Below are 72089 nucleotides of genomic sequence, written 5' to 3' on the forward strand. Positions count from 1 at the left end.
GTGTTTGTCAATTATCATTGTAATTCCACTCCATAGATTGGGGTCAGATTGAGGATAGCCGGCTTTAAGCAAGGACCATCCTCGCCAGCCTTGAGTGAGAGATGCCCTCACTTGGGGTAGATTGCCAAAAGGAGACATTGATCGTTAGATTGAACAATTGAAAATCGCCGGCTAGACCACCGATGAGTGTGGGTCACCCTCGCCCAAGACTAGCTGAGGGAAAAAGGAAATAAAAAAAAAACAAAAGTAAAAAATCATAAAATAAAATAAAAATTTGCAAAGATTGTCCATGTTAGCATTGGCTATGCCACGAAGAATGGTTAATGCTGACTAAATCATGATGTTAGTAATTGAAGACTAAATTAGCAAATTGTCAAAAGATTTTGGATTAAATTAATACATTTGAAATATTTATAACTGAATTGATCGTTGTACAAGATGTTTACGACATTTTAGACAATTTTCCCGATCTACAAAGAGATGGAGAAAGGAATTATAAAGATTGGAAATAGCCGGTATGAAAAGAAATCAACTCAAATTTATTCTTTAATACCTAAGTGTGGCGAAAATCCAACAATTTCATGCTATGTTTCCTATTTATATATTAATTCAAATCATTTGCAGCCTAATCGAATAACAATAAACTTAAAATAAAACTTCATCCGAAATTTGACAATTAATCATATGAAAATCTTAATAGGTTTCCAACTCTGCCTCAAGCACCTATTTTGATCACGGGTGATCGGGTAATTGCTCGGGATTATTCTTAATCAACTGGACAATCAACTGAAACCTATTAAGAATAATGGTGTGGACATTTTATTCTTGAAGTGTCCTGATAGAAGAATATAGATTCCTTATTTCTTATTTTTGAAGTGTCCTGATACAAGAATTTAGTTTGTGGACGAATTGTGAAGCAAGGCTGTTGACCTTTGCATCCGAACCCCTTGAAGCGAGACTCGTGAGAGAAAAAGATCAAGCGACGCCATTAGAAGACGAGAGAGAGAGAGAGAGAGAGAGAGAGAGAGAGACCAGCTCCGAGATGAGAAACGCAAGCACCCCTGGAATGGAGACGCGACTAGAGTTGGGATTATAACAGCATAAATACCGTAGCTTCCCGTAACTTTTTTTATTTTATTTTATTGCTGAAGTGTTATAATAGTAAAAAGTCAATCACTTAATTATCATCCAATATTTATGTGGTCAGAAAATTTGGCATGACATTAAATCTAATGAATTGACCATTGTGGCTCATCAGAGAAATCCAATCAGCAAAGACCACAAAAATATCGTCATTTCGCCTCAATCGATAGAGAGAAAATATGTAAACCTCACCAGAGCAGCCATGGAAGTCCAAATGTTTGCTGATGCACATTCGTCTCTCTGCGGAATACTATGCTTTCTCATAGTTTAAGAGAGAGGCACTCAGCCTCAGGTGCTCCTCTTTTCTTATCAAAACTTCTTTTTATACTGAAGCACCATTCATATATCGTCGAAACTCTAATTACCTTCTGAATCGTTCAGGACAATAGACAGAAGAAGTGGAAAGCAATGATTTTGCTCTCTTGTTCAAAGTCCTCTCATTGATTGTGAATCTGATCGAACAAAGGAGTATGGCCTCGGTACTTCTCGTTCATGCAGTGCTTCATCTTCTCACTCAAAGGCAAACTAAAGAATGAGTTTTTCGACAAATGTCTTGGATTGCACACGACGAACCAAGAGAGTTGAAAACTCGGATTGCCTTGGACTAATCGCTCCGATATCACTGCGGCCTTTCCATAGCCATCATGAAAGCAACGGATTTATACTAAGTGTTTTGATGCCCTCTTCATTCCAAGTCTCCAGCGAAGAAGATGAACATCTTTAAGAAGAAGAAGAAGAAGAAGAAGAAGAAGAAGAAGAAGAAGAAGAAGAAGAAGAAGAAGAAGAAGAGGAGAAGAAGAAGGTTTGGCACGTTGGACTCAAAATTTGGACTTGAAATTTGTTTCATTTTCCACTTTGAACGTGTAATTCTTTTAAAAAAACCACGTCATACCCAAAATTTATTTTAAAAGGCCACCTAAGACAAATCGTCAAAATAGACATTTCAATGATCGATTTTTCACTAATGTAACATTCAAGTGGAGAAAAAAAGTTTATGACTCTCGAATAAATGTATTAATACCATTCTAGGGAGAGAGAGTAGCTAAGATTTTGCAAGATAGAGAGAGTGAGAACTAAGAGGGCCCATCTCATAAATAAAGTGTTTTTTAGGATTTCGTTTTGAACCAATTCTACATGAGAATTGGCTTTGAAACCAGTTCATAACCAATTCCACCTATTCCAGCTTAATCCGGTCGAATAAGGTCAATAGGGCTGGGTTATTAAATAAAATCAACTTGGTTGCTTATCCCTTATCATGATGGAATTCCAAGCCTTATTTACCCTTAACGTAATGGAACTCCAACCCTTCTTTACCAATAGGGGAAATATTACCAAAAACTCCGAATTTTGCCCAAAGTGACAAATTTATCACAAACTTTTTTTATTATATAAAAAACCAAAAACTTTGCAAACCGTAACATATTTACCCTACCAAGGGCATTTTTATCTTCTTTTTTTCTATTCTTTTTTTTTTTTTTTTTTTCTGATCTCTTCCCTCCATCGGCCATGGTGGGGGCAAGCTAGAGTCAAGCGAGGGCGGCCCTCAATAGGGTCAAGCGAGGCCCTCCCTCACCCGATTCGACAAGGGTGAGGGCAACCCTCACCCTACGCCGGCAAGGGTGGCCCTAGCTTAGCCCAAGCGAGGGCGATCCTTGCTCGACGCCGGCGAGGCCAACCCTCGCTTGACTCTAGCTTCCCTCCGCCATGGCCGGTGAAGGGAAGACAAAAGAAAGGAAAAAAAAGAGAGTAAAAGACCAAAAAGCCTTATAATTTAAGTAAATATGTCACACGAATACAAGTTCAAGGTTTTTTATGTCATGAAAAAAAATTGAATAAATATATCACAATTGGCAAACTTTGGGGTAAATTTGTCATTTTTGGCGAAATTTTAGGTTTTTTTTGTGGTCTTTTCCCTTACCAAGCTTAAATAAAACCACCGGCAGCGGTGGCTCCGCTGGATAAGACCCTGCTGATTTTCAGCCTAGAGGTGAAAGGTTCAAACCCAAGGGAGACGCTAGGTGTATTAAGTGTGATTTAGGGGTGGTGGGTCCTCCTACTTAAGTGTCACTTGGGGTTTACAACGCAGCTGTCGGTTGCAAGCCGGTTCCTCCAACAAAAAAAAAAAAAAGAGCTTAAATAAACCACCCACCGTGGTGGCTCAGCTGGATAAGCGCTAGACTTCCATCGAGGAGGTCTAGTGTTCGAAGCTCCTGCAACGCAAGTTGCAGGAAGACTAACTTTGAGACTCTTGGCGACTTACCGGTGGCACGTGTGTGGTGGCTAGCACGCGTCGTCCCCAGTGATTTACCTTCGGCTGCCAGCCGTGCGGGTTCCCTGGGTCACAACCTGGGTGGCGCTGTTAGCAGCGAGTTTTTCCCCTAACGCAAGAGGAGAAGTTCGATTTCCGAGCATCGCATGGTGACTTACTCGGTGGCACGTGTGTGGTGGCTAGCACGTGTTGCCCCTAGGGTTTACCCCCGTTACCTCAAGCCTTTCGGGCCGGCCGTGCGGGTTCCCTGGGTCACAATCTGGGTGGCGCTGTTAGCAGCGAGTTTTTCCCCTAACGCAAGAGGAGAAGTTCGATTTCCGAGCATCGCATGGTGACTTACTCGATGGCACGTGTGTGGTGGCTAGCATGTGTTGCCCCTAGGGTTTACCTCCGTTACCTCAAGCCTTTCGGGCTGTCCGTATTGGTACAGTGCGCGGGTTCCCTGGATCACCAAAAAAAAAGAAAAAAACTTAAATATGATTGGTTCAATAAGCAATTCTATGAAATTACATGCACTCGCCCTAATCCATATAACTTAGGTCGTATGTTCTTAACCTTTGAATATATATTTATGGAAAAATGCAACCGATATTGACAAATGCAATTAAGATTTTCGCATGTGCATCTTCATCTTCAAGTATCTTCGTCTAAAGAATTTAATTGACAAAATTGAATTTAATACATCAGTGATGAGACTTCGATGGTGACTTGAGCCACGATGGAAGAGGCATAAAACACATTTTAAACACACAGAATCTTTCTGAGGCTAAATTCAGTCATCGGATAACATGAAAAACGAGAATCAGCTGGACGGAGGCGGAAGGAATCAGCGGACGGAAGAACCAGAAACGCAAGCACAAAACCAAACAAAAACAAAGGAAGGAAGACCGATAACACGTGGCCGGTGGATATGAACCCAAAGATCGACGCCGGTGACGATCTCCTGCTCCCAAACTCTCAGCTAATCTGAACCTCACAGTATTCCCCCACGATTTCAATGACAGTATCATCCACGGGTCCCGCCACAGCGGCCTTCAGCACCAGCATCGATCTTTCTCTGTTCGTCTTCACCTCCATGGTCTCCCCGACATCCTCACTCCTCCCTCCTCTACTGCCACGCTCTTTTTTCCGTCTCCAGAGCGCCTGAATCGCTGTTAGTTTCTTTGGGGAATTTCGTCGAACACCCGGATGGCGTCCCTAGGGTCTCTGCAGTTTCTCAGCGAGCCGAAGGCAGAGAGCTCTCTACTCCTTTACTGCATCAATCGGCGTCGACCCAGATCGGGTTCGTGCGGTTATTGGCCGAGGAAGTCGCCGGTTCCGCTTCATTTGAGGGGCTTGTCTTGTGGGTTTTCGCGATCGAGAGATGCTGAAGATGGCTGGCTCAAGTGTTCATTTTGCCGTGGCAGAATGTCGGGTTTGTATGACAGAGGCCAGTTCTTGAGTGTGAGAGCGGCTGGGATGGGGTCTGCGGAAGGCGATGACGGTGATAGTCTAGAAACTGAGGACAAGCTCCAGGCCACCATTGAGAAGAGCAAGAGGGTTCTTGCAATGCAGAGAGACCTGCTCAATCAGGTAATTCTGTCGAAAAGGAAACTTTTGCTTTGTTCCAGTTTCTAGTTCTTCTCGGAAGACGGTTAACTTTTTAGGTTTTGGATGACAATCGTCTTTAATTTCACTGATTAAAAGTCAGCTTCGTGAAGTTTTCAAACTCTAAAACGTAAAGTGAATTTGGAAAGTGCAGTGCTTTTCAATAGAAAGAAGAAAAAGGGAGCGACGTATTGGTAGTTTTCCTTTAATTATATGATGAAGTTATGTTTAAGTTTCGACTTACATTGTAGGGCCTACTTAAATTATTCTCACTGTTAAAAAGCACCCAAAATTTAAACTAATCCAGGTCTAGCAAATTCAATGCTTTAGCTTCAGATATGCAGAATTTGATGGCATTCTATGGTCCTTGCTTTCTGGGAATCAAAGTTGAATATAAGTAACATGATATTCCATCCATTGAGAAGCTATGATCTCATCTGCATAAGAGGCTACACTTCATTTTCAAGCAGTATCATAGTTCGATTATGGTATAATTTTTAGTTCGATGGCTAAGTGCATCTGGTGTATGGTTGAAAAGATTTTCCATATTTATATATGGTAGTCATTTTCTTGCACTGACATAGTCTCAATGTAGGCTTGCTTCATTGGAGAGAATCTCTCAGGTCTAGTTCTTACCAAAGTAGCAGATTTCTATGCATTGTGGAAATTTTAGCTTGTCCAGCTGGCATGCAGAAATTTGCTAGCTTGGTGTTCAATCACAGCTGATTTCTTATATAATGAGTGCCTCCAGAAATTATCGAATGGAATCCCTTTTGTCGAGTGTAGCATAAAGATAATGATTCCCCACTGTCTACTTCTTTTATAAAAAAAATGGTAACGGTCAATTACTTCTGCTATCTTTTTGAACCTTGAAGAGCATTTATTTTGATTCTTTTGTATTTTACCTAGTCCTCTGAACCCAAACTTTTTCATCAACTAATTATTTCTAACAACTAGGAGATGCATCCCTTGTCCTTTAAACTCATTATCTTGTCAGTTCTCTGTTGCATTATCTTCAGTCTCCTATTGTGTTCTTTTGTTGGCCTATTTTCTTTTTTCTTTTTTGTTTCCGTTTCTGTCTTTCTTTCTTTTTCTTTTTTTTTTTTTTTGTTTGGCGGGGGGGGGGGTTCTGTTTGACATACTGTTGTGCACTGATTTTGCGCAAGGAGTGAGGGATCAATCTGGTGGTGGTCCGCCTTAATTAGATGTAAGTGGATTTTTTTTTAGGTGGTAACAAAACCATGATGCTTCAGATGAGTGATATTATAATGGAGTTGATCTTTCTTCAAGGTCTTTATCTAACTTATCTAATTTTCTTCTTGTTATCTGTAACCTTTTTTTCACTTTGTTGTCCTCTGAAGATTGCTGAGAGAAGAAAATTGGTTTCTACTATAAAAAACAGCACAATTAGCGCAACAGAGGCTGAAACTGCATATGAAAATGGGATGAGCACATCTTCACATCAGGATGTTGCTTCAACTTCTGACAACTATACTACTTTTGAAGATAATGTCCTTGGACAAACAAATGGGCAAAGTTTTTCAGGGAGCCCACTGCATTCAACAAAGGAGGCACCAGAAAGTGTACTAACTAAAGAACCTGATAAAGCAGAGAGAAACCTTGAAAGTCAGTTTTCTTCTAAGGTGACACCTTCCAGCAGTGATTCTCCAGAACATTCGAACAACATCAGTTCAGTTTCAGTTCAGTCCACAGAGATGCCATCATTTCTTTCGAGTACCCTGGAGGTTGAACCTTTAGAGGTGGAACAGAATGAAAGTTTGAAGGAATCAAGCCTTCAGAATGTTGATAATGAGACAGCAGATCCAGTCTCTGAGGACATGGAACCCCCTCCTTTGGCTGGACCCAATGTCATGAATATTATATTGGTTGCTGCAGAATGTGCTCCATGGTCTAAAACAGGTACTCTCACAGTGGACACTATTAATGGTGTAGAGTAACAAAAGTAAATTACTAGAGCATTGCAAATTCGTATTTCAGTCTAGGTTAGTAGAATGTAGTCAGTTGCCACAAGAGATCGTCTAATTTGATAAATCCTATGGCTTCCCAAGGTTTATAAGCTAACTATATGCATGGAATGTTGGGTTGACATTATAAAACTGTATCAATTAGTTTGAAAAGCTCCTTCCAAGTGTCTGTAGCTATATAATGAATAAGTACAACCAGATGTCATGCTTTTTGCCTGTTTATTTAATGCTAAAGTTTGACTAACATGTCAAGAGTATATTGTAGGTGGGCTTGGAGATGTGGCTGGATCTTTACCAAAAGCTTTGGCTCGTCGGGGGCATAGGGTTATGGTAATGTCAATACCCTAATCCTCCCATGTCTTTGAAATACTTGATAACTATGATTAAACCGTTTTGGGTAACTTACTAGGAATGTGTGCAGCATTCATTGTTAAGTAGCAGTTGCGGATAATAGTTGTATATGCAGAAAAATTTTCTACATGTTCATCTTTAAAATAGCATATAAAATGAACTGCCAACATCTCTCAGTGGCTTTCTTTTTCCCCCTAACTGAAGAGAAGAGACATGTGTTGCAAACAATTTTTTTTATTGGCTTAAACTTAGAATTTGTCCAGCTACTATTGTGAGATTTATGGCATGTTTACTGAAACTTTGTAGCAACTCAATTAACCTAAAATAAATCAAACTATAGTTACACTTCCTCTTTTATTTTTATTAAATAGGTTGTGGCACCTCGATATGGAAACTATGCTGAAGCCCAGCAAATAGGCGAGAGGAAAAGGTACAAGGTTGATGGCCAGGTTTGCACAGCTTCTGAATTTTATCTCATATGATTTTTGTTTCTTATGTACCGTGGGCTTTTACACTTTTAATGCTCCGTATAATTTACAGGATCATGAGGTCTCATATTTCCAGGCCTATATAGATGGTGTGGATTTTGTTTTCATTGACAGCCCGATGTTTCGTCATATTGAGAACAACATCTATGGAGGGAACCGAGTGGTCAGTTTTTTTTTTTTTTTTTTTTTTCCACTAGAAATAATTTGAACATTATGTCTTTGCAGATACATATATTTTGTATTTATCATATATACTTACCATGCTTATAACACTGACTACCAGACAAGATAGAACATTAGCAACTCTATTCTGTGTTCTCAGGGATAACCATGACCCTTGGTTCTTTAATAGTTACACTAAATCGAGTACACACTGGCTATGATTTTCCCTTCTTATATTTTTCAATAACAATTACTCATTAAGCATTTTGATCATGTCTTACCATTATCAATTGATTCCTTGTGGTCTGATAGCTTGGTGAATGGTTCTGACTGTCCTTTTGGCAAAATGCATGACCTCTTGTGGATATCTTTCCTATTATCTCTGTAATAGTTCTTGATCATTATGCTGACTGTGAAACAAAAACAGATGAGGAATCATCTTCAATCATTGCTTTGCTGCACGAGAGATCTCATATCCTGTAGCTTTGATGGTGCAGGACATTTTGAAAAGAATGGTGCTGTTTTGCAAAGCAGCTGTTGAGGTATTGATTATTGGTAGAATCCATTCTTGTTTCTACATGATGCCTGTTGATCACATTGGTTTGGCACCCAATAGTCAAGAAGTAGCACATGCATCATGCCATATGCCAATTATGGTGTCAAAACACATAATTATCTTATACGGTGATCTAAAGTAGTAGTCCATATGGGTAGATGGAATAGCTTTTGTTTTTTTTTTCCACCTAGCACGCTTGACACCTTATCAACACTGGTCGGTGGCTTGCAGGTCCCCTGGCATGTCCCATGTGGTGGTATCTGCTACGGGGATGGCAATTTGGTTTTCATCGCCAATGATTGGCATACTGCATTGTTGCCAGTATACCTCAAGGCTTATTACAGGGACAATGGTTTAATGTCATTTACAAGGTCAATTCTAGTGATCCACAACATAGCTCACCAGGTAGCTTTCTGAAGCTTTGTCTTCAAGTTTATGATCATTGCACTCTGAACTCTTAATGTCTGATGTGTAGTACCAGCTTGTCTTCTATACTAGTACTGCAGTAGCTCTCTATTTGCAAAAGCAACCGAGACAGTAGCTTTCCATTTGGGTTCTAAGATAGGGCATTGCTTGTGTATACGAATTGTATGAATGGAAATCAGTTGCTGTTTGCGAGCGCGAGTGAGTGATACCATGGGTGATACAAGGCTCGAGCCCAAAAGATCACATTCCCTACCTGTGTGATCCCATGACCCTAGAGATCCTCCACAAAAGAACTATTTGTTTTGTGTTGTGTGTGCATTGAAAATGTAGTGGAGGCTCGAGCATTTCATGTGGACAATGAAGTCTTTTGGTAGGCAAAGTAGTCAACCCAAGCTTAATTGGAATCAGGAAACACGATCATAGATTTATACTGTCAGGTTCATTCATGTGTCACATATAGCAGTTTTGCATGTTCAAGGGTTTACCTGGGTATTCAAAGAGTTTCCAGTATCTTTTTTGACAAAAAGAATCGGCATCTAAAAATTGCAGGGTCATTCATAGGTGATAAAGATGAGTGTTTATTTCTATTTGTGTTGCTTAAATTTATACGACCTAGATATTTAGCAATCAGGTATTAGCACATTTGACTGGCTGAGAAGAACTTCCATTGTTATATTTTTGACAATGAAAATATGATCCTTAATAAAATGGTGTTTCGCTAGGGACGGGGACCAGTGGATGATTTTTCCTTTGTGGATCTTCCGCCACACTATATTGACCTTTTTAAATTGTATGATCCTCTCGGAGGGGACCACTTCAACATATTTGCCGCGGGTCTAAAAACAGCAGATCGTGTGGTAACAGTGAGTCATGGATATGCTTGGGAACTCAAAACTTCTGAAGGCGGTTGGGGTTTGCACAACATCATCAATGAGATGGACTGGAAACTGAGAGGCATTGTCAATGGGATCGATACAAAAGAGTGGAGTCCACAATACGATGTTCACCTAAAATCAGATGGTTATACTAACTATTCCTTGGAAAATCTCCAAACTGGGAAGGCCCAGTGTAAGGAAGCATTTCAGAGGGAGCTTGGTTTGCCTGTCCATCCCAATGTTCCTCTGCTCGGTTTCATTGGGAGGTTGGATCACCAGAAAGGTGTTGATCTAATAGCCGAGGCTGTACCGTGGCTGATGGGTCAGGATGTGCAGCTAGTCATGTTGGGAACGGGAAGGCAAGATCTTGAACAGATGCTTCGGCAGTTTGAAGGACAACACCGCGATAAAATCAGGGGATGGGTCGGGTTTTCCGTGAAAATGGCTCACAGGATAACTGCTGCTTCGGACATTCTACTCATGCCGTCGAGATTTGAGCCTTGCGGGCTCAACCAACTCTATGCCATGAGCTATGGGACCATACCGGTCGTACATGCTGTGGGTGGACTGAGAGACACGGTTGAACCGTTTGATCCCTTCAACAATACGGGGCTTGGGTGGACATTTGATAGTGCAGAAGCAAATAAGCTGATAAATGCGCTGGGTTACTGCTTGATGACATATAGGCAGTACAAGGAGAGCTGGGAAGGAATCCAAAGAAGAGGGATGACAAAGGACCTCAGTTGGGACAATGCAGCTCGGAATTACGAGGAGGTCCTTGTTGCTGCAAAGTATCAGTGGTGAGTCTTTCAGGTGTTTTTTAAGTGCATACTTATATGGCCTATTCTTGAGCATGGCCTGTGCATGCGGGAATGAACGTCTATAGCATGCAAAATCCATGGGGCTCTAGTTTCAGGCGAAAGATGCCGGTTCATGTCTTTCTCAGTTGTCATCTTCCTGAATTCGAGAGTTTTTGGGCCAATTTCTGTTCATGCTTGCCGTACGCTCGGTAAATACTAGTAGGCCAGTGGACCATTTGGAATTTACTGCTGTATAAATTCTTCTACGTATCGGTTTTTTTTCCTCGGCCAAATAAATAGGTTTTCAAGATATCATCCACCAGCGGAAGAAAAAAGGAAGGAGAAAATTCTTGTAAAACCAAATGCTATAAACCCATGTGATCTAATCTCTATTTTGGGCCATCTATTCCTGCCCGACTTTATTGCTATAAGTTTGCTAGGTAAACCGGAAAAAAAAAAAAAAAAAAAAAAAAAGTGGGGCGTAAACGGTCCGATTCCGTTACAGCAACACCTTTGTGAAGTCCACAACCTTTGAAGGTAGTTTTTGGGTTCAAAGTGGATTTTTATTATGGTTAAGTATGAAAGTAGAGACAATTATAGAACAATTCCTAAAGTTTATCAAGATCCATAATATATATATATATATATATATATATTATTTTTTATTTTTGTGCATTTAAATCTTAAAACTTACAAATTTGATGTTTTTGAGTCCTTTCGTTGATTTCATAGTATAGTGATTTGTGCTACTATCTTTTCAATCATACGTGATCATAAATAAATAAAAAGACGAAACCCTTCATCGGAATTTTTTAATTTTTATTTGTTTAAAATTGAAAAAAAAAAATGTATGCAACTTTTTAGATATAAATTTGAAAAGAATGCTAAAAATCAAATATATATATATATATATATGTATATATATATCGGAATTTTTAATTTTTATTTGTTTAAAATTGAAAAAAAATAATGTATGCAACTTTTTATATATAAATTTGAAAATAATGCTAAAAATCAAATATATATATATATATATATATATATATTAAAAAAAAAAAAGACGAAACCCTTCATCGAAATTTTTTAATTTTTATTTGTTTAAAATTGAAAAAAATAATGTATGCAACTTTTTAAATATAAATTTTGACAATAATGCTAAAAAAAATCGATACATACATACATACATACATATATATATATATATATATATATAATATTTTTTAAAAGACCAAATCCTTTATCGAATTTTTTTAATTTTTATTTGTTTAAAATTGAAAAAATAATGTATGCAACTTTTTAAATATAAATTTGAAAATAATGCTAAAAAATCAAATATATATATATTTTAAAAAGAACAAACCCTTCGTCGGAACTTTTTAATTTTTATTTATTTAAAATTGAAAAAATAAAGTATGCAACTTTATAAATATAAATTTATACAATAATACTAAAAATCAAATATATATGCTAAAAAGTCAAATATATAATAATTTTTTTAAAAAGACAATATTTAATTTTTTTTAGCATTTATATATGTTTGATTTTTTTAGCATTATTTTAACATTTAAAAAATAATAACAAGGGCAAAATTAAAAATTTGAAGAATGAATGATGAAAGTTTCGAAAAAAAAAAAAAAAGTTTTAGCATTTGACCAAATACTAAAAACTCAAAGTTAGTCCTTACTAGCATTGATTCACTTAAAAGTTACTTCAAAATAATTGCCAAACAGTTAAGCATTTCCCCAGCAATTCCTCAATGGGCTTTGGAGGTTGAAAGCTCATTGAGAATGCTGAACCAAACGCACTTTGAATCCATCCAAGAAAACACCCATTTGCAACTATTATGAAGAAACACATTGACAATATTGAGCACAACATATGGCAAAAGTATATACTTTGTTAAGGGTTGGGAGTGGGTTCAGGGACGTCTGCTGGATTTCAAACCCAGTATGCGCCAAGAAAAAGGAAGAAGAAAAACATATACTCAATAATTGCCCCAAGTAAATGTAACATTGGCATCTGACAACATCATATCATCACCCATGAATCAGATCACTTTTTAATTGCAACAAGCGAAAGCACTTCAAAGAGGGGAACACAGAAATAGATGGCATGAGAGCGCAAGAATGGTCACCCCAAGAGCATAGCAAATTGGTATATCGAGAAACTACTTGATCTACCAAAACCCGCTTTATAGCTAAACTAACAGCTCTCAGGTGTAGGAGACTCTTCTTTCCCGGTTGTATGGCAAATAGGAACGCCCGGAGAAGAGCCCAGCAAAGCCCTTTGATAAGCAACCTTCGACTGCACATGGAGACTTGGAGCCAAGGGGACTACTGTGCCTGACATTTTCCATGTAGTCATCTGGAGTATCAGTCAGTGGGCTATCCTCGAAGGCTGAAGACAAATTTGCCTTTTGCCTTCTCTTGGAAATCACGGACCAATGATCATGACTGGTGTCCTCAATGCACGTTTCTGAGAGTCCCTCACTAACCCTGGTGAAGTCGTCACTGAACTTCCTCTTCAAACCGTGATAGCTCTTCAATCCTGCAATAAACACCAGTTCCAGGAAATGATTGCTAACCTGAAGCTATGGAAACGAAAAAATTAAGTGGTCGTGCAATTGGCTTACCTGGGAGAGGGTCATCATGAGATTCTGAATCATCACAGGTACAATGGAAGTTAGTATTGTTACTGGTTCCCGTTACCCTACCCAAAAGGAAATATTGATCAGCAGATCCTCAAACTGTCATCGTACAACTGCATATGCAGCTAAAGGCTTGCTAAAGGCACCAATAAGCCTAATAACAATTATTGCTAGTTGACTTTTTGTAAACAGAAACAACTTTTACAAAACAGTCTCGTTAGATTTTATGAAAGTAGTAGTCAGGGAGTTTTTACAAAAGTAAAGACTTTGATTAGTGAAAGACCTGAACAATTCAGGCCTCCCCTGAAAAGGTTATGGAGATCAGTGAGTATTTTAACGAACCTGTACATATGCTCAACAAAATCATCTATTAAGACAGGCCATGCACCTGGAACAACAGTAAGCAGAGATAATTAACAGCTTGAAGCTTCATGAAAAATGATAGAGAATATATTTCATCAAAGTTATCTTTCACAACAACATCATCATAATCCTTAAATAGAGGAGAGACTCAAATGAAAGGTGTAACTCAAAAGTGTATATTTGAACAAATTTCACAAAGAGGTAAGAAAATGCCAAATTTCATTTCTAGTACGGATATAAGGGAAAAAAATCATATAAAAGCCCCCACAATGTGTCTGCTTGTTTTTATAGAAATTCAGTTGCAAAAGTGACCGTCATTGCCACATCTTCAAAGTTATCAAAAAGCAGGACTGGGGGACCAAAAGTAGCTTAACAGCAATACACCACAGAAATGACCATCTCAACACTGCAATAGCAGGGACCTATTAAGATTCAATACCTGCAGGATCATAACCTTCTAGAGTTTCATGTACGCAACGGCTAAATGCTAGAACTTGCTGCCAAGTATCTTCAGAGATGTTATATCGCTGGTTTTTCTGGAGGAACCAACATTTCAATATCCTTAAAGAGAATCACTAGAAAAACTAAAGGAGGTAGAAGAACAGGAAATTGCAGAGAATTTATGCAACCAATATGTTAGAAAGAGGACCATATATGAACGAAATAAAACTAATTTTACTTGATCCAAAACAAGTATTCAAGACAATGAACATCTGAAGCATCTTCAAAAATACTTAAAGATGCTTAAACACTTAACTCGCATACTTAAGGCTCAACTACCCTAAAAAGGTACCTGATTATCATTTCCAATCACCGCAAGTTTTTTAAAAAAATCACTATGCCTTAACCACAATCATCCAATAACTATACTCACTTCTCATTAAACACAGGGATCAGTACAACTGATATTTATACTACTTTCACAAAACCTAGGGCCAATCACAGATCTAGAAAAGCTTAAAAAGCATTTTCCAGAAGATTACTCAATTCTAAATTCAAAGCGCACGAACTCTCTCTTACTAAAAGCCATTTAAAAAAGATGAAGCTATGGTAACACTATTTCCACTTCGGTATAGTGTTCATCTTCATTAAGTTTGAAGAATTGCCGTCCAATCATGGAACTTCATTAGCAGCCAAAAATGCCCAAAACACGACTGCTTCAAGCAAATAGAAGATGCAATTTGCCTTTAAAAGTATACATTTAGCACAGCATAACAGGATGGTAGAAAACTATCATTTCCAATTATCATCAGTGTTTTAAAAACTGTACTGAAGGCTATACTGGATGGCTGACCAGTACGTGGTTCTAACTGGTCCAACCACGCAGTTTGATTATTAACATACTGTTCAAAATTATATAATTTTATACCTTACAAAATGGAGAATTAGCATAAGTGCATCGCGAAACCGAGTTGGCAAGGTCATTACAGCATGTTCCAAAGGGCATGGTTCAAATCTCCAAAGGTCCCTTTCCACATTTTTAGAGAACAGTGTATGTTTAAAAGAATTCTACAGCCTTCAAATTAACAGGGACATTCATAACCCAGTTGGTTGAAAGGCAATAAAGGAAAAAGAGGTCATCATTCCACTCTTATGCTTGTCATCACAACTCTTATTTTTTACAAAGTGCAAAATCGGTCTAATGAGCTGGTCTAATCCGGTCTAAGCCATAACGGTTCATACGTTTCTCACCAATTTGGCCAGGTCGACCAGTTTTGACCACTAATGGACAATGATATGAACCAGATCGGAGGCCAAGCCAGTAATTAAGTGTCCCAGCATCATCTGCCAAGCATACTTTATAAGAAACATATTACACTTAAGATAGTGAATGCATTGGAAACTGTAACATTCCCTTATTTAGTTACTCAACAAGTGCGTCCAGGGCACTCACTAATAAACTCCAAGTTTGAGTTCAAAGCACAGAGATCTTACTAAAAATTACTTACAACAAATTAAAGGTAATAACACTATATCCAAGGGCACAATGGTTAACAGTCAACATGAGTTAACAGTCAAGTCCCCCCGCCCCCCTCCCTCCCTCTCTCTCTCTCTCTCTCTCTCTCGTTCGTGCGCGTCCCCCCTTAGGGGCTGTTTGGTTCAACTTTGGGGAAATGGCTTTGCATTTTCCCTAAGTATCTTTAGAAGAATGGGCATTTGGTGAATGCTGAAGTATTTGGGAACTCTTATTTTGGTGTAGCATTTTGCAAAATAGCTTTGAGGTGAAAAGAAAAAGGAAAAAAAGAAGAGGAAAAAGGAGGAGGAGGAGATGTTGACGCAGAGGAGGGGAGCGAGTGGGAGGCAATCGGAGCTGGTGGGGGAGGCGGCCGGTGGCTGTGGTGGGGGAGGCAGCTGGTGGCTGTGGTGGTGGGGAGGCGGCGGGTTGCGCGACCCCCACACCGCTGTCCTGTGGATCACGCGGCCTCAGGGCGACCGGATCTGGCCGGCTAAGCACCGCTCAGCCTGTCCCGTGGGTCGTGCGACGCCGCCTAAGGCTGCGACCCACGCAACGGCGGTGCGTGGCGACCGGATCTGGGCGGCTGAGCACCGCTCAGCCCGTGGCATGGGTCGCGCAATGCCGTGGCGACCAGATCTGGTCGGCTGAGCACCGCTCAGCCCGTCGCGTGGGTTGCGCGGCCTAGGCAACGCCACTAAGGTCGTGACCCATGCAACGGTGGTGCGTGGCCACAGCGATGTGTGGTCACGGCGGTGCATGGGCGACCAGCTCCGGCCGGTTGAGCTCTGCCGGCTGAGCTTTGGTCTTGAAGAAACAAGGAAGACGAGGAAGACAATGAACAGTTGTTTTTTAGGGTAAAACAAGATAACTCAATTATCAGTGAGGGCAATATTGGAAGAAAAAAATTCATTAAACCCCCCTTCAGCATTCCAGAGCATTCCAAATGCTAGCATTCCCCCAAGTATACTTCCAAATGCTGAACCAAACAGCTGAAAGCCCCTTGGGAATGCTGAACCAAACAGCCCCTTATGGAGTTTGGAAATTAATTTGCTGGTAAGATTATCCAGCCACATAGAATCAGACTCAAACCAGAAAAAATGGGAAGAAAAAAAATTTCTTAGGCCCTATTAAGGGTCAGATGCAACAGGAATTACCCCTTAAATCAAAGAGTCATACTCCGCAATGAAATTTATAAAAATAAATCTGTTCCCAAGATGGATTCCATAATAATGTTTTTGACATAGTGGATGGCTCAGCACGTGGAGTTAATGTGCTCTAATTCAGCTGCTTTGGTAGTTTTCAGATTTTTTTCAAGTGTCTTGACCGTTTAAAGGGTACACTCGACTTACTCTAGAGGTGGGGTTCAGTTCGGAGGGGCTAAGTTATGAGCAAAAAGAATAAGGCCAAGTGGCACATTTGCAGTCCACTGTTTTGACACAAAATTGAGAGAGAGAGAGAGAGAGAGAGTTTTCAATGTCATCAGTTTAAACATGCTCCACCGTCTTGATGCTAGGGCATTTCTATCAGATCACTGAAATAATTGTGTACACAACTAAAAATGGCTGCAGAAATAGGGTCGCCCTAAAATGAAGATTTGCGAAAGTGAGAATCTCCACGTGTTACATAATTTGACCCAACCAACAGAAATAGAGAAAAAGGGACAATTGTGCCGCCCCATATTCAAAAAAACAAAAAAAAGGCGTTACACCAGAATATGTTTAAGAGAATTTTCCAAAAGTACAACAGTGCTTAGACATGATAGATAGCAACTACAAAATTGAGGACTGGTTAAGAGAAAAAAAATAAACAAGAGAAGACTCTGAAAAAGAGGATAAAGCAAATATTGATTGTGAAAATAACTTTACAGCTGTGAATGAAACACGTGAAGACTATTTCTCCTCAACTCATCAAATAATACACTCATACAGGCTAGGTGACTTCTTAGCCATGTTGTGAAGTCAGTGGAACAGATGTTCTATTGCAGTATATACTCAACTGATACATGATGCTAAAACTTCACTTATTTCTGCTGATGATAGGGTGCCATAATTACTGGTTCTGTTGTTGGCATCGAGTATATTGGCTTGGTTTACCATACTAAAAAGACACCGAACAAAGAATGGAGTAACAGTACCTCAACAAATTCGCACCACTGGTTAAGCAGTCGAAACCTCCCAGCTAATACAAGTTTCCAGGCAGTAATAGCCTTGCTTACAGCTGCCAATCATGCAGGATGAAAGATCACATTAATAAAATGAAGGCTACCAAACGCTAAAGCAAGAGGTTCTTTCAGGAGAATAATTTGGCAAAAAGAGAGTCAACAGAAAATTATATAGACGAAAAGAAACAGCTCACTGATGTTCTTTTGTCCATTTTCACGGCAGATGAAGAAAACAAACTCATAGAAGCATGCAAACTCTGCAAAATCTGCCTGCAAGAACAGAGTACGGGTAACAAGAAAATTCATTTTTCCATATAAAACTAGCAATGCCAGTCATGCTGCTATCTGATCAAGCATGAAAAGAACTATCCAGTTGAAACAACTGTGTGCTGAGCTTGAAAAGTGCTTCTATTAAAATTTATTCATTTCAAAATAGCAAAAAGACAAGAATCCAGACATAATCTCACCAGCAAGTTCAATCGTGACATAAGCTTCAAGAGCTCATTAAAAATTGAATCCCTGTCACAAAAGCAACCAAACTTCTTGAGAAAAAACCATAGAGAATATATTTTAAAAAATGCTCAAAGCTGATGCTCAAAGAAATACTAAAACCGATAAACTCAAACTGATGGGTCTTCTAGCAAACTCCTCAGAAAACTTTAAGATGTATCTTTACAGATGAATCCCTCAATAGAAATAGCTAACATATTTCAACTAACCAGACAGCCCCATGACACATTAAAAGCAAAAAGAGAGCACAGAAGACACAATAATTCTCAACATTTTGACTTAACACTGCAAATCAAATTACGGCTTTATGTGGATTGAAATAAGAAAAAATAATGTTTAACATGCACTCTTATGTCCCAAAACTGACAAATCTACCACGGGCAACTTCCATCAAGTAGCATGCCCAAGCCATAGAGTGCATACCTCGTTGGCAATCTTGATTCAACATATTTTAAGAGTTGAGCCAATGCCTCCCTTGAAAATTTTGCTGTTTCTGACTCGTCGTCTCGTCTCAGACCCTTTTCCACACGTGCACAAGCAATTCCAGATTTAATGTCTGCAAGTAAATTTAAGCTAGATCAACTTGCAGACAGCATCGATCTCGCGCAACAAGCCAGTTTTAGATAATGCAGCAGCAAACAATGCATCCACAAAGGGGAAGAGAGAGAGAGAATGGAAGTACCGCATGGTCTCTCAATTGTTAGCGGGTTGTCTGTAAAACACAAGACCTCGATCGACTAAAGTGACAAAGCTTAACTCAGCCCGACATTCAATCAAACACCTCGCGTTCCCATTTTGGCTCTAACTCTATTTGAGCACGCCAATTCATCAAATAAACCAAAATTGGAACTCAAGAGCAAAAGTGCACCCAGAACCGCATACAGAAAAAGCGGCAACCGAGACCCCCCAATCAAAATCAAGAGTCCACCCGTCAGGAACCATTACTAGCTTGCGCAAAGCAATGAAACAAACAAGAAACGACAAGATCGGGCGCAAAACTCGCGAGAAACGACCGACACGAATTCACCGGAAAAACAAAAACAAAAACCGGAGATTGAACGATCGGCAGACGGCTCGAGTTACCGCAGAATCGGCTGTAGATGTCGAATATGTCCAGGCGATCGGCAGAGGGATCCATCCGCGGACGACAGCGGGAGGGGCTATCGGATTCAGCTCTAGAGTTTCGATCGGTGGAAGTCGAATCGAAACCCTAAGGGCTTGGACTTAGACACAGAGAGGAAATTCACACGATGATAATCGCTTGATCTCGAAGCAAAACTCGCCTCCTTCGGGATCCTTTCTTCCTTATCCTTCTTTTTCAAATTTCTCTTTTCCGGGATTTTTCTTAGCTGCTGCGACGGAAGAAGAAGAAGGTGAGTCGACTCGGATTGGACTCGATCGCAGCAGACAATCCGTCAAAAGAGGCTTTACGTCTCCGGTGCCTTGACGTCTGAATCAAGTTCTCGCTTCCATTCGTCACTTGCTTGGGGGTTCTACCTTTATTTATTTCTTCTTTAAAAGGCAAAGTTGATTAGAGTTTTAATCTCTATATTTTTTAAGTTATTTTCTAATCTTTTTTCTTTTTTTCTCAACGATATTCCATAGACAAGTAACATCTCGGTCCCTAGCAACTTTTTGATATGCTAGATTTGGGTAAATTATGAGATCGAGACACGATTATGAACTTAAAATATTTACTCGAGTTGTCACCAATTTATTTAAATGAACATTGGTCAATTGATACTTATGCAAAGAGCTTATATGATGACTGGAAAAGTCAATTAACCAGGTGCACTTGTGAATGAACAAGTCAAATGAAATCTTAAAATTAAAAATCGTGGAACTCGGTTACAAGTGAGGCGGATTAGCATCCCGCGAAACTCTTTCAATACTGCAGGTTTTTTTTTTTTAATTTTTTTAGGTTGAGTCTTGAAGCAACCATGAATTTCCTATTATGAATGATATTATGTTCTAAAATCTCCAAATATCTCCAAAATTCTCATTCGGCGATGTTATGAATAAATGAGGTCATTTCCTTGCGTATGGTGATGTGACTTCATTTGCGGGTGAAAGTGTGGATATAAATGCCCATCAAAATACAAAATTCAATCATGACATGTGAGGATGACATGATATTACAATTATTACATGCAATTTGGCATGACAAATCAAATATTGGACAGTTTGATGAAATGGCATGATATAACAATATTCACATGGCAATGATAAGATGACATAACATGGCCATGATCACACATAGCATGACTTGACAAATCAAATATAAAACTCAATAATAATACGACATGGCATCTAACATGAGACATCAAGTCAAATGTGGAAAATGAAAACGAGTTGACATGTCACTAATCATAAATAATATGATAACGAGATGACGTGACATAAGAATAATCACATGCAAGATGACATGTAAATCATATCTCTATGACATAATAATATAATGGCATGACCACACCTTATGAAGAGTTATTTATTCAATTTACGGCTTTACTTGAGCATGATGACATTTACGAAGAAATGCATCCTTTTTCCTTCGGTCAAGTCAAAATAAAAACTATCATTTGATTTTCAATTCGTGTTTGAGTTCGATTGACTCAATTTGATGATTGGGTTGGGTTCTATAGATCCCATTTAATAAACATCTCATATCGGACATATTTCACTACGCAATTATTAACATCCGTAAGATTCGTGGAATTACCTTCTAAAGGCACAAAATTTATAGACGAAAGCGTGCCTTAATATTTAAATACTCCATCAAATCCACACGCTTAGTCTGTTTTTTTTTTTTTTTTTTTGGTTAATACTAAGCGTTGACATAATTAATTGAAAAGACAAATAGGATCTGGAAATATTTGAACTCGGGATCTTTTACTCTGATACCATATATTTTTATTACAAGTATGATGAAATCGTTTTATCTAACCAACGCACATCAGTAACGAGCATCAGGAAATTAGCTAATTTGACATTCTATTCAATTGATTATTCAACTATTACTAACTGAGGTTACGACTTCACAAGTACCGGTCGTGTAAGGAAAAAATTCTTGACTTGGGACTAGGGCGTATAATCCGAGTTGGGCGTATAATCCGGATCAACCATTTCGTCTTCTCTAGAGAACTTCTTCCCCTTCCTCCGATCACGGCGGGCTTTTTCACGCTCTTGGGCTCTCAATTCATCGTGCAAGGACGTCAACGAGGTGGTCAGACCCCGGTTCCTATGAGCTGCGAAATTTGAAACTTGTAATAGGGATCCTGTGCAACAATGCAGATGAGAAGTGAAAGCGGCGAAACGCTCACCGGAAATGACGACATCTTCTGCTTTCACGGACTTCCGCCTCGCGTGCTCCGCAAATAATTTGAGGTCCTTCGCTAGCTGTTCTGTTCATCACACAGCAGCAAAAGGATTTTAGTCTACAAGTTCCTCGAATCGATTCATCGAACAATTCCTGTGAACAAAATGCAAAACTGCAACTGATGGCAACGAGCTGCCAAGGATAATGTAGGCATTAATTCGGGTGAATTCACACAAGATTCGACCATCTTTTCGGTCAAGACTTGTACCTGCATATCTCAAGGTTAAATTGGCAATGCATTCCGATACGGGTCGGGACAATTCCGCATCATTTCTTTTGGCTGCGATCAAACGAAAATGAAAGGTGATGAATTCTTCCGACAGGGCGAACGATGGTAGGGAGCTAAACGGGTGCAGGGAAATTGAACCTTCAGCTTCGGCCAAGGAGGCCGCCGAGAGTTTGAATTGATTCCTGAGATCGGCGACGAGCTCATTTTCCTCCATGGGGGATGAATTACGTTTTTTCTCCTGCCTTCGCTAATGATTTTCTCGCATTTAACTTTTGAGAGGGAAATGCGGGAGAGGGGATCGCCATTGCCATCTTTGCGACCGGTGGTTGTGGAAACCATTGAGCTGAGGACCAACCAAAAAGGTTTCTCCTAAAATAGGGGGATTATAGTTCTCCCGAATTTAATGTTTAAAATGGCAAATCCTTTTCATTTTGTTATGCGCATGGGAATTCAGAATTGTCGCCGCTTATTAGGGAAAATACTTTGACTATAAAAATTTATTTAAGAAAAGAAGAAGGGCAACTTTTTCTTGCGGGTTATGTGAAAAGGAGTATAACAAACTTTAGGCTCTCTCAATTTCGTGGAAAATGTAGCGTTTCCAGAAAATACTTTCCAGTAAGCCATTTTCCAAAAAAATGATAATATTTTTTATATTCAAATGAAATCTAGAAATAAACTAGAAAATATTTTATGCCGTTTGGTAAGGAAAATTTGATTTGATTTTTCCTTCATGCACTCCTTTGAATAATTTTTATTTCTATTTTATTTTTTAAAAGTTGATTTTTTAATTTTTAATTTTTCTTTTCCTTCTTCTTTGGCTAGTCGCCGACCATAGTAATGGCTAGTGACCAACCACAAGCGAGGCTTGAGCTTGCTAGATTCCAGTAAGCTCATTCATCACCACCTTTCAAGCTCGAGCCTTGTCAAATCTGGTGAGGCTCGGCTCAACTCACCAAAATTTGGCAACCTTGCCACAACTTTGTGGCTAGTCGCTTGTCATCGCCGTAGTCGATGATCGACCTAAGAAAAGGAAAAAAAAAAAGAAAAAATCAATTTTTAAAAAATAAAATAAAATTTATTGAAAGGAGTGTAAGGAGGAAAAAGAAAAAAAAAAAAAAAAATAAAAGGAAAAGGTGTTTGGTGAAAGACAATGCTTGGTTTAAAGGTGAAAGAAAGAGATGAAAAATGTATTATGCTTTCCTGAAAAGTGAAAAACGTTGTCCCTACTTTTGATTGTATTCTTTTCATTGGTGAAAATTGTTTTTGTTGACTAATTTATTTTTCATGAACCAAACACTGGAAAATCCAAAAAATGTTTTCTTGAAAGTGTTTTTTGGTAAAACTAACAAAACCTAAGCCTTATATCCCCTTATATATCTAATAACTAACAAAATTGTTTTGGGAAAATTCTACTTTATGTCTATATTTTCTCACAACTTTTCTAATTAGATTTTTATGCCTTTATTAGTTTCTACTGGCATCCTTCTACTTACGTATAATATCTAAGCAAGTTACCCAACCAGAAAAAAAAAAAAAAAAAATCCAAGCGAATTCAGCCTTTGCATATGCATGTCTAAATTGACTTTTATTTTCTATTTATTGGTTAATCGAGTTCTTACATCACACCAAATTTGACTTGCTTTTTTTATTCGAGATGCATAAAAATTTCACAATATAAATGTTGAATATGTTGGAAAAATATGATTTCGAATCAATAGAACAATCAAGTTGGACTTTAAAGCGTGATATCATTTTTTTTTTACGGATTTATTTGCCACACAATTTATTAATGATCACAGGCAAATATCCTCCAGGATACAATAAAATGTCAAATGAGAATACTAGATAAGAAATACAGTATATTTCTAGGGTTTCTCTAAGAAACAATTGAAATATAACTATAATTTTGGAAAGAATACTCAAAAAATGATTTCATATTTGTTCATCCAAAAACTTACACGCGCGCGTGCACACATACACACACAAATCGATCTTAAATAACATAGGCAACTCTTTGCAAAAAGTTGCAAAGTAAACAAAGGTATCTTTTTGGAAAAGTTGCAAAATGAACAAATGTATTTCTTCAAAAGAAGTTGCACAATGAACAAAGGCATTTCTTCAAAAGAAGTTGCAAAATGAATAAATGCAACATTTCGAGAAAGGTTACAAACTAAATGAATATAATTTTCAAAAGTTATCTTGAAAAGACATATATATATATATATTAACAATTTGGAATAAAAAATAAAAAAACAATTTTTTAATAAATAAATACCGAATTTTCATAATCTCCAAAAATACTTAATAAACAAAAACAACATTTGGAGTAATAAAGTTTAATAAGATAATGATAATTAAACCAGAGGCGCTCAAGCGTGTAAAGTGCGTCTAATAATTACATAGTTATTTGCATACCCGCATGTGAGTATTGTGGGATTTAGTCTACCCCCAACCTTTTCTTTAGACCGTTACACTTGTTACTTGGTCCATCTTCTCTCAACTTTTTTTGTGGAACAATGAAAATCACACTTTGTTCTTCCAACATAATATGATAACCATACAAATTCTTCATAATTTTCCCAGCTTTAGATGATCTTATAAAACCTTCACAATATATGCCAACGAAACCACGCCCGGCCCCAAGACCTGAATCGGGCAAATTGACTTTGATCCTTTTTTTCTTATTAAAAGACTTGTGGCTTTTTCTTTTCCTTTTTTAAAGTCGTAGCAACTGAATATTTCAAAAGTTACAAATATCGGCCCGGTTGTTTACAAATAATTTTTTTCATCATTCTATGAAATTTAATTGACATTTTAAATTTTGATAGAAAACATAAATTAATACTTTCTTTAACTTAACCCGTGAATTTTAGGGCGTATTTATATTAACATTTCTTTTTTACTTTTTATTTGATTTAAATCTTGCGGCTCATGTATCTTGTATTTTTATTTTTTTTATGTGGAAGCCACTCATAACTCTCAATATATAAATAAGTGTAGTGGCACTGGTTAACTATTAATAAAGAAATTTTTTTATTTTCAAGCATAATCAGGGAAAGGTAGTGTTTTGAAAATAACAAAGTTTCTTTGTATGTATTTGTGGGGTACTTGTTAATAAAGACCTGTTTCAATATTGACACGCAGATTTGCATATGACTATTATGATTCTTTTTCCAAAATTTGAATGAAACGTTAAAACTTTGATAAGGAAAAAAATGAAAAAAAGAGAGAAAAGTCACAAGAAATCCTAAATTATATTTATTATGACATATTTATTTCAATTTTTTTGTGATATAAAAAATCCCAAACTTATTCTTGGTTAACACATTACCTCAAATTGTTTTTTGATGATACAAAAATTTCATACTTAAAATTTATACTGATGTGACACATTTACCTCAAATGATCATAACTTTAGGGTTAAAATTGGGAAAAATGAATTACATTGGGGTTTTCTATGTAAAAAGAAAAAGTTACCCTTTGCTTTTATTTTATTTTTTGGGTTAATTACTCTTTGCATTTGTTGAAACGTACATGAAATGGAAAAGAACGGACAATCCCACTGATGACTAGAATCATCTAATCATTTCAAGCTTTTTGACATTCCAGCCAGAAAACAAACCGACGCAAACGGTGGCGGCTCCCTTGCAATCCCAAGTCCTCGTCATTGTCATTATTCTTCCGCCTTCTAGAACATTCTCCCGCACTGTATAACTCGCCTTCCCCATGATGTCCGTCACCTCTTCTCGATTATAACCCTTCGGACTGAAATTTTCCACTGATCGCATGCTCCTCCCCCCTCCTCCTAGCCAAACAAAAAATCTCTCTCTCTCCCTCCCACTCCCTCTCCGAACAGAGATGTTGACTGAAGAAGCGGAAATGGCCTCCGACCCTCTGTCCCTCCTCACCTCCATGTTCCTCGACCTACTATCCCAGCACGAGTCATGCCTCGAGGCCCCGACCAACGCGATCACCATCTTTAACCCTGCTGCTCGGACCCTCTTCGTATTACGTGGTGCCCCTCCTGCCCTTGACCGGGTTTGAGGCCAAACCGAGCCCACCACCGGTGTCGAGGGCCTCGATCGACGCACTGCCAAGGGTCTTAATCATCGAGGAGGAGGAGGATGGCGGTGGTGGGGCGAGTGGCGGCTGCGCTGTGACATCCTGAAATTTTGACCCTGTTTCGATTAAATGAACTAGTCTTTTCATTGTCGCGCCTACGATCTTTTTCTCTAAGCTGATCACCCATGAGATAACTAATCTATCAAGTGAAATCGTTAAGGGATATAAACGCAACAGACTTAAGAATTCGATTAGAAATCGACTATTCGACCATGCTAATCGGCAAAATGCCAATACGTCACCGTTATAATCGATTAGAGATTGGAGATAGGTCAATTCGATAGAAACACGCAATTAAATCGTGGGTGATTTCACCTGATTGCAAAATTCACGTTGAATAGCACTAAACCGATTTTTCTGTCGATTCTGTACTCGATACCCGTAATTAAAACCTTGAGATTTTTACGATAACCGAGAGTCATTGATGAGTTAGAGATGCACAAATGTGGATTGAAAATTTTCAACTAAGAGTCAAACGCAATAAAATTCTTAAAAGCTACCCCTATAGGTTAGGTCACGCTAAAATTACGTCTGATCGAAATTAATCACGAAATTGAACTCCGTTTCGAGAATCGAAAGTCCGAGCATGTCACGATCTATTTTTAGGACATCGTCGCATCCTTTGAAGAATTTTCGACGAGCCCGGAATTTTAGCGGAAAATCAAAATTGGCCAATTAATTTCAAGGACATTCGGATGGGCATTTTAATAGGCAATTTTGGCCATCAAAGTGAGTTGGTTTGTGAGGGATTGAAGGGAAATTGGTTTAGGCCACTACCATGGCATGTTGGGCCATTAAATTGAAGTTGCTTAGGTGGGAAATTGAAGAAGAAATCCACCAAATTCATAGGGGCAACTGCTAGGTTGAGTTTGGGCACCAAATCGAAGTCATGTGGTGAAGTTTTGTGAAGAATTGGCTTGTGGGAAAAGCTTGGACAATAGGGGGCAAAGACTATGGTGCCAAGAGCACTCAAGTGAATGATATTTTCACCTTGGACCTCATTGGCCACAAGCAAGACTTCTTGGTCTCTTGTCCCCTCCTTGTTTCTCCTTGTTTCTCCTCCCCTCCATGAACCACCCTAGCAGACCAGCTTCTGCTTCTGTTTTAACTCCTCAAAAGCTTTCTTTTCCTCAATTGTTGAAACTTCAAGCACTTAGGACCAGGCCAACACAGCCAGTAGCCTTGTAAGTTGCCTGCGAGCCTAGGCCAGCCTTCCCGTCGTTGCCCTCTGTCTGCCCGCTCCTTACACCGCTCAACCCGCTCGTCAGTCCCCATTGCCACCTCAGTCGTTGCCAACCAACCACCCTTGGCTGACCGTTCGTCCTTGCTCTGTTCCAGTTGCCATCCCCATGCCGTCCAGCCACCAGCACTGCAACCAGCTCCTTCCCGGACCAAGACTAGCCCCCCAACAGAACCAGTCCTCCTAGTTGGACTCGTGAGCCTTGTGGGCTTTTTCAGCCCATTTTAGACCTCCTTTGGTGTCGCCATAGGCCCAGGTTTTGGTCGCCGTCACGCCGCCGTCGCCGTGGACCCGTTTGCTCGCTTAAACGGTGAGTTAGCACCTAAACTCTAATTAGGGGGGGTTAATTGCACTTAAAGGTGGATTAGTTGAGCTAATTAGGGATTAATGGTAATTAGTGTATATGACTAAGTTAGTAGAATTGGTTAATTAGGCTAATTATTTATTAGGTGGTTAGTTAGGTGGCTTACTTAGATTAATTAGATAATGTACTTAGCTTAGTCAATTGGTTTGATTAGTCTAAGGGTGTGCATGACAAAATTTCTGGAACATAAATTGATTTCTCAATTTCTATTTCAGAAATTGAGAAGTTAAAAATTTTAGCTTATGATTTTTCTTCAAATCTATTTCTAGAATAGAAATCTGTTCCAGAAATAGAAAAATCAAATTGTGTTACAAAACGGATTTCTGTTCCAAACATGTTATGGGAAACAGAGAAATAGAGAAATGGAGAAGTAGAAATTTTATCATATGCACCTTAAGTAGATTAGCTAGCTTAGGTAGGTTAATTAAGGGTTTAATTTAAATAATTTGTAATTTATTTAATTAAATGTAATTTATTTATTTATTAGCACAAATTATACCAGGATAACCGGTTGTCAAAATTTTACGTTGATCATCATGGTATAGTTGATTTATGAAATTGATTACTAATTTATGCAATTGGATGCTAAGTGATGATTTTTGGATTATTATTTCAAAAATATGAGTTTTTGGTATTTAATTAGAAAAATACCGAGTGTCGGGTTTTGACACCAAAAATACTACTATATAAAATCGTGAAATTTTGAAAAGAGAGAATATCACATTTTATGGTCTGATTTGATTGTGTGTCCACGCAAAATTATTTTACCAGGTGTTTTTAATCTGAAGAAAATTGACCAAGTCCATTATTTGAAATGAAAATATTTGAGTACAAAGCACGATATTCTTGGCGGGACATGGATGTGCGTGTGATCACTGTGAAAACCCGTCACCCAATGAAAATCGGGGGTGATGCTCCTATATGGAATGTCCTTGTCAATGGATGCCGGTTGCAGTGGAGGCTAGGCCGATGCTCCTTCGGGAATGTCGTCTAGATGTAGACGTTGCCGTGCCCGACGAAGCGGGACGACGCTCAGTTATGCCGAATGACCGCTGACTGTTGGGTTGGCCATGACTGTTGGGTCGTAATTAATTGGAATACGCTTGAGTGATTGAAATAGCTACGCCTAATTATAGGACAAAATTTTGTGGTACGGAATGGGATGTGTCATAACGATTTAACCTTATAATTGGAACCCTTGTAATTGATTGGTATATGTTATGAGGTGTTCTAATTAATGATTTACGCTTGCTGTGTATGTATATGTTATATGAGCTGTACTAATGTGCAGGGAGGTGCTGAGACGATGTAAGTCTTATATGGTATATGTTTAAGTTACCTCTAGGTGAATTCTCATCCTAATCGGGGTTTAGGGTGTAAACTTGCTGAGACTTTGTCTCAACCCGTTGTGGTTTAAAATTTTCAGGTCCTCAAATGGAGGTACGTCATATGCGTTATGGGGTCCCACAGAAGATGGACTTTCAACACTCCTATTTCAATATTCTCGAGACCAACCTGACCTGTGAGCTGGTTGAGTCCATGGTCTGCAGTATGGGTTGAAGAGGGCCTACCTCAGTTGGTATCTCATCACTTTAGAGCGTGGTTCATTAACTTTCTTAATGAGGGCCAGGAAGGTCCCATACAAGGTTTTGACGAGCCTCCTGTCCAGACCGGGGAGTGGGAAATAGGACATTCTATGGATATCGACACCCTTAATGGTGTCGTGGAAGACCCATAACCCATGACTGAAGAGCTCGGAGTTTAGGTGGCTCAGTAGCTCTTTTTGATCTAGACTCCTGTACATAAACCTTAGGTTTGGCTTAATTGTATATAAATCTAGTTTGTTTATAAAATATGTTTTGTGTTAATTGGCCGCTCTGCTTTTTCTATCCTATGTTTGTTTGTTGTTTGGAGATTGTTATTTCGCTTCTGTATGTGCATAAATCATTTAGGTTAGCAATGTGTCCTAGGAACGTCGCAATTTAGTTGACCGTCGAGGGATATGTGCATGCCCGGGGTTTGGGGTGTGACATGTGCCATCTGTCTAGAGGAGTTTGCAGCCGGCAATGAGGCTAGGGAGATGCCATGCCAGCATAGGTTCCACTTGGGCTGCATCAAGAAGTGGCTGTCGGTGCACGGGACTTGCCTTGTTTGCCGGTTTGCGATGCTGCCAGAGGAGGACGCCACGAAGGTTCTCGGCGAAGGTGGCAAGGATCAGGCTTGGGGCCAGAGACCGATCGTGGTGATGCTCGTGATTAATGGTCGGGGCGTGAGTATTCCTAGTTCAAGCCACAGGTCGATGGGTCTCGAACGGAGTTTGGGATCAGGATCAGAAGACAATGGTGGAAGTGCTGATAGCTCGCCAGCTCAGGACACGGCCTCAGGATGGTGAAGAAACTTAGGGTGTGTTTATTTTGTGAAAAATAATTTCTGGGAAAACGTTTTCCTCATTTTCCAGTGTTTGGTTCTTTTAGGAAAATGAGTCAACGAAATTATTTTTCCTATTCAATAGAAATGTTTTCCTTCCAAATCTCAAATTCGGAAAACAATTTCCCCTTTGAAAGAACCGGAAAATGTTTTCCAAAATGTTTTAAGGTTCTTGCTTAATGAATTTGTTATTATTATATCTTTTCTTTTCTTTCTTCTTTGCTTTTTTCTTGTTTTCTCTTTTCTTTCTTTACCTGTGAACGTAAACCCTAACTCCTCCTCCCCTCTCTCCTTCTCCTTCGCCCCCTCCCTTTCGTCACCGCCACCTCCTCCAACCTTAGCCCCTCTTGCACTCCTGTTGGCTTTGCTCCCTCTTCTTCCTCTTCGTCGACGTCTTCTAACCTTCATTCTCTAATGGATTCGGCTCCACGCCGGCAACTTCAGCGCCAATGCTCTTCAGTACGCTGTCGTCGATTGTGTCCAAAGGATTGTCGCCCTTTGGTCCATCGCCATTCACCATTGTTTGCCACGTTGGGGAGCTCTGTTGCTTCTCTGTTCGATGCGTCTGCGCCTTCTGTGAGTGCGGGCCTAGGTTTGTCCTTGTTTGTGATGCGTGCGCCTGCGCTTCAGGCATGGTCAAGGCCCGCCGGCTTGTGCTTGTGCTTGGAGCTCAGCTAAGCTTCGGTGGATAGAATCGCTGCAGAGGGAGGTGAGGTCGTCAAAGAAGGGGTGATGGGTTAGGTGGAGAGGCGATTGGGAGAGAAGGAAAAAAAGGAAAAAAAAAAATATTTATTTTAAAAAAATTATATGAGAGAAAGCATTTTCCAATGAGGTCCAAACAAGAAAGAAGGTTTTCAATGATATTTACCAAATAAAAGAAAATTAATCGTATTCTTGGAAAATCATTGAGTTTTCCATGAAACAAACGCACCCTTAGATTAGAGCTAGATTTTCGACACGTTGAGAATTTCATTGTCTGTACATATTGCAAGCCCCTGTTGTTCGAGGAATTTGATTGGTATTTATTCTTTTATGCATTTCGAATTCGATCAAAATTTGATTGGGATCGATTGTATATTTCACTAGTAGGTGGGAGTCTCTCGTGGTCGCACTCAAAAGGAATAATTAAGTTGAATTCTTACTAGCTAAAAAGGCATTAAACTAATGCAAAGATGCCCGCGTCATTTCGCCACATTTAACATATTGTTGTGACCTTTCGAGATGAGTCCCAAGAGGATTTACCGGATTGCTAAGCAACGACGTCTATAATTCAATATTGGGGCACTTTCAAATCCTATCAATTGCGACATAGTTTTTCATTCATTTAAGTATTGTTATCATAGAATTGTTGCTAACCTATTTACTTGGTAAAGTGTAGGAATGCTTACTACAAATTAGAGATTTTGAGATTAAGAGATTTGAGATAAAAATAACAAAGGTGCCTAATCTTTCATGCAACGCAAAAATTGTGTTTACTTACTACAAACTAGAAATTTTTAAGATCAAGAGATTTGGCATAAAAATAAGAAGTGTCCTAATTTTTGTACAACGCTTATTTAAATGTTATAACATTTTTTTTTTCTTTTGCTTGCTTTAATGCTACATCAAAGTAAGATCAACCATTTAAGTATCACCTCCATCAAATTGTCCTATGCAAAATTTTTAATTTTTTAATTTCTTTATTTTTTCTTTTTTTATTTTGTGCAGGCAAGTTTCGTCAACCTAGACTAGGGGAGAGTTGCCTTGCCCTTGGCCGATGGAGCTACGAAGGCATTAGGCGAGGTCATCATTGGCCACAAGCAAGGGCATGAAGGCCCTCACTATATCTGGGCAAGGCTGCAATGGTGTTGCTCAGGGCCTTCTTGGCCTAGTTAGACGTGGGCAAGGTGGACCCTCACCTAGATTGGATGAGGCCTTTATGGCTAGCAAGGGTTGCCGGCGCAAAACAAGAAGCAAAGAAAAAAAAAAGAGTAGAAAAACAGATAATAAAAATCAAAATAATAAAAATTCAAAAAATTTAAAAATTTGTCCATGTTGGTTCCGTGATGACACTTGGTCAATTTTTTGAAACTTTATGATATTTAAGTGAGTGAAAAAGAAAGTTATACAAAAGTTATTACCCTCAAGTGAGCACAGTACGACAATTATAACACTTTTGTTGTTCTTATCCCAAGAGATTTGGTTACTTTTCGTCTTAATCAGTACCTTTTCCTCTTCATAAGAAACAATTTTCATTATGCTGGGACCTTTGTTCTCCAAGTGAACCACCAAGGTAAAGCTAATGAATTATTAAGTAAGCATAAACGACTACTCATCACAGAGACGGTACTGTTGCCTAAATTCTCCTCAACCCATGCCACCCACAACTTGTGTTTTAATCAAATATTCTCAAATATGCAATTCAATTTATTAGAGCAGTCGCTAATCTATTTGTTGTGCAAACAATCTTGGTCAACTTTAATCCTAAACTACTTTTATGTGAGAGCTGGTCACATTGGTGTGCAAGCAATAATATAACATTCAATAATCAAAGCGGTAAGTAAATTGCTTGGAAAAATGAAAGAACCTTAATGCGTTAAGAAAACCAAACGCTAAGCTCTACTATTGTCCAATGCAATAAGGATTCTGCAAGATGTTATGTAAAAGCCAAACAACAATGTAATGAATGCATGACTTAACATGAATAAATGTAATTATGCAATGCCAATTAATTATTTTCTTGTTTTCTTTGTTTAACATGACTTTAATGCAAGCATGATTCGTTTAAATGTTATAGCTATATGAGTTCTAATATATGAACTAGCTTTAAAGACTAGATGACACGAACACTATATTATAATTATATGCAATCTATATGCAATACTAATGACATGAATATGATCAATTATAAATTAACCTTAATATTTAAACTACATGAAAGACTATTTGTTTTTGTGTTTTCTTTCTTATAAATAAAAGACTAAACCCTAGCGCACTAAACATGACCTAAATGACTTTTATTATGATATAATGACCTAATGACGCAATGTTAATTTTTTATATATATTCTTTTTATGAAATTCAATATGAGATGCAATTGTTAGTTGATACATCTACACGATGTGATTTTTATCAAGGCACTAACACTAAGTTATGGTCCTTATGGAACACTCTAAATGATACATGTTAAATTACTATTTAATCCTATATGCAATTTATATGAAATATATGACATTTTTTTATTTGATTTTATTTAATTAATGAAAACTATAAATTATCCTAAGTTTATACGAATTCTTGAATTAGATGCATGATCCTAGACAGGATAGCCCTCAATAATGAATGCACGTCAATCCTAAATATGCAGTTGGCATATGAGGTGTGTTGTGCATGATGATTAAGTCATATCTAAAAGGGAAAAAGCCACGAAAAACCCTAAACTTTGCCCAAAGTGACATATTTACCCCAAACTTTTTTTTGAGACGTGAAAAACCTTGAACTTTACCAACCGTGACACATTTACCCCAAACTTTTTTTTGTGACACCAAAAACCCTGAACTTTTGTTATGTGACACATTTACCCTAAAATTATAGGGCATTTTGGTCTTTTCAATTTTTTTTTCATTTTTTTTCCTTCTCTCTTCCCTCCGTCGGTGTCCGGCGAGGGCTGCCCTCGCTGGCGTCGGGCGGCCCTCACCTGCACTTGGCGAGGGGTGCCCTCGCCAGATCTGGCGAGGGCCATCCTCGCTTGACGCCGGTGAGGTCGGGCGAGGTTGTCCCTGCCCTCGCTGGCGTCGAGCGGCCCTTGCCTGCGTCTGGCGATGTAGCACCTCGAACCCTTCGTAGGTCGCCACAAGCACCAATGTTACTCCTTATTACCTTTCTCCTTAGAAGAGGCGTTGTAGTTCACAGGCATTTTTTTTAAAGCGGTCCCAGCGCGACTCATTAGCAGAAGCAAAACATCACCATCTCTCCCCCTACCAACCATGATACAAATACACACCACTAATCATCATGATTTTATAGACAAGCAACGACACTTTATTTACATATACTTTCAAGATGGGACTTCTTTTGGGTCAATACATAAAAAGGAAAAGCTAGGACTCAGCCATGTCCAGCCTAAAACCTCAAAAAGGATCCTCAACCCTCTACATCACATGCGCACAACCCCCATCATAAGTGTCGGCTAACTATCCCCAAAAAATAGCCCCTACTCGTCGCGGACAGGTCTCACACCCAGTCCGGTGCGTCAGGCGGTGGCAGCATCCCTCTCATCACCCCATCGCGGCGAACGTGGACGGAGACAAACTCTTGGACGACTGGGCCCCCAGCCAAGCCTATGTCGTACGTGACAAAATAGCGCACACGTATGTATGTCAGTCCAGGCACAGAAGGACAGCTGTACTCCTCACACTTTACCTCGACGTCGGATGGTAACCCGTAAAATGCACCCCGCGCGATGGCAGGAAGCGGCATACTGCTAATCTGAAATGTTGGTCCCAAAGAGGTGAGTACAACCACTTAGCAGGTAAAAGAATCCAATAACAACTCAATGCATCATGCAAATCATACATGTATTGCAGGTGTTACTTACTTTGAAGCCATGCGCATACTATCATGCATCATCATATCATATACATGTTCTCATCATCAAGACATCATCACATCACACATGTCATCATCATCATGGCATCATTATAATCATATTCATGTCATCATCATCATGACATCATCACATCACACATGTCATCATGCCATATCATATATCATCTTCATCATCATCATGCATATCATCATGCCATATCATATATCATCATCATCATCATCATCATCATCATGCATATCATCGTGCCATGGGTGATCATCATCATATCACATCACATATTGTCATCATCATCATGCATATATCATCATCATCATGGTTTAATTTCCACTTTTAACTTTCAATTTGATCACCACATCACCCATTCCTCGAATCATCAATTTCATCATCCCCTCAGGCAAAGACCTCCGAGGCTTCCGGCATTCAGCCATTCCAGGCCACCGGGCATCCGGCCCCCCACATTCCGGGCATCTCGCATCCCAACTGGCATCACGAGGCATTCCCCTCGGGCAGAAACCTCCGACAGGGCTTCCGGCATTTACACTCCCTAGCCGGGCATCCCGCACCCCAATTCTGGCATCGCGAGGTATTCCCCTCGGGCAGAAACCTCCGACAGGGCTTCCGGCACCCCACGTTCCGAGCATCCTGAATCTCCCAGGGCCATCCGGCAATGCATCTCTATACATTCCATGCATCATCCTCCACCACAACCACCTCCTCACTTATCATTATCCATGTTTATCGATTTTAGTCTTAATTTGGCATGGCATATGGCGTGACATCCAACAAGTCATACTTGGCATGGAATTCACACATGCATCTCAATGCAATGTCATGCATACATCAAGACCTCACCATACATGCAACATCGTATAATTATTTATGAAATAAAATTAATGGAATTTATGGCCAATAAAATAATCCATTTTTCATGCCCTTTTTCATTTATTTAAATTTCAGCTTTTTGTTATTTTCAAAAAATTAAATTTAATATCTATAAATTCCCAAAAATTATAAAAATTAAGGCAAGTCATAAACTAGCCAATAGGATAATAATTTCATGCAAAATATATGGCCAAATAGAATTTCACAAAATTTCACAATTCTCACAAAATGGCATGTCATTTTCGGGTAAAATCAGAATGCACAGTTTCTGAAGAAATTCGATTAAAATATCCATATGACCTCCAAAAATTACGAAAGTTTACCGAGTTATAGCTAAGACATTTTCGTACATCTTTTATGAATAACTCCAAGCCAGATTATTTTTAGATTATTTTCTACAGTCTCACGAAGCTTCTGGATCCATTACCGCATCGTCCAGTACATGCTTCTCCGAAATACTGAGTTTTCACCTACCTATTCTCTTTATTTTCCTCTGAAATTTGGATATGTTATACATCAAGATGTCCTATACAAGTTTCATGAAGAGATATAAGTCAAATAACCAGAGTATAGTCGTCATTTAGGTCCATGAAGTCTCGGGTGTCCCAAAATACATCTCCAGAATTACCGTCTTCAAGATCTAGTCGATTTACTAGGCTATACTTGTTCATTTCACTTAAAATTTGAGTATGTTATATTTTAAGATGTCCCCTACAACTTTCATGAAGAAATCGAAGAGAGATTCTTAACACAAACCAACATGCAACCACACATCCATCAAGAGGTCAGTAAAATCTTTCCAGATCTGAGGTCTCCGTAGGATGAGAGTCTAACCCCTCAAATCTCCATCATTTTCCACGAAATTTCAGTATGTTATATTTCAAGATGTTAGATACAACTTTGATGAAGAAATCGAAGCCAAAATCGGACTCTAAACATGCATGCAAGCTCACACAACATTCTGACTCACACTGTTTGAGCAAAAACAGCCATACCATTCAAGAATAAACCACCCATACTTCGGTTTTTCTCACCTAAACACCCAAAAATTCAACATGCAAGTAACATACACACATGCAAGAGCAGCTAGAGGACTCCCACTTGCCTCTAGACCGGACGGACGACGGCACAAGGCGGCGAGCACGGCGGTCGGACGGCGGCTCCTCCTCGGTTCCTCCTCTCTCTCTCTCTCGGCCACTCTCCTCTCTCTCTCTCGAAATCTCTCTCTCTCTCTCTCTCACTCTCTTTCTCGGCCGAATGAACCGGCCACTCCTCTCTCTCTCTTCCCTTTTATCCCCCCTAATCCTCATAATTGATAATCATTGCTTGCCTTCAAATTAGCCAATGCATGGCATCCTTCTTTGTGCCACTTGTCCTATTGCATGCATAATGGGCTTTGAATTTGGGCTTGGGCTTGGGCCTCCTTTGTGGCCGGTCGACCACTCCTTCTTGGGCCTCCATGGGCCGGTTAGCTTGGCCCACTAAAGCTTAGGCCAATGGGCCTAAGGCCCAACCTAAAAATTGACTTTTTCCCCTTTTTTTTTTTTTGAATTTCTTCTATAAATATTTTTAAATTTTAATTTTCAACATGGCCAAAGTCTTGTGACATTTTGTTTATTGAAATTTAATTTATAAAGTGCATGGCCAAGCATAGATTATTATCATTAATCTATCAAATTTAAATTCTCACAAGCACATGCACAAATCATCTAATCTTAAAAAGACTAATCGCTAAAGCATAAGTCATAGGAAATTTTATTACCTAATTAGAGACTTTAACACACCTTATGGCTTAACTTTGAATTTTGAGATGCCACAGGCGAGGGGTGCCCTCGCCAGATCTGGCGAGGGTCGTCCTCGCCCGACGCCGGCGAGGTCGGGCGAGGGTGTCCCTGCCCTCGCGTGCGTCTGGCGAGGGTCGTCCTCGCCCGACGCCGGCGAGGGTGCCCTCGCCGGATCCGGCAGGGCCGTCCTCGCCCGACGCCGGCGAGGTCGGGCGAGGGTGTCCTTGCCCGCCGGCGTCGAGCGAGGGGTGCCCTTGCCAGATCTGGCGTGGGAGGCACTCGCCCGACGCCGACGAGGGCGACCCTTGCCGGACGCCGGCTTCCCTCCTTCGGCTCCGCCATGGCCGGCGGAGGGAAGAAGAAGAAAAAAAGAAAAAAAGAAAAAAAGAAAAAAGAAAAAATAGAATAAAAAGACAAAAAATGCCCTTGATGGGGTAAATGTGTCACAGTTTGAAAAGTTTGGGGTATTTCACGTCACAAAAAAAAGTTTGGGGTAAATGTGTCACTTTGAGTAAAGTTCGGGTTTTTCGTGGCTTTTTCCCTATCTAAAATTCAACAATATTATTCAATATCATGTAATTTTGATAGAATCAAAATTCAATTAATCGTTTATGAAAATCACAAATGAGATAATGTTAGGGGTCTGACTTCTAAACTCAAAGGTTCGATGCCCAAACATGTCCTAACTAATGCAATGGGATAGTCAAGATATTAACAATATGACCTAAGGTTTCCTTACCTATTAACATGCATTAAAACTATATATTCAAATCAAATACGCGCATAAATTAAACTAACCTTTAGACCTACCTTGATTTAGGGTTTACCTATCTTAATGACGAGGATTCAAGCGAGGCAGAATTGCGGCTGTGAAGTCGATTAACCGTCAGCGAAGGGGTGCTGCCAGGGGTTTAGGGATGAGAGAAGGGCAGCCACAACAAATGAAAATGGCATAGGAACTGCTGGGCTGCACCAGGAAACCGCGACTAAGAGCCATTTAGATACACCGAGAAACGTCAGGCGTGGGGAGGTTCGCTAGTGCTAGGTTGCGAGGTAGCTAGTGGTGTTGAGGACAACAGGAGGTAGCAGCTGCAGGAGATCAACGCCAGTACGTGCTGGGATGATCAGAGACATCGCTGGGCCTACAGTAGAGGTATCAACGGTTCAGTTCTGTTCGATTTTTTTGAAAAATGAAACCGAACCGAACCATTAGAAAAATCTTCCAAACCGAACCGAATGAGATCTGAACCGAATACGAAGGTTCGGTTCGGTATTTCGGTTTTTGGTTTCCGAGTTTTTTTTTCGTTTTTTTAATTTTTAATAATTCTCAGTGAGGCGTTTTAAAAACCGAAAGAAAAAAAAAAGCCAAGTATACGATCTCAAGCAAAAGCCCCAACAAGCCATATCAAAAAAGCCGAATCAGCCATGCTACAGCCAAGCCAAGCTATTTCGTCGATAATTCATGAAATGCGGCTGGTACATGCCTGCACAGAAAATCATTGGCACGACCCAAAAACAAGACGATGAAACAGATTTCGAATCGCAAGCACCTTGTCGGCGAAAGCAAATTCAGAGCAAATGGCGTCCAAGAGGGGGGAGACCCTAATCTGGTGCGCGGGAAACGACGGCAAAGTCGAAAGGAAAAAAGAAAAAAAAGAGAAAAAAAGGTGCGGTCAAAACTCGCTGCTGCTGGAAAACGACGTTCGGACAGAGCAAAACAGCAATCTCGAACCGAGAAAAATTCACAAAAAATTCAAAAAAAAGAAAAAAGAAAAAGAGGAGGTGCAAATGACCAGGAAATGAATGACGATGACGACGACGACTCGAAAAACCCTAAAAGGACAGAAAGCGGAGGGAAATCGACGATGTCTCGACGGACAATTGAGGTTGAGAGCCTTACATGCCAAGATCGCCAGAGAGAAAGATGGAAGCTGGTGAGCGAGCGCCGTCAATTGCGAGCGAGCGAGCTAGAGAGAGAGAGAGAGAGAGAGAGAGAGAGAGAGAGAGAGAGAGATTCTGGGTTTACGTTATGGGGAGGTTCGATCGTGTTGAGGGAAATAAAAATTGAATTTTTAATGGTTTAATTTTATCGGTTTGTAGTTTAGTTCGATTCAGTTAACCGATAAAAACTTAATCAATGAAAAAATATTGATTTTTAATGAGAACTGAATCGAAAATCGAACTGAACCGAAAAAACCGAATTTTTCAGTTCGATTCGGTTAGATTTTTGGTTCAGTTCCTGTTGGGAATAACGGATCCCCGAAAACCGGATTCGACACTAAATCGAACCCCTAAAGCAATGCGGAAGACGAAACCCGGGAATAACACGTATCACCGATCGTAAAGCACACCACGGATTCGAGCGTACCTTGTTAGCCATAGATTAGACACCAACGCCGATAGAGGAAGAGAAATTGGTCCTGTTCGATCCGATGACGTCTTGAAGGGGAGAAAACAGTGGCCTTGTGCTTACTGTTCTTTTTGGAGAGGGAGAGCGCGCGGGAGAGGAGAAGACGTACGTAAATTCTGATTTCCAACAATTGTCTTCTCTCTCTCTCCCCCTTTTATACCTTCCCCCATCCACAGCCCTATTCTCGTGAGCCGGGCCTTTTGGGCCCAAAGATGGGCGGACGGGCCTTAAGCCCATCACCAATTAAAACCATCATCTCCCACTCACACATGGTGGGCTGAACATGATTCTCTTTACCTCTCTTCAACATTCATACCGGTGAATAATCCGTGCGACCAGCACACTTTGAGAGCTCATTGCTATACATCTGTTAGGAATATATAGCAGCTCATAATGGGCGTCACACTCCGAGAAGATTTAGTATGCAGTACCCTAGATCGATTGATCACATTTATATCTCTCTTGATCTCTTTCAAACAATGATATATATATTGTATTCACAATTATAATTATCACAAAGACAGTCATAGTTGGTTAACTGGTGAATACAAAACTACAATGTGATTCTCTAAATTCGATCTTCCTCTTCCCTTCAAACTCTCAATTTCAGTTCAACTTGCTTTTCTAGAAATGCCCCATTAGATCGAATCAACCTCATGACCATTAGCAACATCCTAAGATAGCAAACACTAAATAGAAATTTTGAGAATAAGTAAGAGTCATGAGGGGACTAAAAAATTTGAGGAACTCTTTTCCTCAAGAGTCTCACATGACATAAAAAGTTGAAATCAAACTTTTTGCCACTCTTATTGGTCGTCTCATGTATACGTAGTATGAAATACGTATTACGGTATTAACTCATTTCCCATGGAGTGTATGTCTACACTTTCAATACCGTACAGATGATAGTTCGACATACCCAATGTCTAACTTGAGTTCACGTATCTACTCAATCATAAAATTTATCGAACTCACATCTGGCATCATAGACAGATAAAGTAAAATATGTGGGTTATTTTACTTTCGAACATAGTTAGTATTATGTCATCATCTTAACACTTAGTTAAGGCGACATACGTATTTTAAGCTTGAGCTCTCGATTATCACCTAGATAATAAGCTTAAAAATAGTCTCATCTCTATCTATCACACAGTAAATAGAGGCGATTACCCGTGTGAGTGTGCTAATCTTATATCTGTCCGACATACTTTCTCAACTTAAAGTAATGCACTGAGCATTAAGATGCATAAAGATCAAACAAAGATTCATAGGCATTAATGATGAAAAACACAAATTCATCAAATGTGAACACTTAGAGAAATTACAATCCAGTACATCGGACTCTACGCAATCCTAGAGATTTCACATAGCCACAAAACACATCTCTAGGTATTGGCTTTGTTATAGGATCTGCTACCATTCTATGCGTAGTATGTACTCTCAATTCACATCCTTTCGTGCAATCATATCCTTGACTAAAGTATACTTGGTATCTATATGTTTGGTCTTATCATGATATTTTGGATCTTTGGTGTACACTTTCGCTGCTTGGCTATCATAGTTAACCAATAACAAATCTGCAGCACTTCCAATAACACTTAAATGATCCAATAATCTCTTAAGCCAAACATCTTCTTATACTGCTGCTAATAATGCCACGAACTCAGTTTCCATCGTGGACAAGGCTATACACTTTTGTTTCTTATTGCTCCAACATATGGTGCCATTATTCGGTAAGAGAACAAACCCAGAGGTAGATTTCCTTTCATTTAAATCTCCTCCCCAATCAGCATCAGAATAACCTTTGAGTTGCAGATCATTTCCTTAATAACTCAACGTATAATCAGCAGTTCCCTTTAGATACCTCAGTATTCTTTTAACGGCTTTCCAACGTGCTTGACCTGGATTGAATTGGTATCTACTCATCATTTCAACTGCAAAACATATGCCAAGTCTTGTACACATCATAGCGTACATCAAGCTTCCAACAGCACTAGCATAAGGAACATGTTGCAGATGTTCCCTCTCTTGTGGAGTCCTTGGACACAGTCTATGGCTCAATCCTTCACCTTTTGCAATAGGAGTGTCTATGGGTTTAAAATCCCATATCCTTCAATTCAAAATTGGAAGACAACCAACTTTTGATAGTATTGACAAGCTCCATATTGTTTCCGGCAATTAGTATATCATCAACATATAATGATATGATCACAAATAGACCTTTGGATCTTTTGATATATATACAATGATCCTCATCTATCATTGTAAAATTATATGCCATTATGGCATTATGAAATCATATATACCATTGTCTTGACGACTGCTTAAGCCCATATATCGACCTCAAAAGTCGACATACATTTTCTTCTTGGCCTTTCACTATGAAACCAGCAGCTTATTCCATATATGTTCCTTCCTTTAAATCTCCATTGATGGGAGCAGTCTTTACATCCATTTGATGTAACTCAAGATCCATACTAAACACTATTGCCAGAATTATACGAATCAAGGTAAATCTCACTACAGGAGAAAATATATCTTCATAATCAATATATTCCTGTTGATTATACCCCTTCGCCACAAGGCGAGCCTTATGCCTTTCTATCGAGCCATCAACCTTTCGCTTTATTTTGAGAACCCACTTGTTCCCAATAGCTTTGTGTCATTTTGGAAAATCAACCAGTTCCCAGACTTGGTTTAACTTCATTGACTCCATCTCTTCTTTCATTGCATAAATCCATTTTTCCTTACTAGGGCATTTTAGAGCCTCATTAATATTTCTTGGCTCATCCTTATCTCGTGGAGCAATTATAAAAGTTTCCCCTTCAATGTCAAAACGTCGACGGGGAATACTTTGGTGACTTGTTCGCTATATGGGAGATTGTACACTTAGCACATCATTCCCCATTATGCTCCCACTCGGATTAGATAATGACGATATCATCTCATCATGTGGTTGTAATTAAGAATGAGTTGAATTCAATTCATCATTTCTCATATTACTCCCACTTGGACGAACTACACTAATATCATTATCTTAATCCAAGGTTTCAAATAGGAAGTAATCTTCTCCTATTTCGCCCTTCTTAGGAAATTCATCCACTAAGAATGTGACATCCCGTGATTCAAATTTAGTTATACTCCCACTTTCCTGCTTACCTATGAACACATACCCTTTCGAGTGTTCGGAGTATCTCATGAAAATACTCTTATTTCATTTGGGACCATATTTCCCAAATTTGTGAGACGACTCATTAGTATAGGTAGCACAACCCCATGGCTTAAGAAAACTTAAGTCCGGTTTTCTACCTGTCCACAACTTATATGGAGTGGAAGCAACTGATTTGGAAGGCATCCGGTTAAGTATATAGGCAGCAGTTAACAACGCATCACTCCAAAAAGTGATAGGTAAGTTAGCATGCGCCATCATGGACCTAACCATTTCCAGTAGGGTTCTGTTTCTTCTCTCCGCAACACCATTTTGTTGAGGAGTATATGGAATAGACAACTGTCTTTCTATTCCATTTTCATCACATAATTTTCTGAACTCATCAGATAAATATTCTCGACCTCGATCAGATCTCAATGCTTTTATTTTCTTGTCTAATTGATTTTCAACCAAGTTCATAAACCTTTTAAAACAACATAATGCTTCAGATTTATGAGAAATCAAATAGACATATCCGAATCGAGTATAATCATCTATAAAAGTGATGAAATAAACAACCCCTTGCTTTCCTCTCATATTCATTGAACCACAGACATCATAATGGACTAAATGCAGAGGAAATTCAGCTCTTTTACCTTTTCCAAATGGTTTCCTTGTCGTTTTCCCTATTAGGCAATGCTCACATATGGGCAAATCGACTTTTTCAATGTTACCCAAGTCTAGCATGCCACATAATCACATCATTATCATATGAATTAGGAGACGTGAAACAAGGGAATAACAAATATTGACATCACCACAGTCAACATATAGTACAATAAAACCATCTAGAAAATGACCACAACCATAGTAGTTTGTATCCAAATACAAATCTACACCTCTATTATGGAAGTTCATATAAAAAACAAGTTTAACCAACACCAAAATAGACATTAAATTTCGACGAGTCTCTAGAGCATATGGAACGTCATGTAGGAACAAGATGCGTCCACCACGCATGTTCAATTGGCAGGTGACAATCCCTTTAACTTCATTTCTAGAGTTATATCCCACATAGATCCACTTAGTTCCAGTCGGTATCGTCGGAATTCCATGAAGGATTCTCTATCCTTCGCTACATGGTCTGTCTTTCCCGAATCTACAGTCCACAAAGGATTGGATTCAGCCAATAATTCATAACTTGACACATAATCAAAGTTCTCAAATGTACAAGAGGTGTTTACCTTTTTGGCTCACAACAGTTGCGAGCATAGTGACCTTTTCTTGTCACAATTGTAACACCTCACACTTGACTTTTTCTTCACTTGAGGACGTTTTCCTCTTTTGTGTTGGTTAACTCTTGATTTCTTACAACAATGACTTGATCCTATGCATTCCCATATATTGAACAAATCAATACGCTTGCGCTTAGAGCTCAAAGCCCTTTCTGAGCTAGGACCAGCATAGCCAATGTCTATTTTCAGCTCAAATGCCGATAGGCAGTCCTCTACTAGCTCAAGGTGGCGCACAACATCCTCTAGATCTTCCATAATATGGTCAAGAGCTTCTAGTGCTTCTAGCTTTTCCAGCACATACTGAATCTTCATATTCAATATTCCACAATTGTTGCCGTTCATATCACCAATTACGTTCTTAGTTGCTGAAACCATCGATCTGAACACAGCAGACTTATATGCACGAATAATTAATGCCTATCATTTATGCATCCCTTTTGCATAGACCCATCATATTAATGTACAATTTTAAGTAAGGTTTTAGAATCAAAAGGTCACTACGTTTCCAATCATCCTCCAAAAATCCTAACTTAAAACTATCATTAATATGATTGTCATATGCAAAATCAATTCTATGAAGCTACAAAAACTTCTAAACTACCCACAGCTAATTACCCATAACAACCAGCAATAACAGAAATGTGGCATCCCGGAAATTCAAAGCCAAGCCTTAAGGTGTGTTAAATGTCTTTAATTAGGTGATAGAATTTTATGGCCTATGCTTTAGCCAATTTGTCTTTTAATTTGATGAATTTTGCTTGTGTTGTGGAAATTTAAATTTAATTAGTTAATGCTTGGCCATATGATTTAAATTTCAATAATTGAAATATCCCAAGACTTTGGCCAAGATGAAATTTGAATTTAGAAATATTTATAAAAAGGAATTCAAAAAAAAAAAAAGAAGAGAAAATAGGGTTATCTTCGAAATGGGCCTTGGACCCATTAGCCTAGAGCTTGGTGGGCCAAGCTAGTCGGCCCATTGGGCCCAAGAGGGGAGTTCGACCAGCCCAAGAAGGAGTGGCCGGTTGGGCCTAAGCCCAAGCCCATTAACCCAAATCAAATTTCAAAAATAGAAATGACAAGTGGCAAGACAAGTCCTCATGCATTGGCCATAGGTGTGGTGGATCAATCATTACCTATGATGAGCCTAGGGGGAGTATAAAAAGGGATTAGGAGAGAGAAATGGCCGGTTACTTGCTTCATTTCCGTCCAAAGAGAGAGGTGTGCGAGAGAGAGAGCTTGAGCGGAAGAGAGAGCCCGAGAGAGAGGAGGTGGAGCCGAGAGTTGCCGCCGCCGTGTCTCACCGTCGCCGCCTAGTCCGACCACCGTACGCCGCCGTGTGTTGCTGTGTGTTCATCTTGGAGGCAAGTGGAGTCCTTAACTTCTCTTGCATGTCTGTTTTGTTGGTTGCATGTTCGGTTTTAGGTGTAATTTGGGCGAAAAACCGAGGTAAGGGTTGGATGTGTTCATGTAATGTGGCTGTTTCCGTTCAGTTTGTGGTAGCCAGTATCTTAGTCGAGCTTGCATGTGTACTTGGAGTGCGATTTTGGCTTCGGTGTCTTCATGAAAGTTGAAGCTAACATCTTGTAGTATGACATACTCGAATTTCGTGGAAAACAAAGGTGATATGAGGGGTCAAAAGCTCTGTTATACGGAGACTTCAGATCTGCGAATTTCCTACTGACCTCTTGATGATTTCTTGGTTGCATGTTCATTTCTGTTGGAGATCTCACTTTTTTGTCTTCATGGAAGTTGTAGGTAACATCCTAAACTACAACATACTCAAATTTGAAGTGAAATGGACAAGTATAGCCTAGGTAATCGGCTAGATCTTTGAGACGTTTGGTTCTGTTGAAGTATACCGAGACACCCGAGACTTCAAGGACTTAAAAGAGGATCATACTTTGGTTATTTAACCTAGATCTCTTCATGAAACTTGTAAAGGACACATTGATACATAACATACTCGAATTTCAGAAGAAACGAAAGAGATTTGATGGGTCAAACCTAAGTTTTTCGGTGATGTACGTTCTGGACGAAACGGTAGAGGTTCCAGAAGCTTCATGGAGTTGTATAAATTAATATAAAAAGAATTTGGCTTAGTGTTATTCATGAAAAATGCACGAAAATGTGTTGGCTATCACCCTGTAAAATTTGGGAATTTTCGGAGGTCATATGAGTATTTTAATTGAATAAATTTGAAAACTGTGTAATCTGGCCATTATCCGAATATTGTGTGTATTTTGTGGAAATTTGGGAAATTATGTGAAATGCAAATTTGACCATGAATTTGTGTGAAATTGTGATTTTAATTGTTTGTTTAATGATTGTTTGAATATTATGATTTTTGGAAAATCATAAATATTAAATAAAATATTTATGAAAATAAATAAATATAATAATAAAATAAAAAGTGGATTATTTTATTGGCCAAGAGTTTTATTGAGTTATAATGCATTGTTATATGACATGGGTGTATGTATGCACATGAATATGATGCATTGTTATATGGCATTGATGCATGTATGATTATGAATCATGATGCGTGTGTGTGATTCATATGCCATGAAATAATAAGATGAAAAGGATGATAAAAAATGGAAAGTGGTATGTGAGTAAGAGGTTGTGGCGGAGGATGTTGTCTGGTGGCCTGGTGGCGTAATTCCAGAGATTCCCTGGGAGTTTCAGGATGCCCGGAAAGTGGGGGCCGAAGCCCCGTCGGAGGTTTCGCCCGAAGGGAGTGACTCGCGATGCCGGGATTAGGTGCGAGATCCCGGTTAGAAGGGTAAAGGCCGGAAGCCCCGTCGGAGGTTTTACGCCCGAAGGGAATGCCTCATGATGCTAGTTGAGATGCGAGATGCCCGGAATGTGGGGGCCGGAAGCCCAAAGGGCCCATGAGATGGCTGGAATCTTGGGATCCCCGTCGGAGGTTTCGCCCGAAGGGATGGTGATGATGGTGAATTTGATGATTTGAGAAAAGATAATGTGGGGATCAATTGATAAGTAAAAGTGGAAATTGATCTATGATATGATATGCATGGTGATGCATGGCTAATGATGATATGATATGCATGGTGATGCATGGCCAATGATGGTATGATGTGATATGCATGGTGATGCATGGCTAGTGATGATGTGATATGCATGGTGATGCATGGCTAATAATGATATGATATGCATGGTGATGCATGGCTAATGATGGCATGATGTGATATGCATGGTGATGCATGGCTAGTGATGATGTGATATGCATGGTGATGCATGGCTAATAATGATATGATATGCATGGTGATGCATGGCTAATGATGGTATGATGTGATATGCATGGTGATGCATGGCTAGTGATGATGTGATATGCATGGTGATGCATGGCTAGTGATGATGTGATATGCATGGTGATGCATGGCTAATAATGATATGATATGCATGGTGATGCATGGCTAATGATGGTATGATGTGATATGCATGGTGATGCATGGCTAGTGATGATGTGATATGCATGGTGATGCATGGCTAATGATGATGTGATATGCATGGTGATGCATGGTTAATGATAATGTGGTATGCCATGATGATGGTGATATATATGATGTGATGATGCATGATACGCATGATTACAAGGTAGGTGATGCTTGCAACGTGTGATGATATGCATGATGCATTGGAATGTTATTGGATTTCCCTATCTGCTGAGTGGTTGTACTCACCCTTTTTGGGGATAACATTTCGATTAGCACTATGCCGCTACCCGCCGTTTTTCGCGTGGGGTATTTTACGTCTACCGTCCGATGTTGAGGTGGAGTGTACGGAGATAGATTGTCCTCTCGTGCCCGGATTGACGTTTATCCGAGTACGATGCTTGGTCATGTATGATATCGGCCTGGCTGGGGGCCCTGTCATACAAGAGTTCCTGTCTGTGCATGTTCGACGGGATGGAGCGATGCGAGGGATGCTACCGCCGCCACCACCTGATGCACCGGGTTGGGTGTGAGACCTGCGCGCGACGAGTAGGAGCCGTTTCTTTTGATGTAGATAGTCGACACTTTCGATGGGGGGTTTTTGTGCTCGCATGATGTTGAGGGTCGAGGTCTCTTTTTGAGGTTTTAGGCTGGACATGGCTGAGTTCTAGCTTTTCCTTGTTATGTACCGACCCGAGAGTAGTCCCATCTTGAAAATATATGTAAATAATGTGTCGACGTTTGTTTATAAAAATCTCGATGTTTAGCTAGTGTGTATTTGTATCATGGGTTAGAAGGGAGATAGATGACGATGTGAATTTTGCTTCCGCTATGAGTCGCGCATGGGACCGCTTTAAAAAAAAAAAAATGCCTGTAATCTGGCAAGGCTTAATTTAGCCAAGAGATAGAGATGGCAAAAGATGTAACACCGGCGCTGGTGACGACCTGCGAAGGGTTCGGGGTGTCACAAGAAAGTAACAGATAATTGATATCTAATAAAACAATAATGCCTTCAACATAATACAACAATCCATTACACTAAGTAATATACGCAGAAGAAAATATCAACATAGAAAAAGATATTCACGCTCAATAACATCTCAAACTAATCTAAGAAATAATTAGAGAATGTTCCTTCTAATCTATCAGTCAAAATATCTGAGATTTTTGAAGGCACATTTGCCAACCATAGAAAAACTTTTGAAGACCTCTCATGTCGCCACTAAGGCGCATTCACTCTACGCCATGTGGTGCTCAATCTAAGGGTTGAAGTTTTGGCCAACTCAATCCTATAGTACTCTCTTACAAAAGCTTCCACTAGCCTCCTATAATCCGGGACCACGTTGACCTCCCATAGCCGATCTAACACTGCTTGCCATTCAGGTGGAAGAGTGTTCATCAAAGCCGGCATCTTCTCAAAATCCGGCATAAAATAAAAATTCCAGATGATTTCCTGTATCATCTTATTGACTTTGACCACGTGTGATACTGAATCACCATCAAGCCACCGATAATCAGCTAACTCTTTCATCAACCTTTTCAGTCTAGCTCTTCCTTCGTCCGTTCTCGGGATTGCAGGTATCCGTGCATAACGCATCATAGTTCCTGCAACAAATGCAGAAATAAAATGGATCACTTTTAATCCACAATAAACAAAATGGAAAATACATTATTTTCCATGATTCATGCAACAAATGCAAAAGAAACAAATTTCGTTTTTTTTTTTCTTTCGGGTAAACGGTCAACGGTCAAGTCGTCGGACCGGTCGGACCGGACATACTGATCGGATCGGTTGGGCCGGTTCGGGAGAACCGACGGCACGTCCCGAAAGCGTGCGCGGGCTGACGTCATGCAGACATCAGCCGGCACGAGCTGCGCGCGTGCCGGCGTCCGCGGTTCGGGTCGGGTCGGGTTGCCGGTCGGGTCGCCGGCCGGTGACCGCTCGGCGAATCGTCGTCGTGCTGACGTCATCGATGACGTCACCCTAGCGGTTACTGACCATTGGGTGACGTCATGTTGACGCCGCACGCGTCGGTCCGTGGACCGGCGCGTGCCGGTTCGCCGGTCGGCGGCGAGCACATGCCGGTTCGCCGGCCGATGGCGAGCACATGCCGGTTTGCTGATCGGCGCGTGTGTCGCACGCGCTGGGTGAGCCAGCGCTTCCGGGTGCGTCGCGCCCACGCACAGCGGCTTTCGGCCGCGCGTGTGGGCGCGTGCGGCATCTCCCGGCGACGTGCGATGTATCGCCAGACTCGTCTCGACGTCGCCTTTCTCCCTATGCCACTAGAATTTGATTTCAACTTACGAAAACTCGGAAAAATGGCCTAACAACGCTCGGGTGTTGGGATTTCTCGCCCCGATCCGTACGGCCGAATTGCTTTTGAAAAATCAATCAAAAAACATCAAACAGGTCGGGAAAACATGAACTTGGGCTCTGATACCAATGTTGGGAATAACGGATCCCCGAAAACCGGATTTGACACTAAATCGAACCCCTAAAGCAATGCGGAAGACGAAGCCCGGGAATAACACGTATCACCGATCGTAAAGCACACCACGGATTCGAGCGTACCTTGTTAGCCACAGATTAGACACCAACGCCGATAGAGGAAGAGAAATTGGTCCTGTTCGATCCGATGACGCCTTGAAGGGGAGAAAACAATGGCCTTGTGCTTACTGTTCTTTTGGAGAGGGAGAGCGCGCGGGAGAGGAGAAGACGTACGTAAATTCTGATTTCCAACAGTTGTCTTCTCTCTCTCTCTCCTCCCTTTTATACCTTCCCCCATCCACGGGCCCTATTCTCGTGGGCCGAGCCTTTTGGGCCAAGCATGGGCGGACGGGCCTTAAGCCCATCACCAATTAAAACCATCAGTTCCTGACACGCCTAGGCTACAGGTTGCTGCAGCGCTCTCGGTGGTGAGATAAGGCGGCAATGATAAGTTGATGCAAGGTGGAGTGATGGGGGAGGAGCTGGTGCAGGTGATACCATGGAGAACTCGCGGAAGGTGTTGCGCAAGGTAGTGCAGGTCGCTGCCGAGATACTAGCGTTCGGAGGAAATTGCTATGTTAGTTGGGATCTCACTTGGAGGTGCTACGAATGGCTAGTCGCTAGACTTATGCCGAGGCTTGCGCGACGGCGCGACTGAGGAGGCTTTTTGGGTAGCGCGACGATGCTGCCAAGGCACAGCAGCAGGCGTGCTGGAGCTGGACCACGCTCATAAATAAAGACAGCGGGAAGGGGGAGCCTTTTCTCTCACGTGTATATTTTACGTGTGTGTCTTCTCTATATTCAAGACAATAATCAATTCGCCACTGTCCTACTTTACATCAACAATATTTATTAACTCTATCACCTTAGAAAATTGATATATCACCTACCAATTATCTCAATTAAATAGAAATATTCCTCCTAATCTAATTAAAGATGTGTTTGTTTGGGAGAAAAATTCATGATGAAAAAAAATATTTTTTGAAAATAATTTTAGGAAAATGATCGTTTTTCCTTTGTTTGGTTGCGATCATAAATATTTTCTGATGTTTGGATCTTATTTATAAAATAATTTCAATCTCATGATTTTATCTTTTGCAAAAAACAAAATAACTTTTTAAATAAAATTTTATTTTTTTATGCTTTATTTTCCTTTCTTCCTCCTTCTTCGACAACAATATGACCTGCCACCTCTGCAAAACCTCACAGTTGCGTCGATTTCAGCGACGGACTCGCATTCTCCTTCTTCTCACCCTATTGGACTCGAAGGATTAACCATCAGAAATGCTTCATGCAACTCTTCATTTTTGAGAAACCATTGTTTGCTCCTCTTTTTGGCCTCAAGTTCCACGACCTCTACATGGCTTCCTTCGCTTTAGCTTCTTTGTCATTGTCATTTCTGCTCCTCTTATTGTTGCCGCTCTTGTGATTGGTGCCAATGGTGTTGATTTTGAATATTTATCTCTACTCTTGAGCTTGATGCTTGTTTCTACAGTTTATTGAAAACCGACGAGGAGGTGGGTAGGAAGCAGCTGTTGAGAGTGAGGTGGGAGTGCAATATGAGCATTGGATGGACAAGGACAGCTGTCACAGCATGATTATCGAGTCTGTTTTCGATTGAATGAATTTAGGCTTTTCATCGATGCACTTATAATCTTTTTCTCTGAGCTGATCACTCACGAGATAACTAATCTATCAGATGAAGCTGTTAAGGAATTTAAATGTGACTGATTTGAGAATTAAATCAGAAATCGACTTCTTGACCGTGCTAATCTACAATGGTCAATACGACACCATTAAAATTGATTAGAGACCGGGATAGGTCAATTTGACAGAGGCATGTGATTAAAGTGTGGGTGATTCCACTTGATTGCAAAATTCTTGTCGAATGACACTAAACCGATTTTTCTGTCATTTCTGTACCATGTGCCTGTATTTGAAATCTCGAGATTTTTACGACAATCGAGAATGGTCAATGGGTCGAACTTGTACAATGTGGCTCGAAAATAATCGACCACGGGTCAAATGCACTAAAAATTTCTAAAAGCTACATGGTATGTTAGGTCATACTAAAATCGTGTTCGATTGAAATTAACTGTGAAATTGAAGCCCATTTCAAAAATTGAAAGTTCTGTCATGTCTTGACTTATTTTAGGAATATCGGCTCATCCTTTGAAGAATTTTTGGCAAGTTCAGATTTTTGGCAATTGGGCGATTTTGGATCTAGAAATTCGGAGGGACGTTTTGTGTGAAATTTTGGCGTTCAAGATGGATCAATTGGCGGGGGAGGTTGGGACACTTGGAGTGTCATAACTTGGCACGGAGGGACACTTAAGTGTCATAACTTTGAAATGACACAGTTAACTGCCAATATCGGAGTAAAATGGAACACTTAAGTGCCACTTCAGCGAAAATTCGGCCAAATGGCTGCCGTGGCAATTTTCCGGCGATTTTGGTCCAAAACAGCGTCGTTTTGCACGCTGACGTGGCGAGAAAATGCAAAAATGATGTCGTTTCATATCGACGTGTAAATAATAATATAAAAATTAATTAAATTAAATTAAAACTTAATTTTATTTAAAATATTAAAAAATTAAGAAAAAAATTAAAAGGGGGGAGGTCGAGGGTTGAGCCCTCGTCACCACCGCCTCCCCGCCGTCGTCAAGAAGGGTCGGCGACGGAGGGGGAGGGTCACCGGGGTCACCGGGCCCCGGTCGATAGGCGACGAGGGCTGCGAGCCCTCTCCGGATCACGGCGAGGGCCACAACCCGCACCCCTGCATCCGGGCGAAGGCTCGCGGGCCCTCGTCGCCGGTCGGTCGGCCGCCGACCCCGGCCGAGGCTCGGCGACCTCGGCCGACCCTCTCCACTCCGTTGCCGGCCCTTTCCGACGGCGGCAAGGAGGCGGCGAGGGCCCGCGACCCTCACCCAACGCGAGCGCTCCCCAGATTTGGGGTGACGGCTCGAGGGCCCTCGTCGCCTCCTCCCTGTCGTCGGCGGGAAGGGCCGGCGATGGAGTGGGGAGGGTCGGCTGGGGTCACCGGGCCCTAGCCGGGGTCGGCGATGCCGGCCGACCGACGGTGAGGGTCCGCGAGCCCGCCCGGATCCGGGGCGAGGGTCGCAACCCTCACCGCGATCCGGCAAGGACTCGTAGCCCTCACCGCCGGTCGACCGGGGGCCCGGCGACCCCGACCGACCTTTCCCCCTCGCCATCGACCCTTCTCGGCGACGGCGAGGGCTCGCCCTTAGCCGGCCCCTTCAACCTCCCCTTTTTAAAATTTTTTTTTGAATATTTTGAATAAAATTAAAATTTAATATAATTTAATTAATTTTTATATTATTATTTACACGTCAAACACGAAACGGCGTCGTTTGTGCATTTTCTTGCCACGTCAGCGTGCAAAATGACGCCATTTTAGACCAAACTCGCCGGAAAATTACCACGTAAGCCATTTCGCCGGATTTTTGCCGGAGTGGCACTTAAGTGTTCCATTTAACTTCGAAATTAGCACTCAAGTGTACCATTTTGAAGTTATGGCATTTGGACTGTTCTTTTGCCATTGGCGGGGAAAATTATGAAAAGTGGTGTGGACTTCCTCCTTGGCATTTTGGCCTTTTAATTTGAGGCCAATTGAGGTGAATTGAGTTCAATTGAAGGGGAAATGCACAACATTTCCGTACCCTCTTGGCTTGCTAAGGAAGATTTGGTGAAGGAAATTGGGCCGTGGATGAGGCTGAAGATGGTGGGGCCTTGAACTCAAGTGTTTGAGATCTTTTGGGAAGACTTTTGTGGCTTGTTGTTCCCCTTCTAGCTACAGCTCCTTCTCCTTCTTCTTCCTTGCTCCTTGGTGTTCCATTGTTGCTGAATCAAGCGCAGAAAACCAGCCAAGAACCAGCAACTAGAGGTGGCAAATGGGTGGGTCGGGTCGAGTCGGGTATGGGTCGGGTCGAAAATGGGTTGACCCATATTCGACCCATTTAACCCGTTTTGACCCATATTATTGTAATGTAAATATAATGACCCATACCCGACCCGACCCATATCCGACCCGACCCATATTGCTAAAACTTACTAATATTCTAAAAAAAAAAAACCCGTGCTCACTTTAAGCTATATGCTAATTGGATAAAAACCTCAAATTAAATTAAAAAATAGTAAATAAAATAAAAATTGTTAAAAAACCTATAAATTGAAATATTTATGAGAATTGGACTATACACATGCTTCTCTTATTTAAAGTAAGCATACTATTGAGGTCAAATTATTTACTCACAAAATGAGTTCATCATCTTGATTAAGATATGAAGCTAACATTTCCAGCCTTTTGAGTAAGAAATTCGTATGGTCTGATTAATTCTTCAGCACTGCAGAAAGATACTTCACTTCAATGTTTCCCCTCAATAAGACAACTCCAAGACACAATTCTCAGCAACTCTACCAAGAACCAAATTATCTACCAAATAATAGATTGCCCCAAAACATAAGAGGCTTCAGATGCAGTATTGTTAAGACATTCCACATTCAAAACCAAGCAATCGATTGAAGCAGCACCTACTATGCACTTTTCAGCTTGTATGAGCTTGTCCGTGACAAACTGAGGACTCCCGAATTCGCCAAGGCTGGCAAGATGAACTGGACTCACCACCACTCCCACATTGTTGCTCCCCTTGGTTGGCTCCTCAAACAGCACAGTCGCCCCTGCTTTATCCACCTTCAACTACAACAAAAAACTAAACCAGCAAAGAATCTCCTCTTGGGGAATCTCCTCAGTGGTTGCTGACAAACTGGGGCCTGCAAAATAAGGGGGAATACGTCATAAACAGTGGGAGGGAAAACACGCCTTGGTAAAAAATGAATGGTTGGCTACATAAGAGAAAAAAGAGTAAGCCAGCTTCAGGCCAGTGCAGCAAAAGACTTGGTTCAAAGGCAAATTCAGGCAAGAACAAGAGACATCATCTTGAAGATTGTCACAGACGGAAAATCCATAAACCATAGGCTAAGATCCAGACAGCAACATAAAAATCTCCAACTCAGCCGAGTGACAAGTATAAACTACTTTGCCCATTTACAGGGAACACATCCACATGGAATTGCATAGTCCACACAATCTACAAAACACCGAAGCATAAACTGAGCATACAGCACCCTTCTCATAGGAGGACTCCCAAAAACACACTTGATGACAGATTTAAGACATACTGTTTTGCAAGAGAAACCAAAAAAAAAAAGGCATACTGTTTCTTAAAGCATCATCCTATCTGAAAAACATCTGAAAAGAAAAGATGATGCTTGTGAAAGTAAAAGACGACAGATTTAAGACTAAATGGTTGGGGTTTTTTAGTGTGGCCCATTCTAATGAACAGGATGTGACCTTTTACAAGTGCCATTGTATGAGACAAAAACTCCTCAATTCCACTAGACCGCAAGTGGAAACCACCATAGCTATTGCAAAGGATGAACAAATAATGCAATATTAAATGGTTCATCACGGGCAAAGCACAGGGCTGATCCAGTATAATCTAGCCAAGAAAAGAACATGGATGCTATTTTAACATGAGAAACCATAGCATTGAGGTTTAGCAGATGAATTAATGGCTGTCTTATGACAGCCTTAAATATAGAGGTCCACCTATCACATTCAAATTATCCAATTTCCAGCACGGTGAAGTTCAATTAAAATGAATGTTACTTGGGAAAAAAAAGACACATCAGAAGAGCTTCTTATAATGTCATCATTTCTACAAAAAGAGATGCCATGAAATAGCACTATCTCTGCATGAAACTGTCCTGAGCAGCAAAGAATCTCCTACTCATACCTCAGAAGTCAAGACAATGACAAGGTAAATGCTGTAAGGCATAGCGATTTTCTCTAAATAAGCATCAACACCGCGATGAAACTGCATGCTAACTCCACCCGGTTTCTGAAGTCAAATGTGCCGGAATACTCATAGAAGTATATCAGAGACAGATAAACGTAGCAATTGAGGAGAAATTCTCCCTTGCGCCTAACCTACAACGAGCACCAAGCCCAGTTCACCAATTTCACTTCCCATGCCCATAAGAACCCGACCAACCCCAAGTTTCCCTCTTTATCCAAGCAATTCGCAGAAAACAACATGTTGATCCAAAATAGCATAACCGCAAACGGAAAGGGATGGAAAAAAAAGGGGTTACCGATTGGTAGGCGGATTCGAGAGGGTGAGATCCGATGATCTCGCTCTTGACGCCTTGGAGGCCAAACCGCAGGGCATCGGCCCGGAAACCTCCGATTTCGTGGGCGAGCCGTAGAGGCGAGCAATGGAGGTGGGTGACGAAGCTCGTCGACCTTCGAGGGAGCGGCGGAGGCGAGCGGTGGAGGCAACTCGGAGGCTAGCCGCCGCGGCGAGTGGCGGAGGCGAGTGGCAGAAGCGGCGAGTGGCGGAGGTGGGTCGAAATGGGTCACTGTCACACTGACAAAGTCACGAAGAGTCAAAGACGAAAGGCAGTGTCGCGACTCGCTTTATGGCTTTAGGTTTTGAAAATGGGTCGAAAATCGGTCACAGAGTGTGACCCATTTTCGACCCATATTAGAATTGAACTTAAAATGGGTCACACGCTGTAATGAGCCCATTACATCCTTCATAACCCATATACGACCCATAGTAAAAAATATGGGTCGCAAAATGGGTCCGTGACCCATTTTGCCACCTCTACCAGCAACAATCGTCGACTGCGCCTCACTGTCGCCCAAGCCCGCCGAAGCCACGTGCCCATTCCCGCGCCCGCGCTAGCCAGTTGTGCGTCCACTGTCCCAAGCTATCATCCACCGAAGCCAGCCATCGACTAGGCCACTTGGAAGCCACGTTGCCGTCGTTCCAACCGCCAGTTGTCACCGTTGAGCCCCTTTTCGTCGCCCGTCCAAGCCACCGTGCCGTTTCCTCACCATTCTAGCCAAGTTGAGCTGCTCGTCCAACTCCTCCAGCCCAATTCCAGAACTAAAGTTCCAAATGTGGGCTGAGGCTTTGTGGGCTTTTTTGGGCCCCTTTCGGATCTCCTTTGGCATTGCTGTTGACCCGAGTCTTGCCCACCGTCGCCGTGAACTCACCGACTCGCTAATCCGGTGAGTTTACTGGTAAACCTTGCCTAGGAGGTTAATGATGCTTAGGGAGGGATTAAATTAAGTTAAGTTAGATTAGTGTAATCAATAGCTTGTTTAGTTAAATTAGATTAGTTAAATTAGTCAATTAGGTGGTCAGTGAATGTAGTTAGCTTGTTTAGTATGTTGTTATGTAGCAAGGATGGTTAGAGTAATTTAATTAGTCAATTAGGTGGTCGATTAGTGTTTATAGCTTAATTAGGCATTTATTTAATTATTTTATGTTTATTTAATTAATTTTGTAATTAATTATTTATTATTTTCTAGAAATTATACCAGGACAGCCGATCGTTAGAATTTCGTGCTAATTGTCGTGGTGTAATTAGTTTATGCAATTGATTGTTAGATTGTGCAATTGAGTGATGATTGTGATTTTGATTTATTATTTCAAAAATATGAAATTTTAGGTATTTAGTCAGAAAATACATGGTGTCGGTTTTTAACGCCAAAAAATGGTTTTTTTTTTTTAGTATTTTATCAAATAGTGAGATTTTTAAAAGGAAATATATCACTTTTTATGGATTGATTTGACCATGTACCCACAGATGATTATTTTACCGAGTGTTTTTAATACGAAAAAAATTGGCAAAGTTCATTATCTTAATTGACGCATTTAAGTGCAAAGCGCAATGTCCTTGGCCGGGATTAGATAGTCATGTGATAATTATGAGAACCCGTCCCCAATGTGCGTCGAGTGGACGATGCTCCTATATGGAATGCCTCACATCAACGGATGCCGGATCGCGATAGAGGCTGGGTCGAAGCTCCTTCGGGAATACCATCTAGAGGCAGATGTTGATGTGCTCAAGGGATGAGATAATGCTCGGTTACACCAAAAGAGTGCTGAATGTTGAGTATGCCATGCCCGTAAGGCAATAATAAATTGAAACGCATGAATAAGTGTGTTTAACTGCACCTGATTGTGGGACAAAATTGTGTGGCACGGAATGAGACATGTCATAACGATTTGGTCTTATAATCGGGACCCTATGATTGATTGGTTTGAAAGTGAGATGTTCCAATTGATGAGTGCATTACTATATGTATTTGTTATATGAACTGTACTGATGTGCAGGAAGGAACTGATGCGAGGTGAGTCTTGTGGGATGTGTGGTTAGACTGCCTCTAGGCATATTTCATTCCTAATTGAGATTTAGGGTGTGAACTCGTTGAGACATTGTCTCATCTCGTCGTAGTTTAACTTTTTATAGGTCCCTAAATGGAGGCTCATCCGGTTCATTTTGGACAACCTCGGGAGTATACCAACGCCCCTGTCCCCGGGACGTTGTGGGAGAGAGAGTAGCTGACCCACTTGACTGTGTCGTGGTAGATCCGGACCCCAAGTAGATAGGGTTCGGGGTAGGGTTAGTTAGGGAGTTCTTTTTTAGACCGTGATTTTTGTAAGGCTGACCTACTTGTTTATATAAGTGTGTTTGTGAAAATTTGTTATCCTGCTTTTCTATCCCAAGTTGATTGTTGTTTGGAGATTGTTTATTTCGCTTCCAAATGTGCATAAATCGATTGGGTCGAGGACGCGTTCTGGGATGTTGCAAATTAGTCGACCATTGAAGGATGTGCGCATGCTCGAAGATCGGGGCATGACAATAGCAGTGCCAATGAGGCACTGTTGCTAAGGCTTAGTGACCGGCAAAGGAGGAAAAATAGAAAATGTGACATTCACAAAATTCAACCATATTCGGGATATGATAAGAGGTTTGCTTTTACTAATGCGCCCATTGGCAAAGTTAGACTTTGAATTGGTTCGTGAATCATTCAAGAGTATTAAAATTATTGGAAAAGTAATTTGGGATTTCGATGTGCACGACCAAAGAACTCAACCATGGATTGACAATTCGACCATAAGGATCGATGAAGGACAATCTTATGCTGTTTCAAGCCGATCCAGGATTGGTTATAAATTGTTTTGATAATAGCATATAATTGGATTGCAGGCGATTCCGCACAATTACTATATTAATTACGAACGACCCTAAACCAATTCCAAATGATCATGTACTTTGGAACGAGCAATTAACCCCTCACGATTACATGACAATCGAGAATCATCCATGGATTGAAAATGGCTTAAATGTGGTTTGACATCGAATCAACCACAGGTCGAACTCACGAAACCCCTAATGGACGCCTGTTGGTTTTAATTATGCTAAAGCCGTATTCGATCAATTTCAACCATAAATTCTAATCCATTTAAGAGTATCGAACATTAGAAGATTAAGAGACAACCATGGAACATTGCTTAATCAAATTTTTTATTTATTGGTAGACCATGAATTTTTGGATAAATGAAATTGGCCGAAAATTGGAAGCCCAAAAGGGGCCCACGAATTTGAAAAGGCCCAATGGACTACATTTCCTTTAAAATTCGGCTATAAGGGCCCAATAGGTGGAACAATTTTCCCCTTTAAGGCCCATTTTGAGCTCATTTAGGCCCATTAAGTTGTTAAGACCCAAATTGGATGAAATAAGCCCAAGCCCAAGTTCATCAAGCCCAAAGACAAGCCATTAAGACAATTAGGCCATTTTGGGCTTGGCCCATGTGTGTGAATAGTGACCTGCATGAATAGTGCATGTGAACACTAACCTAGTTTCTAGAAGATTTTTACTTTTGTGGTAACATGGAGGGATGGGATTTCTTCTTGCTTCCCAAGTTAAAATGGAGGGCCAAGATGTGTTCTTGCTCCCCAAGTTAGGACATTAAGTCAAGGAGCATTAAAAGGCCAACTTCTTCCCTAAGTTTTCCTTTTCTTTCCTCAAGTCTCTCACTTTCTCTCTCTACCTCTCCCTTTGGACGAATTTTCCTCCATCTTTCTCCTTCATCTCATACCCATTTCTCTCACTTTTCCCTCTTGGTTGTGGTGGCCGTGAGCTGCCGTCCACTGTTCAGCTCACTGGGCTACCCTTGCCACGAGATCTCGCTATGCTGTCATTCTCTCATGTTGGCTATGAGTCCCTAGCCCTTGCTGGACCTCCCTCAAGTCGTGTGCTGTCGTTCTTTTGCTATTGTAGCCTTCACCGTGAGCCGCCATCACCTATGAGCCTTGCCACAGTCACCACTGCATGCCATAGCCTAGTTTTTGGAGGTGAGTAGGTTTCTAACCCTTCATTAGGGTGGTAATTACGCTAAAGAGTAGGATTATGATTAGTTTAAAGTTAATGGTAATTAGATCATGTGATAGCTGGATTAAAGTGATAAGTAGTGATGATAGGCTATCACGATAAGCGATAAGTGGTTGCAACAAGTTATCGAGATAAGTGATAGTTAGATGTGATAAGTTATCATGATAGGCTATCATTAGATGGGATAAGTTATCATTATATGCTATTATTAGAAGTGATAAGCTATATTGATTGTGATAAGTGCGTATTATGTTGTGGTTTTTAATGTGATATGCCTTTAATATATCCTTCTTTTAATGATAGTAGATGCTCATGCAATTCCAAAGTTGAAAAGGGTAAGTATTCGTAGAAGACTATTTTGAAAGGTAATATGCCAAGATTATTCGATTTGATATTGTCATTGGAAGTGATTTGTGATGTTATTGGATGTACTTGATCTATGTGATGATCAGTATTCATGGCAATGTTTTATGTGTGTTAATTGGAAGTAGTCTTTACACATATATTCATTGTCCATGGTTGATGCATGAGAACACCTCGAGCCTCCGAGACGGGATGTATGATGGCTCTTGGACGTGTGTGGAAGCACACCGAGTCAAGTCTCTCTCTTGGATTGGCGATACTAAGGAGTATCGTTCCCAAACCAAGTTCGGTACTATATCGGTGATCATGTCACGACCAGTCGATCCCTTCTTGGCCTTGTTGTGATGTTGAAATGTATCGTTTCCAAGCTAAGTTTGGTACTAGGCTGGTAATCATGTCACGACAGATTGGTCCTTTCGTGGTCTTGGTGTGATTTCGAGGCGTATTGTTTCCAATCCGGATTGGACTTAGGTCGGTGCTCAACGTATCGTGTCAAACCATGGATTCTCATTTCGTGCTCGGCATATTTTATTGATGTAGTTTTGATATATCATGAGACATACTCTGCTTGACACGCCATTGAGGCATTCATACTTGACTAAAGAGAAAGATTAGAATGAGCTTGAGTAGTGGTATGCTCGTGTGATCACATAAATGCCCTAATGTGTATCATTATGTAAGGTGATGGTTCCATCCTGATGTGTATGATTATGCGGGACGATACTCGATTAATGGAATGAGCTTGAATGCCCCCAAGTCAACAGGATGTCATTCGTGGATGGATTTCGGAATGAAGCTTCTTAATGGAATGCTATCCTGAGGTGAATGAATACGTGGGATGTTGCTATGCTTGATGGGGTGAGATGATGCCCTATTACGCCAGATGACTACAAACCTTCGGGTTGGCCTTGGGCCCTAAGTGGTCGTAATAATCTGAATGTATGATCTCGAGGGTAGTATGGTAGTATAGGATGTCATGATATTCTCGAGACGCCTGTGTGCAATGTTCATGAGTGTTGAATGCATAATATGAAAGAGACGTTATGACTTGCACAAGTGTGGCATGAAGATATATGAATTGCATGAGACCCGTACTTGAATGAAATATCATACTAGTGGCTTATATGGCACGTGCATGCTCGATTAATCCTGCCTATGAAATAAAGAAGTATATGTATTTGTATGCTTGTGATGGGTTTTGAGGATAGCATGGTAGTATGGGATGCCATGATACTCGTGAGACGTTAACGTGTGTAAAGTGCATGAATGCTGAATGCATATGATGAGAATGATATCATAGTTTGCACATGTGTGGCATGGCTATAAATGACTTACATGAGAAAAATGCATGAATTAAATGTCATTTCAGTGAATTATGTGGCACATGCATGCTCTCATCAACCATATTTATGAATTGAGACGCATAATGAAGTCCTGTAGGTCGATGTTTGAGTCAAAACGACACGAATAAAGTTGTCGATTCGTATGCCTTTGATTAGGACTCGAGAGATTTAGGTTGTTGCATGGTGCATGGAATTATTGTTATTCATGTCTGGATTATTAAATTGTAAACATTGTATACTTAATGGAATGGTGCACTCACATAGTTATTGTTTATTCTTGACACCTAAATTTTGGCGGCCCGTTTATTTATTTATTGCATAGAAAATTAGGGGTTAATTTTATCCCTAGAAAAATATTAATTGCATAGCATATAGTTTTAGGTGTATTTATTTTTTTACATTGGGCCGGTGAAAGATAGGTTCGAATTAGCAGTTCTAAGCTTTAAATTGACAGGTCGGACTAAACCCACAAAGCGAGCAAATTCGCCCAAGCCCGTTTCTTTTTTAATCTAAGATTATCTTGTGAAAAATAGAAATTTGAAATTTTCGGGATACAATTAATTTGGATAGGGCAAGTGGATAAGCAAATATTGCGTTTGGCAAAACAAATATTGTGTTTAAAAAAGAATCTTCATGGATATCGGTTTCGAAAAATTAAAAACTTAATCGGTGGCCTATAAATAGGTTTGTTCGCATAGGGTTTTGGAGGCCACACATTGAATTTATGGCCGCACTAGGGTGTTTTTCTCTCGTTTTTTTAGGTAAAAAATTTAACAGAAAAAGAGAGAAATTTTCCATTGGTTTCGTTCCTTCATTAGGGGGTTTCTGTGACAAAAAAAGTAAAAAAAAAAAAAGCAGCAACAGTGATAGCATAAGGGGGGACGTGAGTATGTCCAGCAGCAGGGAAAAGAGGAAAAAGTAGAGCACTGTTCATCCTCTTCCCCCTAGACTCGCTAGAGTCTACTGTTCGCAAGCTAGCACCAGCAGCTAAGCCCCCAACCTTTGAGCAGTACTGGAGCACTGCCTCACCGCGTGACCACCGCCGTCCACTGCAACCACGTAGCCACTCCTGTTCCACCCTGCGACGCTGCTGCCGCCCCTGCTCGTTCGCAACAGCCCGACACCTCTAACCACCTGTTGATCTCGCTCGTCGATGCTTGCTACAAACCGAGCCAAAGCCTGCCACGCCTGACACCTTTGGCTGCCCCTCACTGCGACACAGCTACTGCTCGCTACAGGTGACCTGCGACACCTTACTCGATTCCAGGCGCTACTTGCGCCTGACTCACCTCTGCCTAACGCCTGTTGAAGCCACAACGACCTACCGCCTTAGCCACTGCCGCTTAGTCGCACCTGAACGCCGACCACTGCCATCGCCGTTCTTGTGCTTGCGCAATCTGCCTTTGTTGCATCTCTATGCAGATTTTCCACTGCATGGTTGCCGATCTTCCTCCTGTCGATCGCACATTCGCCACCACAGTGACCCGCGATGCTAGAGTCGTACGCCACACCTTTGTTTTTGTTCCGCCACTGGTTTACCCCTCGCCGCGACTAAGTGCTGCTGCCGTCGCTACGCCTCCGCCAGATCCAGATCTGAGCCGGACCTTTACCTGTCGCGAGCACTCGAGCAGCACAGCCCCGTCGTCCGCAGCCAGCCCTAGCACCACACCTCACGCCTGAGCGACACCCGGCCACCTTCACCCTAAGCCCACTCGCCGCCGGTGCGCCTATTGTGCTCTCGTCGGAGTTCCTCACTGATAAATCCTCTCACTGGCAACAACCAGCAGATTTGCTTGGAAAAAAAAAAAAGAGCAAATTAGTTAGTTTTTTCCTTGTATTTGCTTTTTTTTTTTTTTTTTTTTTTACTTTACTTTGTTTTTAGTAGAATTATTCCTTAATGTAAGATTGAGAATTGTCGACATGAAATTGGGTCTGAAATTTTAATTAACATTCCGATTTTCGCGCCCGAAATCCGACTCACAATCTCTTGCCAAATCGTCAATCTGATCTCATGCTTGAGATTCGATTCGCCATTTAATTTAAAATTGGCCAACTCGATCTCATGTGCGAGATATGGTTCATAATTTGTGAATATCAATATTATCCTGCTTGATTTGCTGTCGTGGTGTTTAAATCAATTTTATTTTTGTAAAAGAAAAAATTAAAAAAAAAATTGAATTAGGATTAGGTTCGTTTTAGAATATTCATAGTCTTAGGGTTATCTTGCTTGTCTAGAATTGCAATCTTATTTCGAATTTTTAAATAAAAAATCCAAAAAAAAATGCGTTCATTTAGGATGTTAGTTTTCTTTAATTTAAATGGCACGCTTAATTATTTGGCAATTTTAAATTTCGAATTTTACAAAGAAAAATACAAAAAATCATGCACCACGTAGAATTAGGGCATCATTGGCACGTCATTGCATATTAGGTTGAATGCATGTTTAAGTTTTATTTAGATAGATCATTTTAGATAGATTGCATTTTAGGTTAGAGATTAATGGGTTAAGATAAAATTCTAGTTTAAATTACAATTTGGCTTAACCTAATTCCTAATACAAATTGAATAGAATCTTAATCTAGCTAGATAATCTTTGCATTTTTATAATTTCCAATTTCATGAAAAATACAAAAAAAAATTGCCTTAGAATTAATCAATTTCATTCTTTAGGATAGACTACATTTTATTTATGTCATATTGCCATGCCATATCATTACATGTTAGATTAGTAACATTGCATTACATGTAGATTAGATTCTCATTAAGAAAAGCAAAAACAAAAATTGGGTAATTGCGTGTTAATTAGAAATCATATTTAGGATAGTCGATGTGAATTATGATATAACATTGCAGATGCTTTCATTGCTATGAGGTAAGTCCTGCAATTTATTCATCATTTTCTTGGGTGTTAAATTGGTGGCTTGCACACCTGCATGAACACCTCACATATTAGAGAATTAAAATCAATTCAAGCTGCTTACAAAATATTTTTTCAAAATAAAAGAGAAAGGTACCGAAAGGGTGTTAGAGAAATCTAGCGTAATCAAGTCCCCGAACTTACAATCTTTGGTTCGTAGGAGTAAAGTAAGTCTCCCAATATTTTACTTAGGTATTTAATCAACCTACCATAAACTGATTAGTCGCAACTCCTAATTAAAAATCAATTGCATGTTAAGAACGTGAACCTAAGTCGTGAATTGGTATAGGCTTGGGAGAGCCCAAGCTAAATTTAGGTTTAGCAATCCATTAGCCAAACTCTAGGTGGTTCACCTGAAAATTTGGTCGTAATAGCTTGGCGACTCCGCTGGGGATTTGAGTTAAAACTCTTAGTAGACTTAGGCCAATTTTTCTTTTCTTTTGAAAAATGGTTTTTGCTTGGCAGTGAGGATCCCAGATACGTGCATAACATTTAAGGTGTTAAATGTTCTTGCAAATTTTGAGGTATAAGGGGAGTAGTAATTGCTAACCCTTGTCTTGCTGGTTGGAGTTAGGATGAATGTTTTAAATTCAAGTTATTGAAGTGTTGTTGTTTGATTTAATCTGTCGTGAATGCATTACATTTGCACTACACTTTTGCACACATAACCCACCGCCGGACCTGGGCTGCATAGGATTATCTAGGATGGTATTGAGATGGAAACCACTCCAACCGCATGCTCACGGTACGAGTCACCCATCTCAATTCCGAAGTTTCTTTTATGGTGTCAAGAGTACCCACCTCGGTCCGCATGCCCGCGACCCGGGATGGCTCTTTGACCAAACCGGAGTCATGAGAACTCGACATAGTCCACAAGCCCGTGGCTAGTTTGATGATCCTTGTGGCTTCACCTTGATAAGCCTTATAGATTAGAAATTGAGCCTCACATCTCATGTGCATGTCTATGTGATTGCCATTAATTTTCCTTGGTGAAGTAAGTCTTCTATCTCTATACCATGCCATTTATTTTGTCATACTTTTGGTCGGTCCATGACAATTTAGGTCAATGATTAATTTAATTCATTTGTCAATCAAAAATGAAATGACGAAATTGCCATACAATGAATCATTTGGAAAATCAAAAAATTGGAAATTCGTTTTCAATTCATGTCATTATCGTTTTTGTTAAGAGGTTTCAAATTTCTATTTTTCCTAATTCATGTTTGGGAAATTTTGTCCCTACTAAGGCATCCCATGTTCTTATTTTCCTCGTCCATTTTTAGGGAATCCTCCTCATGTGTGGACATTTCGTGCCTAAAAAATAGATTGTTGTCATGGATCGGCTCTCTCATTACACCTTGTACTTACATATTTTCATTCATTTACATTAGATGATAACGGATCTCTCACGTTTGCCTATCATTACGTGATCAAGAGCTAGAATGGCTGATGAAACTGAAATGCTCAAATTCGTATCTCCCTTACATTGGATGGTTTCCCCTATTTATAGGAGGATTTTAGCCTTACGAAATATTAAAAACAAACTTTAATGACCTAGGAATTAAACGTTCGACTCTTGAGCTACATAAAAATAAAAACAGCTAGGAACTTAATAAAAAGCCTTTATTAACACGGGAACTAAATGCCTTTAAACGTCGGCCTTCCGCATTCTCGAACCGTTAGCTTCTGTGTTCTTGAACCTTTGGCTTTCCATATTCTTGAACCGCATTCGTGAACTTTTAGCCTTCCCAAAATTCGAGCTCCTCCCTTGACCAGAAAATAATCCTCCTGAAACTTCATCAATTGGTCATACCAGACATCAAAAATGGACTCCCATTGATAGTTATCGATATATCACAAAGTATCGATAAGTAATTAACATTATTCATTCAAAATGATCCATCAAAACACATAATGCCCAACTTCTTTATTTGCTTGGATAAGCATCGATGGTTCTGAGTTGGTTGATGGAGCTACGTTGGATGCTCCCGCATGATCCTCCCTAGGTTGTTTGAGATTTGTCCTCAAATCTAGAAGGTTTTCATCCTCCAAGTAAGGAGAAAGGTCTCCCACGTTGAATGTTGCCGAAACTCCAAACTCTCCCGGAAGGTCAATCTTGTAAGCATCGTCGCCAATTTGCTCAATAACTTTAAAGGGACCATCAGCTCTAGGCATGAGCTTGTTCTTTCGACGAAATGGAAATCTCTCCTTCCTCAAGAGTGAAGCCATACAAGATCGCCTGGTTGAAATTGAGTCTTCTTGCGGTGTTGTTTAGCTTTCTTCTTGTAAGATTCATTGGCCTTTTCAATGTTAGATTGAATATGCTCATGGAGCTTCTTCATTGATTCACCTCTTTTCTTGCCATCAAAGCTCACTTGAGAGTTAGACGGAATTGGAATAAAATCAACGGGTGTGAGAGGATTAATTCCATACACAACTTCAAATGGCGATCGACTAGTAGTATAACTTGGTGATCGATTCTAAGCAAATTCAGCATGCGCAAGCTTTAAATCCCAATATTTCAATGATTTACTCACCATACCACCGAAAAGAGTGGTTAGAGTACGATTTGTTACCTCCGTTTGGGGATGACAAGCATTCTCCATAGAGTTCTCCAAAAGTGGCTTAAGAACTTGGAATCACAATCCGACACAATGGTCTTTGGTACTCCATGAATGCGAATAATCTCTTTGAAATATAATTAAGCAATATGAGATGCATCATTGGTCTTATGACATGGCAAGAAATGAGCCATCTTAGAGAACCGATCAATGACCACCATGATAGCATCTTTTCCTCTTTGAGTTCTAGGTAGAGCCACAATGAAATCCATTCTAACATCCTCCCTAGGCTGCAATGGTACTGGAAGTGGAGTATACAAACCTTGATGGAAATGGCTTTTTGATCTTTGACAAGTTGCACACCTTGAGATGATAGCATGCACATCTCCACTCATCTTTGGCCAATAGAAATGCTCTTGAAGAACCTCAAGAGTTTTGTTAATACCAAAATGACCAGCCAATCCTCCACCATGTGCTTCTCGAAGCAGCAATTCGCGAAAAGAACTCTTTGGCACACATAATTGATTTCCTTTAAAAAGAAACCCATCTTGCAAAGAATATATACCTCGAACTCCCCGCTTGCAATTGTTGATGATGGATGAGAACTCCGCATCTTCAGAATAAAGTTCTTTCATTGTTTGAAATCCAAGAATCCTAGAGTCCAGAACCACAAGCATAGAATATCTTCTCGATAAAGCATCTGCTACAACATTAGTGTGCCCCGATTTATATTTTGAGACGAAATAAAACGATTGAAGAAATTCTACCCATTTTGCATGTCTCGAATTAAGCTTGCGTTGGCCACTAATAAACTTAAGCGCCTCATGATCAAAATGAAGGACAAATGGCTTTGGCCTCAAATAATGAATCCAATGATCAAGAGCTCGAACAATGGCATAGAACTCTTTGTCATAAGTTGAATAATTCCTCTTGGAATCAGATAACTTCTCATTGAAATATGCCAATGGTTTTTGTGCTTGCACCAGAACAGCACCAATACCAACTCCGCTTGCATCACACTCAACTTCAAATACTTTATCAAAATCAGGAAGTGCAAGAATAGGGGACTCACAAAGTTTCTGCTTGATTGCCTCAAAGGCGTTTTGAGCAATCTTTGTCCATTCAAAAGCACCATTCTTCATGCATTCAGTTATAGCAGCCATGATGTTTTTGACAAAACGTCGAACTAAATGCCTTTAATCGTCGGCCTTCAACATTCTCAAACCGTTAGCTTTCCGTGTTCTTGAACCTTTGGCTTTCCATATTCTTGAACCGCATTCGTGAACCTTTAGCCTTCCTAGAATTCGAGCTCCTCCCTTGACCAGAAAATAATCCTCTTGAAACTTCATCAATTGGTCATACAAGATATGTAAAATGGCCTCCCATTGATACCTATCAATATACCACAAAGTACCGATAAGTAATTAACATTATTCATTCAAAATGATCCATCGAAGAACATAATGCCCAACTTCTTTATAGGCTTGGATAAGCAAGCATTGATGGTTCTGAGTTGGTCGATGGAGCTACGTTGGATGCACCCGCATCAGGTTATTACTAAAGTCACATAAGTAACATATAATGTTATTGACACACAAAGGTAAGTCACAATAACTACCAAAGATCTACGAGTGAAAATCAATCACCCATTATTCAAAACTAGTCAACTACTCTTGGTTAGTGTCCTATGGTGTGCATCATTCTATCCTCAATTCCATTTGAAGCACCTTATCACTCCAAGTAAAACCATGCTCTGATACCACCCGCTGTGGCACCTCCTAAACGGCCCCTGATCCGTTGGGGTCACCACATATCACTTTCACTTTTGCTTTCTCTCTGCCTAAAGGTCTATTACTCCAATACCATAGAAATTTGACAAGTCCATGAATCCTGGGGGTTTATATTCCTTCTATAGGTCCCTCTGCAATTTATGTAGCGGAAGCATATTCAACATCTCCCTATCCTATATTCAGAAACAATGTACACCAACTAAACATTTTATAAGTTAAAGCGAACATTTTTATTTACATAACTAGATGGACGTCACGGGTCGGTACATCAAAATGCCAAGATCTTTCTAAACTCGGCTATTTTCAAAAGGTACTCGACTCTATAACAACCGTGTACATAGGCCCATCAGTCAGTGTTGACAGTCCCAAAGTAATTCATCTACTGACCATCACTCTCGGTCACAACCAGTTCGATCCATCAGTTGGCGGTGGTGGCAACGGCCCTAGCGTACTCCCATCACGGTGGACGAACACAGTCAGAAACTCCTGAATCACTAGGCCGGCGCGAGAACTGATGTCATACATGATAAGTATCCTCACTCGAACAAAAACCAACCCTCGTATCTCAGGATGATGGTGCTCTGTACACTCGCACTCAAGGTCGACCGGTATACCATAGAATTTGCCCGGGGTGACTGGTAGCAGAGGCATATCTTCTAGTCTGAAATGTTAGTCCCCAAACAGGGTGAGTACAGCCACTAAACTATACTATGCAAGCCATCACGATCCAGTTTGATGCAAGATAAACAAGATAGGTCATCAAGGAATAAGTATGCATCTAAACCGTATAACTCTTCAATGCAATGACCAGTGCAATTCCAACATATAAGATGCATCATGCTCAGTCACACAAGTCCCGATTATAGGGCCAAACTATTATGATATGTCCCATTCCATGCCATACAATTTAGTCCCATAACCAGATCACACTCACACTTAGTATAATCATCAGTTTTAACATTCAAAAGGTTTTATCCTCTTAGAGGACTAATGTTTGCATCCTTATGAGATTTCACACCCAACCTAGCGTCGCAAAAGCCTCTAGCATCTGGCCACTAGGCCATCGGGCATCCAGAGCATATTGCGTTACACCTCTAGGCATCTCGCACCCCACCTAGCACCACGAGAAATCTCTGGGGCGCACCATGAACATGGTTATCCCTACCCTCCGGAATTACGTACTGACATATCACTGGGCATCCCGATGCTCCCGGCGAAAAACCTCTGGGGCACTATGGACCCCAGGCATCATCCACAAGGCAACAACTCATTCGATCCTTTGGGCCTCTTGACGCCCGGGGTATCGTTGACTCGAGGGCCCAACGGTAACAATTAACATCTTAATTTCCAAAAACACTTTTCAATGCAATGACAAGATGTCCCTTGAGTCTCGTGAAATCTCAATATTGAATGATATGCTGAATGTCAATATCATCATGTCAAACAACAACTCAAGATGCGTTCACCTTTGGGACAAATTGAGCAAATTCGGAATTAAACAGCTCAAACATCATAATCCACAGTTTTAGTAACAATTTCGGAATAACCCCTAAATGAACTCATAAAATTCTAAAAGTTTGATATGTTGTAAATAAGACCTAAAGGAAAAAATTTCATGAAGAACACTAGGCCAAAATAGTTATGTATGAATCGCAACAGGTCGCATAACTCAGCCCAGAATTTATTCCAGAATTTATACCTTCAAAAATCCATCCAAAACTATATTTTATAATGTCATTCAAAGGAATTAAAAGCACCTATAAAACCAAAGTGTTTCCTCAATTTCTCAATCCATTTCTACTCTACTCATCCAAAATCCGCATCCAACATCCACAACCCAAAAATCTCCAAGTCTATTGCACTACACTAGACAACAACAGCACAACATGATATAGATTAATGGACTTTCACTTGCCTCTAGCTCTTTAGCTCAATTGCAAGCAAAACAGGGGCTCGTGGGTCTTAGGCTTGGCTCAATGGCGGTGGAGACTACCCACGTCGACGATGGCAACTCGAGCATGATAGAATGCGGTCCTTCTCTTCCTTCCTCGCGGCTCACACTCGCGCGCCCGCTTCTCTTGCTCAAACTCTCTCCTTGTCCACAGTTCTGCTCACTCGAATTCTCTCTCTCACTCACTCAAAATTCTGTTAAGTTCTTCTCTCTCCTCTCCACAATTTCGAACCCTTTTGTTTCCTCGGTTTGTTGACTCATAGTCAATGGCATGGGAGATGCGATGGCATCCAAGACTGAAGACAGGTGGAGAAAGCGTGGCTCTCCCTTGTTCGGTTTCTCCTCCCGCGCTGGCCACCAAATGAAGAGCTCTCCCTCAGTCAACAATCTCAAAACTCGTTGACTCGATTTGCCGACCGAATGAAGGGGAAGCTCGGCAGCTTGGGCCAACAATGCGTGGTCGTATGGTCTCCGTGCATGGCCCAATTTCTCCAAAGATTAATCCTTAATCAACGCATGTGCATGGGCTAAATCACAGCTTCCTTACAAGGCCGCATGGTGTCACAAAAATGAACAAAGGATATTCGATTCATATAGGGTACACAATTGGACGGCCAAATTTAATATAGAAAACATCTTGTCGACACCTCACTTGAAATGGACCTCATTCTCACGTGAGCGTATGATACATTTTTGACAAAACCATAGTTCATTCAACACTTGGGCCATTGCTTAAATGCAACGCATCGGTCTAATGACGATAATATAGTCTGACGATCCTTCCATCTCTTAGTCATGGA

At 40.4% G+C, this 72089-nt stretch overlaps 3 protein-coding genes and 1 long non-coding RNA gene across 4 annotated transcripts; 3 read left to right on the plus strand and 1 right to left on the minus strand.

The window, feature by feature from the left end:
* Nucleotides 1-4182: 4182 nt before the first annotated feature.
* LOC104421995 (granule-bound starch synthase 2, chloroplastic/amyloplastic) lies at nt 4183-11046 on the plus strand. Its single transcript, XM_010034196.3, has 8 exons — nt 4183-4984; nt 6361-6919; nt 7250-7314; nt 7707-7784; nt 7876-7986; nt 8483-8527; nt 8773-8946; nt 9690-11046. The coding sequence occupies exons 1-8, from the start codon at nt 4601-4603 to the stop codon at nt 10644-10646; spliced, it is 2373 nt and encodes a 790-aa protein (XP_010032498.1). The 5' UTR covers nt 4183-4600; the 3' UTR covers nt 10647-11046.
* Nucleotides 11047-12606: 1560 nt separating this feature from the next.
* Nucleotides 12607-19769, minus strand: LOC104421996 (defective in cullin neddylation protein 1). Its single transcript, XM_010034197.3, has 9 exons — nt 19364-19769; nt 18704-18836; nt 18238-18289; nt 17965-18040; nt 17744-17826; nt 14092-14188; nt 13632-13677; nt 13275-13351; nt 12607-13189 (listed from the first exon to the last, which is right to left on the minus strand). The coding sequence occupies exons 1-9, from the start codon at nt 19416-19418 to the stop codon at nt 12855-12857; spliced, it is 954 nt and encodes a 317-aa protein (XP_010032499.1). The 5' UTR covers nt 19419-19769; the 3' UTR covers nt 12607-12854.
* A 9844-nt stretch (nt 19770-29613) lies between these two features.
* LOC104423632 (E3 ubiquitin-protein ligase RING1-like) lies at nt 29614-30003 on the plus strand. The gene has a single exon (XM_010036096.2). It carries the CDS (start codon nt 29614-29616, stop codon nt 30001-30003), a length of 390 nt encoding a protein of 129 aa, XP_010034398.1.
* Nucleotides 30004-60043: 30040 nt separating this feature from the next.
* LOC120288968 lies at nt 60044-61850 on the plus strand. Its single transcript, XR_005546908.1, has 2 exons — nt 60044-60327; nt 61409-61850. It is a non-coding gene; the product is annotated as an uncharacterized LOC120288968 (long non-coding RNA).
* Nucleotides 61851-72089: the final 10239 nt, after the last annotated feature.

The sequence above is a fragment of the Eucalyptus grandis genome, chromosome 10 (assembly GCF_016545825.1).
Source record: "Eucalyptus grandis isolate ANBG69807.140 chromosome 10, ASM1654582v1, whole genome shotgun sequence".
Classification (NCBI taxonomy): Eukaryota; Viridiplantae; Streptophyta; class Magnoliopsida; order Myrtales; family Myrtaceae; genus Eucalyptus; species Eucalyptus grandis.

What these genes read in the sequence shown, in the direction of transcription:
- LOC104421996 (XM_010034197.3), bottom strand. Translation starts at nt 19,418, where the DNA reads ATGGATCCCTCTGCCGATCGCCTGGACATATTCGACATCTACAGCCGA. An exon ending in AAATGGACAAAAGAACATCA is followed by an intron (nt 17,827 to 17,964) that starts GTGAGCTGTTTC and finishes CATGATTGGCAG; the next exon opens with CTGTAAGCAAGGCTATTACT. An exon ending in TCATGATGACCCTCTCCCAG is followed by an intron (nt 13,190 to 13,274) that starts GTAAGCCAATTG and finishes TGTTTATTGCAG; the next exon opens with GATTGAAGAGCTATCACGGT.
- LOC104421995 (XM_010034196.3), top strand. Translation starts at nt 4,601, where the DNA reads ATGGCGTCCCTAGGGTCTCTGCAGTTTCTCAGCGAGCCGAAGGCAGAG. An exon ending in TGCTCCATGGTCTAAAACAG is followed by an intron (nt 6,920 to 7,249) that starts GTACTCTCACAG and finishes AGTATATTGTAG; the next exon opens with GTGGGCTTGGAGATGTGGCT. An exon ending in TCTATGGAGGGAACCGAGTG is followed by an intron (nt 7,987 to 8,482) that starts GTCAGTTTTTTT and finishes TTGATGGTGCAG; the next exon opens with GACATTTTGAAAAGAATGGT.
- LOC104423632 (XM_010036096.2), top strand. Translation starts at nt 29,614, where the DNA reads ATGTGCATGCCCGGGGTTTGGGGTGTGACATGTGCCATCTGTCTAGAG.